Source organism: Spinacia oleracea, chromosome 1, assembly GCF_020520425.1.
Source record: "Spinacia oleracea cultivar Varoflay chromosome 1, BTI_SOV_V1, whole genome shotgun sequence".
Classification (NCBI taxonomy): domain Eukaryota; kingdom Viridiplantae; phylum Streptophyta; class Magnoliopsida; order Caryophyllales; family Amaranthaceae; genus Spinacia; species Spinacia oleracea.
Window position 1 is genome coordinate 21,400,220 of NC_079487.1, and position 72,089 is coordinate 21,472,308.

General features: G+C 39.8%; 2 protein-coding genes and 1 non-coding gene across 6 annotated transcripts; 1 reads left to right on the forward strand and 2 right to left on the reverse strand.

Annotated features, from left to right (window-relative positions):
• The first annotated feature begins 12,804 nt into the window (after positions 1–12,804).
• Positions 12,805–14,364, forward strand: LOC110778528 (putative disease resistance RPP13-like protein 1). The gene is made up of 2 exons (XM_056832254.1): positions 12,805–14,136; positions 14,272–14,364. The coding sequence occupies exons 1-2, from the start codon at positions 12,805–12,807 to the stop codon at positions 14,362–14,364; spliced, it is 1,425 nt and encodes a 474-aa protein (XP_056688232.1).
• Positions 14,365–19,276: 4,912 nt separating this feature from the next.
• Positions 19,277–28,283, reverse strand: LOC110778529 (putative disease resistance protein RGA3). Of its 4 annotated transcripts, none has more exons than XM_056835154.1 (5): positions 27,158–28,255; positions 25,473–25,514; positions 25,289–25,372; positions 21,027–24,022; positions 19,277–19,723 (listed from the first exon to the last, which is right to left on the reverse strand). In XM_056835154.1, exons 4-5 carry the CDS (start codon positions 23,910–23,912, stop codon positions 19,613–19,615), a joined length of 2,997 nt encoding a protein of 998 aa, XP_056691132.1. In that variant the 5' UTR covers positions 23,913–24,022; positions 25,289–25,372; positions 25,473–25,514; positions 27,158–28,255; the 3' UTR covers positions 19,277–19,612. The 4 variants fall into 4 exon arrangements, 3 of the variants coding, with proteins under 3 accessions (XP_056691132.1, XP_056691131.1, XP_056691133.1); XM_056835153.1 differs by having other exon boundaries at positions 25,473–25,563; XM_056835155.1 differs by having other exon boundaries at positions 21,027–23,864; positions 27,158–28,253.
• A 1,104-nt stretch (positions 28,284–29,387) lies between these two features.
• LOC130466349 (U2 spliceosomal RNA) lies at positions 29,388–29,582 on the reverse strand. Its single transcript, XR_008926586.1, has one exon. It is a non-coding gene; the product is annotated as a U2 spliceosomal RNA (small nuclear RNA).
• Between the last annotated feature and the right edge of the window lie 42,507 nt (positions 29,583–72,089).

Here is a 72,089-nt window from a genome sequence, read left to right on the forward strand (position 1 = left end):
TCTGTTTGGCTAGTTCAAAGATTCAGAAGTATAAATCCCACTTGGTAAGAAATCATAAAGATCTAGGATAGATCATGTTAATGATTGCTTGAGACCAAAAATGATCATCAATAATTGTGTGTTGTAATTTCACAATCTAGCTCCATGAGATATGGCATATCTAAGTGGAATGATCGAAGTCAATTAGTACTTGATTCGATCAATGATGAATCATAAAGACTTTTCCTATAACAAAATGCTCAACTACCACCAAACTAAACCAAATTCGTCAAAGCTATTGAAAAGTAATTTCAGAATATCTTTTCATAATTATATATCTAAAGAGTTTCTAAACTCAGTGGGAGCTTAGTGTTTGTTATTCAACAAACTAAGGCCCAAGTATAGATATATGTTTCATTGTGATTTATTCAAATGAGACACAAGGGTATTGTTTCTGCCACAAATTTTTGAGAACATAATGTTTGTTTTCTCGAAATGATGTCCTTTTGGAGATTCGTTTCCAAAATGACAAGTGGGAGAAAATAGACCTCGAAAGTCTTCGAGGCGAACAACAAACATAAACGGACATTCCGGAGGCTTTTCGAAGTTCTTTAGAAAATCCGAACACATATTCTTTAAGGACTTTAGAAGTGGCTTTTAAGAATAGACATCTCTCAGAAGACTTTACAAGTGCTTCAAGGAAATCAGAATATTCAAAGGACTTTCAAGTGGCTGTTGATATTCTATTGTTTGATGTTCTATACCCAAGTAGGTATAGAATTCAAGTCACTGAAACTATGAGATTCTTCTATTAGATAATGAAGAAACATGGAGTTCAGGTCACTGAAGCTATGCGATTCTTCTATTAGATAGTAAAGAAACCTACAACTTGTAGTCAAACTATTATCATGTAGATTAATGAGTTTGTGACCTGTAAGAAAGCTATGACGAAACCCAGATTCCCTAAAATGGTTAGAGGCCATATATAGACTCAAATGCTTTAAACGGTTAGAGGCCATAAAACATACTAAATGTTTTGATGACAAAATTGAAAATTTGTTGATTTGCAAGAATAGTTTCACACCTATTGGTTGCAAATTGGTTTTAAGGATAAAAACCATCAAACATGGAATTGTGTTCACAAGCTAGATTAGTTGCTAAAGGTTACAAGAAAATTCATGGCATGGATTGTGTTGAAACCTCATGCATAATCGTAATGCTCAAGTCTATAATTCAAGCAATGATTGCATATTGGTACATATGGCAATTAGATGACAAAACATCTTCCTCAGTCAAATGTTGGAAGAAACTATGTACATGGCATGTCATAGGATTTGTGGATCCAAATAAATACTTGAAAAGGAAAGCTAGCTTATGAAATCTAAGTACAAATTTAAGCAAGCAATTGGGAATTGAAATTGTATTCTAGTGAAGCTAATAGGTATTTTAGTTTCATAAAATATACAAGATTCTTATAGATATATAAGAAGTTTAGTGGGAGTACATAAAACTTAATTGGTCCTATGTGTGTCATACACATATCTCTCTATTGTGAAAATAACATTCAAATGCTAATAACTTAGATTTGAAAATTATTCATCAATGATGGACCAAGGCGAAACTTAGTACATACTGGGTTTTAAGATCTATTTTACAAAGATCTTATATTATTGTTTTGGATTAAGTAATGGCATTTACTAAATCAAACACGAAAGACTCCATTGAAGATATTCGACCCATGTGAATAAATCTAAGTAAAGGATGTTTGAACTATGTATAAGCATTTACTAAGTTAAACATCAAAGAATCTAATGAGATTCTTAACCTATATTATATGTCAAAGAATTTAGCTGGATCCAGGGTCTACTGAAATTGGATAGCTAAAGTTACATGAATAGAATTCAATTGGGAATTATTCTGCAAGAGAATTTATCATGTATGATATAATATGAGGATCGCCAAAAAAAAAACGTATCGTATGACATTAGGCATGACGAACATATACCAAACTCTAATTGATCTAAGTAAATATCAACTAGATTGAGATCAAGAAAAACTTATGGTACTTGAAAAGGTACAAAAGAAAAGTTCTTGATTCAAGGAAATAAAGATATGCTAAATATTGATGCTACACGCATAAACACTGACAAAGGATCAAGCAAGATTCCTTTGGAGTTAACCATTGACAAGGACGAACTAAAGAGCATCGTGTTTTGAAATGGCAACATGGATTGGAGACCATGAGTTGTTGCGTGGGAAATTAAATATTAATTTCTATGTTCTAAGATATAGCTGGAAAGTCTTCCGCAAATCTGTGAACTGCTTGGATAAGTGAATCCAAACAAAGCATCACTAGCAACCTATCAAGTTGAAGTAAAAGTAATTATTGCCTAAGAAGCAATAAAACAGGGTTGTTTATGTTAAAGAGTTCTTCACTGAACTTGGGGAGATCACATGTCTGCTGACTTGATGGTTCTTCATTGCAAAATGCGTAGAACCACTATCGAAGTAAGAAAGACTAGATCACATAATAAACAAACTCAAAAGATCTTATCATCATATCTCGAAGAACATTCGATGAAAAGGATATTAAGATTGGCAAAGCATGATAACTAAACCTATGCAACAAGTGAGAAACATCACTCACATTGTAGCACTGGAAATCAAGCATAGCTTTGAATTCCATGAACTGTTTTAGAAGATGGGTTAGAGGCCCATGGTTGTAAAACATTGGGATTGAACATTTATCATATATGAAATGTATTTTCATATTCCATTTAATCTTGGTTTAGTATTAAATGATGAGTCCCTTCAATTTGACGATATATTCAAGATAGACTGTCAGGACCAGTCATGTGACTAAGAAATGTCTATCAAGTGAACTTGAATGTCAAAAGATGAAAATGGTCCCTAGTCGGAGTTTTCTATAAAGATGGACGCATAGAAAACGTTAGACGACTAGAATGCAAGATGACTAGTAGTTTTGTTTCTTGAACTATGTGGACATGGCAATGTCGTAATCATTTGCATAGATACTTACTTTGGGAAGACTAGTATCGGACAGACCTATGAAACTTTACTGTAAGAGATGCAAATCTGTCATAAGTAAATTTCATTAAAATTATTAGACACTAAATCCTCAATACCTGAGTGATTTGAGATTACTTGTTTGAGAACTGCTTACTTTGACGTTGACCAACCGTCGCACCATAAAAGGAGGCTATAAAGGCAACGCTCAGGTAATCACCTATCAAACGAAGTCTAATCTCAAGATTGCAAGATTGGGATTGTCCTCCCATAAATCGGGATTAGATGCTTAAAAGATTGGGACACCTCTGTCCGACTCATCCTCTAGGGGAATGTCATCCTCTAGGGGAATGGCCGTGCTTAGATGAATCATAGGCTATGATTATCTGTTTATTTGATCAGTTGAACTCTGAAACCGAGAAACACCGCTGGACATAATAAGGATGACAACTCTTACCTTATGTTCAAGAGCAAGCATCGAGCGACAAAGGAATTAGGAAATGCACACTTGTCCCTAAGGACAAGTGGGAGACTGGAGGAAATAAAGCCCTTGGTCCAAGTATGCATATAATGTTAAGTCTAATAAATGCGGTTCAGTATTAATTGACAAGTTAATAATTCAGTGAGATCAAGTGAGCTGAATGCCTAGCTAGAGGCCGCTTCAGTTCAAGTGGAATTAATGATATTAATCCACAACTTACTCTTGACTGAACCCGTAGGGTCACACAAATAGTACGTAAACGGATCAAGTGTTTAATGGCATTAAATACTCCATCTATGGATATTCGGAATCGACGGATCTTGGTTTCAGTGGGAGCTGAGATCGTCAAAGGCAAGCAAGTGAATACTCCGAAAACGATGATATTGCCGGAAACGGAAATATGGATCGTGTCGGAAATATAAATATTATCCAAGTCGTAGATGTTGCCGGAAACGGAAACATGGTACGTATCGGAATATATTATTGGAAATGGAAATATTGCCGGAATCGGAAATATTGCCGGAAACGGAAATATTGTCAGAATCGGAAATATTATCGAAATCGGAAAATAACTCCGGAGACGGAAATATTAAATATTTGTTCAAAACGGAAATTAATTCCGGAATCGAAAATATTAAATATTGTTCGTATCGGAAATGAATTCCGGAATCGAGAATTTAATCAGAAGCGTATCGTACGAATTAGCATCGGAGGAGGCCTGCTAGACGAAGGCCCGACACGAAGTCGGGCCATCGCCCAGCAAGCAAACACGCAACAAACACACGCCAAGCTCGACCAGGCCCAGCCAAGCCTTGGCGCGCGCGCATAATGGGCTGCGGGGCTGTACGCCGTGCGTGGGCCGCGAGGCTTGCGCATGGGCGTGCGGCTCGTACGTGCGTGAGTTTTTGTGAATCCTAAAGCTATCGGGATTCTACATATGATTAAATCCTAATCCTAAAAGATAAATTAATTAATTTAGAGTTCTACTAGGATTCTAAGTTAATTAATTCGTATCCTAGTAGGATTATAATTCCTTTCCATAAACTCTATAAATAGGTGCCTAGGGTCACATATTTACATCGAGGATTGAAGTATTCAAAGGTAAGATTTTGGAACAAAATCAGCCAAACACTTGTAGCCTATTAGCTGAAATTTCCTAGTACCTTAAGGGCGATTCTGGTTGGTCAAGATTAAGGCGGATCCGGACGTGCTGTGGACTATCTACGGAGGGACGACGCTTGGAGTCCTACAGACTTGTTCTTGTTCGGTTCGGGCGCAGCTAGGGAGGGCACGCTACAAAGTGTATGCATCTGAATTATGCTAAATGATTATGTGTAAATAATATGTTTCCTGGTATTAAGGTTTTCCGCATGATTTATGTTTTTTCATATGTATCATAACCTAACACCAAGCACACAGGTATATACGTACTTTGTGTAAATAAACTGATAGGCCACTTTAACACTTTCAAAAGTCGCCTAAAGAGAATTCTTCGCTTAAACAACCAACAAGTAATCCCAATCAATTTCTAATCATTGACAACCATAATAAAGCATTCTAAATGCATCCTAAACATATTTACAACTTTCCCCAATATCAAAACTTAAACATTTGATTTCCTAGCATCATAATTATTGAACTAGTGATTGAAATTCGTTGAAAACTTTTTGCAAACATCGTACTTTAAATTTTCAGCAATATAAATTCATTTAAAAGCTTCACCAAGGTCAATCTACGTTCCTAGTATCTCAAAACAACAAATTTAATAATCCATACTCAACCTAACATGATTTACAATCATAAAATCTTTGAATTTCATACTTTAAACGATCAAAACCAATATTTCAATGTAATTAGATAATCTGAAAATTAATAACTTAATTATATAATTCGTATAATCTTAAATTTATAATTTAAATCACAAAAACCATAACTTTAATTCAAGAAAACATAATTCGAATTAATAAAACATGATTAAACCCTAACTTATATTTTAATCAACCAAACTGAAAATAATTCGTTTATAATCTCAAACCAAATCTGAAAATCATGTTCAAACCATAAAAATTATAAATTTAATATCAAGAACATAATTTAAATTAACAACTATAATTAATTTAAATAATTAGTTACTTAGGGTTTAAGAAATAACCAAGAAATGAGGGAGAGAGGATGGCTGGCCGGCGGACAGGTGGTGGCTCGCGGCGAGGGATGAGCACGGTGGTTGCGTGCGGTGGTTGCTTCGCGAATGGGTGGTGGTCAGCCACGAAAATCGAGAGAACAAGCAATAAAAAAAATAACGAAAATAAAAGGAAAAAGGGAGGAGGAAAGAGAGACTACCGTGCGCGGTGGTCTAGGTTGGGCTGGCGGCGAGGAAGACTCACGGCGGCGCGATGAGCGGTTGCCGGACGGTGGTTACAGCAAGGGGCTGCTGTGCGAAGTCGAACAGAACCCATCAAAAGGAAAAAGAACGCAAGAAATTAGAAGGCAAAGAACGAAGGAGAAGAAGGTCGAAGGAGCAAAAGGTGAGAAGCCTTACCGACGGCGACGGGTGATGGTGGTCCGGCGGCGAGGGAGGTTGCAGCAAGGAGGGTAAGTGCTGAGGGTTTGTTACGTGAATAGTGAAGGAGGAGAAGTTTGCTTTTTTTTTGGTTTCACGTGAAGTAGAAAAGAGAAGGGAGTATTGTGTTAAGTTTTATTGGTTTGGGCTTTGCCCAATTGGGCTAGGAGTAGGATTTAGATTGTTGAATCCAAAATGTTTAGGATTGCTTTCTAATTTCAATGGAACGTGATTTCGAAATTTGAATTCGTTTTAACGTAAAATTCAAAAAATACGTTTTGATTTCATAAATCATTAAAAGTATTCAAAATGAAATAAAATAATTATATTTTAATTACGTATTCAATTCTAAAATCCGTAAATTATATTTAAATATATTAATATACGTTAAAATATATAAACAAAATGTATAAAATTACGGGGGATTACAATCGTGGTTCAAATTGTTGGGGTTGAACATAGGGTGATTGATGAGATTGTGGGGGTGGATGACCAACATATCATGGAGGTAAGAGGGTTGCGGGCTCAGAAAAATAATGAATGGTTCCATCTAACATTTGTATACCACCAAGACATTGTTGTAACACCTGATAATTGTATTTTAAACATCAAAGCGTACCATACCAACGTAAGCATGTGTAAATTAATATGTACTGAACATTACCTGCTGTTGGGGTGGCTGGGGGGATCCCTGTTCCTGCTGGGTAGGTGGGGGGGGGTCCCTTTTCCGTGGCCTTCTTGCCCTTCCTCGTAGCTGCCGGCTTCCTTGGAGCTGTAGGCTTCCTTGGGGCTGCTGGCTTCCTTGGAGCTGTTGGCTTCCTTGGAGCTGTTGGCTTCCTCGGAGCCGGCTTATCCAAGGCTGGATACATCGGAGCCTGTTCAATTTGGGTGGCATCATCATCTTCATCTTCACCTTCAGTTTGGGTTACGTCACCAATGTGGTGAGAATCACCGTTCCGGTTCATCTGTTCTTTCGTTGGAGGTTTCTTTGGAAACTCAGTACATGACCTGAATCTGTAGCTAGTGGTCTCGTGAGCAGGTGCAGGATGATTAAAGGGATCCAACAGGGGAACATTACCCCCATCTACACTACCAGACGGAAAACCATGCCCATCATTACTTCCAGAATCAAGACTAGGAAAATCTACACGTCCGGGAACACTATCACCACCAACACAACTACCTTCATGCTCAGTTCCAAGTGGGGAATCAAAGACTGCAATACGTCGTCGTACCGGGAGTAATTCACCCACAGAAGAAGGGGTTACCTCAGTCATACTCTTCTCTAGCCATACAGAAGACGGGGTTCCCAACATCACCTCCTCACTTTGGGTAACATCATTTTGCCTATCAAGCATGGAAATCTTCTCATCCAACCGAATATCCAACAACTGAAATATCTCTACCACTACATCAATTGTTTCTTTGTAACTCGAAGCCTTCTTGCAAATGGGATCAAACAAGACCTGGAACTTATCATACCTACAACCATTGCCAAGAAACAAAACAAATAAATAATCACCTACCTTAACTAATAATAGAAAACAAGATTTTGTACCGACAAACAAGCAACGCCATCAAACAAAAAATATATATAATCACCCTACCTTAACTAATCACAACAAACAAGATTTTAGTATGAATTGAAAGAAGATTGGATCTGACCTGCAAACAGCCTCTGTCTTCAAGGGGTCATGGTACATTACCTTCACCTTTGTATGTTTTCGTTCAACATCTTTCCTTCAACGCTGAAGTATATATTTTTCAGGGACTTCTGTTTGATTATTTAAATCATACAAAAGCATCATGTGCCTACACATGATTCCATTGCATTCAAAGTGCTTGCACTGACAACTTACTTCTTTGGTCAAATAATTATAAGTCGCAACATACTTTATCTTACGTTGCGTTAGGAGCTCCTTCCTAGAGTATTTAGGTTTTACCCACACCCTATCAGCAAGCTCATACTCTTCCACGGCATCATCCAACATCTTCCTACTAAGACAATTCACATAAAGCATTTTAGAACATTCTCTTTGAACCTCGTTGAACTTAGCATCAGTATAACATTTCTGGAAGACTACTTCAACTGGAAATCCAGTAACAATTTGCCTTATATTTCTCGTCGTGCTTTCATCGGCCTTACTTTCTACATTTGCTCTTCCCCCCATTGCTTCGCATTACGACTCGACAAACTCATACAAAGGCGTATGTTTGACAACATAACAATCAAAAAACTGTTTATGCTTTCAACCCGTTGTGTCGTCTTCATTCTAGCCTGAATAAATGCTTCAAATACGCGGGTATCCACATATGCCTTTCCTCGTACATATCTACACACACACACACACACACACACACACACCAGGTTATGAATTTTGAAGTGGTGATCACCAACAATACACTCAAATAAATCATTTCCAATACACACAAAGGACGCTAATAATGTTGTCCTTTTTTTTTCGCTGACCATAACTATGGTTGTCTAGGAGGTCAAGACAGATATCATCATGTGTGTGCTGTGTGCATTTCAGATTGATCAGATCAGGGTGCATTTCATTTCAACATAGGGTGCATAACATTTCAACATAGGCTGCAGGACAGTCCAACCTCATCATGTGTGTGTGTGTTGTGTGCATTTCATAATGACAAGATCAGGGTGCATTTCATTTCAACATAGGACAGGCTGTGTATAACAAGGGGCATAACAATCTGATCCTCTAATCTGTCCAGAATCTGAGCATATCAATCTGATCACAATGAGCTAATATGTTTAGAATGTGTGAAGATCACCATGGGAAAAAAATCTAATCAAACTTAGACTGTGTTCAGATCACCATATGAACAACAGACAAGCTTTGTATCTAGACAAACTACATCAAAAAATAAGGTTGCAAGCATACTTACCTTCAAGCCAATCAGATTCATTCGTTGACACGGTATACCGTTCCATCACAGTTGCCCAATTCATTTCAAATTCATCAGCATCAAGACTATCATAAATCGCATGCTCCAAATCTTCCTTCAAATCAAGGTACTCTACATTCTTTCCGAGCTTCTTACAAAACTTCTGCATAATGTGCCATGGACACCACCTATAACATGATTGACTCATGGTTGACCTTAAAGCCTTCCTCATAGCGGCATCCTGATCGGTCAATATCCCAATGGGCGCTTTACCTCCCATACACTCCAACCAATGACTAAATATCCACTCAAAGGTGTCGGCAGTCTCACGAGATACCAAAGCACATCCAAGTAATATGCTTTGCCAATGATGATTTAGACCTACAAAATTCGCAAATGGCATTCTATATTGATTGGTCAAGTAGGTGGTGTCAAAGCATACAACATCACCAAACTCCTCATACGCCGCTCTACTACGAGCATCAACCCAAAGAACATCTAACAAGCGCCCATCTTCACCTTGCCTAAACACGTGAAAAAATTCAGGATTATCGTCTTTCATCTTCTCAAAGTAAGAAAACATCGCCCTAGCATCTCCGCCTTTCGACTTTTCCTTTCTCATTTTAGCAGCATAATCATGAAGATCTTTCTGTGAAAAAGGCATGTGCGCTTTACCATTCCTCTTGGTTGACATAAAATTATACACTTGATTTGGCCGCATGCCAGCCTTCCCACACACTTCAAATTCCCGACCTACATGAGGATATCTTCAATGAACTGCTTCCGGAATTAAGCAATTGTTCGGGACTTACCCGGGGTTGGGTGGTGATTTGCATGTCCCATGACTGATCTACGTATATCCCACTGCCCTATCTCATTTACACTAGCTAGCAAATACATGTACGGGACATTCACATTTCTTAGACTTGCGTACACCACTGCCAACAAGAACCAGCAAATCAGAACCATCATCACAATTGACCTTCCGCTTCCTGTCAGGAAGACCATAGCACTCACAAGTCCACATAAAATTACGCTTCTGTTTAACTACTATTCCAATTTCAGACCCATCCTGTGACAGGCTACTGCTAGTACATTTCTTCGACGAACCACAACGACAGACAAAACAAAATCCCTTTTGCCTCCCATACGTCTTCAGTTGAGTATCAATCCCCTCCCAATCAGGGAAAACCATAACCTCCTTCACTTCAGGCACTTCCTCTTCCTCCCTATAGGAAGTCAATACCAAATTCTTAGAGGGAGTTTTGAAAGCATCACCCCCATCCTAAATTTAACAACACATACAAATATTTTCAATCCTTACAATCTTTTTCACATTGAAAAACACCTACTGCCAATGCATATTATCATTTTAGCTTTAATTTGATGTCCTTATCATTTTCATTCACATTATATGCCAGATTTGAATTAACTTGCATAATATCTATCTAAAGAAATAACAGGTTCAATTACTTTGTGAAATAATTCCACTACCATCCACTATAATCCTAACTACCATCAACTATAATTCTAACTACTCATACCTAACTATTATTCATTAATACTAAATACACATCAGAGTAATAATTAACAAATATTACATAATAAATATTCAATAGACATATTTATTATTCAATAAACATAGGTATTATTCAATAACTTTCATTAATTCGTTCCTAATTTCATAAATTTCTTAAAATCTAACATCATAACTAACATATTAAGGAAGGAATTCCGACCTCATAACTACAACATAGAAATCAGAGCATTCATATCAAACATATTAAACACGAAATACACGAAATTATATACCTATAAAATCCTAATTTTCCGAGTTGAGAAAAACAATCAAACAAAGGCTCCATTTACCTCAATCGAATCTTGTTCATCATCGGAACACTGAGATTCCCACCTCCATTCATACGGCCCCTCTTCGTCGTTTAGTAAACGCGCATGCAGTTTCTGGATCTAATTCCCTCAAAGTCCTTAGGGGTGTGCAAAAATTGGTCCGGACCGAAAAAATAGTCCGAACCGGACCGACCCAGACCGGACCGGACCGAGCCAGACCGAACCGAAGGAAATCGGTCTGGTCTTCGGGTCGAGAAATATCAATTTCCGGTTTTCGGTCCGGCCCGGTCCGGTCCGGTCAAAAACCCGATTTTGGACACGATCGATTTTTCCATAATAAAATATAATATAAACTATTTCAAAATTTAATTATCTCCTTTAATTTATTGTAAATATTACTAAATTGTGATATATTTTATTTTAGCTTCCAAAAAAGGCCTTAAACAATTGGGTTTTTATACATATTTTTTCTTTTTCACCATAATTTTTAGAAAAAATAAAAAAAAATATAGAAATAGGTCTACAACCGGGTTTTGAACCGATTTTTCCGGTCCGGTCCAAGCTTAATCAGTCCAGTCTTCGGGTCTTGAATTATTAAATTTCGATCTTCGGACAGGTCTGGGTTTGGACCGATGAACACCCCTAGAAGTCCAGCGTGTCTCCTGTGAGACCAGTCACACCATCAACTTGATGGTGTGACGAGCGCGAAACCAATAGCGTACCTCCCCTAAAACTATATAAAAAAAGTAACAGATCTAAACTATAGAAGTAACATACCTAAACTAAAAAAGTACCTCCTTTAAAATTATATATATAAAAAAAGTAACATGTCTAAACTATAGAAGTAACATACCCAAACTAAAAATGTACCTCCCCTAAAACTATTCCGTATAAAAAAAAGTAACATGTTTAAACTATAGAAGTAACATACCCAAACTAAAAAAGTACCTTATCTAAAATTATAAAAAAAAAGTAACATGTCTAAACTATAGAAGTAATACATAAACTAAAAAGGTACCTCCCCTAAAACTAATCCGTATTAAAAATGTAACATGTCTAAACTATAGAAGTAACATACCTAAGCTAAAAAAGTACCTCCTCTAAAACTACTCCGTATAAAAAAAAGTAACATGTCTAAACTATAGAAGTAACATACCTAAACTAAAAACAATACCTCCTCTAAAATTATTAAAAAAAAAGTAACATGTCTAAACTATAGAAGTAACATACCTAAACTAAGAAGGTATCTCCCCTAAAACTACTCCGCATAAAAAAAGTAACATGTATAAACTATAGAAGTAACATACATAAACTAAAAAAAGTACAACATACCTAAATTCGCAAGTGTGAACTGGTCTCACCATCAGTTGATGGTGAGGACAATCTCATATAAGAATTTGGGTTAGAAGTCATCGCGATAACATTAATCCGACTAAAATTAAGAAGATAAGTTAAATTTGTTTGTTTGTGTTTGAGGTTCATTAGTATTTTGTTTGAATTTAAGAAATTGGGACGATTTGGGGTTTCCACGTTGCCGGGCCCAACCTGGCAAGCAATGCATTCGACCTATGATGCAGCAACATGCCCTTACATGTTCTATCAATACAAAGTTACATCCATTCCCCAATTAATAAACAAAGAGAATATGAAGAGTTTTTTTTCCATGTGGGACTCTCTATTTTTCACTCTCTTTTTTCCTTTGTGTTTTCCAATGAGAATTTCCAACACAAACAACCAGTAAGAAGTGTCGGTATCTGCACAAAAGGACTTGCATAAAACGTCCAGGTCTCGGAGGATGACATTGACAGTGGAACTTTCGTCAGCAAGCAGGAGTACACTAAAATTGACTTTGTCATATACAATTTGATTAGATGCTTGAATTTATTTTCATTTTTAGTTAATACAAGTGTAAAATAGAAAGTAGAGTATAACTTCACCCTCTCATAGTCTGATACTCTCATTCCTCGTATCTTCACTGTATTTCTTCCATGCCATGGAATACATGGATACACCCGAGATTGCCTCCACTAGCAAGAAGCCATTGCTGCCGTTGAGTAGCGCGAAGAAGCTCACGTCCAAAACACATGCTCTACCTGAGAAAAAGAGCACCAAGGGTACCCTGCCACAAATTAAAGTCACTACAACAAAACCTGAAATCATCTATGCTGATCGATGGAATTTCAGATCACTTGTTCAACGCCTAACTGGGCGATCGGCCAAAGACACTGACAGAGAAAGCGACCAGCTCGTGTTGAAGGTTTCAAAAAAGAGCAAATGGTATGAGGATATGTACAACTGTATTAGCTCCCTCAAGATGTTAGAGTGTTCAGTTAATGTTTCTCAGGAATGCTTAGACTGTTTGGTGTACTGTAGTTTATTCCCTAAGGATTACGAGATTGATCGTGATACGTTGTTCCAGTTATGGATAGCTGAGGGTCTAATCAAGGAAGAACCAATGGAAGATATTGCATCTTCCTATCTTAAAGCTCTTTGTGACCGTGGGAAGTGCATTTCCCTTTTGAGAGAATACTACAGTACTGGGAAGGTATGGTACAAGGTAAACAGTTTTCAAATCCCTGAAAAAGTCCTTCAGAATTCCAAAATCACTCCTGTCAGACTACTGATTTCTGATGACCCTGCAAGTGTTTTGTCTGTTACAGAAACAGAGCATTTTCATGTAGCTTTGCAGCGTCTACTCCCAAAAGATCTTCATGTTCTAGGAAGGTTTTCAAAAATCAGGACGCTTTTGTTGTTGCGGAATCACAAGGCTAATAATGTTGAAAGGATTCCTTATGATTTCTTCATGTCGTTACAGAATCTTCGTGCTCTGGATTTGAGTAGGACGAAAGTATCAGATCTGCCAAGTTCTATAGGTAATGCTAAATGTCTGCGTTATCTTGACCTTTCTGAAACACTTGTTAAACGGTTGCCTGAAACCATTGAGTTTCTTCTAAATTTGCAAACTTTGAAGCTCCGAAATTGTCCTCGCCTGATTGCTTTACCAAAAGCCATCAGGAGGCTAATATGCCTTCGACATCTTGATCTTGGTACCCTTCGTCGTTTGAATTCAATGCCAACTGGGATGGGGGCACTGTCATGCCTTCGCACTTTGTCAGAGTTTGTTGCTGGTAGGGAAAATGGCTGCCGCATTACAGAACTCGGGAACATGAATGACCTTGGGGGAAAGTTATGCCTCTCGAAGCTGGAAAATGTTGCTAGCTTAGACGATGCTAAAGAGGCAAACCTCAGGAATAAACAACGACTCAAGAATTTAGAGCTTCGATGGACTGATGATGATGATGAGCACCAAGAAAGCATTGGAGTGAAATATGAGGTTATCGACTATCTACAGCCAAACACAAACCTGCAAGACCTTCGGATACTTTGTTATGGAGGTTCAACCTTTCCAAGTTGGATTAGTGATAAGGGAGCTCCAATATTCCCTTTAATGGTGATCAGTTGATCTCAGAATGAAGAAGAAGAAGAAGAAGAAGAAGAAGAAGAAATTACAGAAGAAGAAACAGGGAAGAAGAAGAATTCAGACGAAGAAGAAGATCATTAGGAGAGAGAGAGAGAGATAGAGATGAAGTTGTCTGTATTCATTGAATTGTCAAATACAATTACAAGTTTGTTAATATATAGCTGTCATAATGAATCAGCTAACAAACTCTAACCAACTTCCTCATTTTAAGGGAACTAACAAACAAAAATGGCTAACAACTTTTCCCGCCAAAAGTTAAACAACAGCAACTAACTTTGTTTATTTAAAATTGCTTAACCAACATTGTTCCCATATCATAGCTCTCCCCCTTAACTGACTTGTCCTCAAGTCTGAAGAACAAAAGAGGGAAACTTCTCTTCGAATTCAGAAGCAATTTCCCAGGTAGCTTCATGAGCTGCAAAACCTTGCCAATGAACTAAATATTGAACTTGAGGTGCATTCTGGAACTTGATTACCCTTGTCTGAAGAACAGCAACAGGTTTCAAGGGATTTTTAGACAAATCAATGCCCTGAAACCATTCAGGAATATGAGCCACAATAGGGAGAGAACCCCTGAATTTCTTGAGTTGAGAAACATGGAAAGTATCATGGATCTTAGCATCAGGAGGTAACTGGAGTTTGTAAGCTACCTTACCAATGACAGCAAGAACTTTAAAGGGACCATAATACTGATGTGCCAACTTCTGATTGGACCTCCTTTGGACTGACTGTTGCCTATAGGCTTGAAGTTTAAGCCATACCCAATCACCAATAGCAAACACCCTTTCTGTTCTATGTCTATCAGCCTGCACCTTCATTCTTTCTTGAGCTTTAGTTAAGTGGAACTTGAGAGTATCAATCATTAGTTCTCTTCTTAGCATGCTCCTATCCACCTCATCATTAGAAGACTCCTGTGGTAAATAGGGTAAATGAAGGGGTGGGGGCTGGTTGTACACCACTTCATAAGGGGTGATCTGGCTGGAAGTGTGAAAGTGGGTATTATACCACCACTCAGCCATAGGAAGCCACATATGCCAGTCAGTTGGATGTTCACCAGTCATACATCTCAAATAATTCTCCACACACCTGTTGACTACCTCAGTTTGCCCATCTGTTTGTGGGTGATATGCACTAGATAACAAGAATTCAGTGCCATGTAAAGAGAATAAACTCTTCCAGAAATTGCTTAGGAAAATAGAATCCCTATCACTCACAATTGATCTTGGCCAACCATGATGCTTGAACACATTGTCCAAGTAGCACTGTGCAACTGTCACAGCAGTGTATGGATGTGTAAGAGCCATGAAATGAGCATACTTACTCAATCTATCCACAACCACAAAAATTACTTCTTTGCCCCCTGATTTTGGCAATCCAGTAATGAAATCCATAGAGACATCAAGCCAAACTTCTTCAGGAATAGGTAATGGTTGAAGCAGTCCTGGGTATGCAGAAGTGTCATATTTTGAAGCTTGACAAGTCACACAATTTCTCACAAATTGTCTCACATCCTTGGTCAACCCTTTCCAACTGAAAATGGCTTTGATTCTGTGAATAGTGAGTTCTCTTCCTCCATGGCCACTTTCAGGTGATGCATGTTGCCAACTGATGATTTTATTTCTAAGAACAACATCAGGACCCACCAGAATTCTGTTGTTCTTCCTAAGAAGACCATTCTGTAACTGAAATCCTTCCACTACTTGTCCATCAGTGAGAGATTGAAAAACTGTTTTGAGAGTGTCATCCAACTGATAGCTGGCCAATATCAAAGTAGACAAGTTAGAATCCACTATAGATAATGCCATTAGTAACACTTCAGATCCTTGCACCCTAGAGAGAGCATCAGCAACAATGTTTTCCTTCCCACTCTTGTACTGTATCTCATAGTCAAAACCCATTAATTTGGACAGCCAGAACTGTTGGAATGGTGTAGAGATTTTTTGCTGTAGCAACCATTTAAGGCTCTTCTGATCTGTTCTGATCAAAAAATGGCTGCCCATGAGGTATTGTTCCCACTTTTGAACTGCAAAAACAATTGCCAGGAGCTCTTTTTCATAGACTGATAACTTCTGCCATTTTGGCCCTAGTGATCTGCTAATGTAAGCTAGGGGGTGACCATCTTGCATAAGTACAGCACCAATCCCCTTCTGTGATGCATCAGTCTCTACTATGAATTGTTTATCAAAGTTAGGTACAGCTAAAACTGGAGCTGTTACCAAAGCAGTTTTGAGAGCTTCAAAAGCCACCTGTGCTTGATCACACCACTGAAAACTGTTCTTTTTCAACTGGTCTGTCAATGGTTTACTGATCATAGCATACCCTTTTACAAACTTTCTGTAATAACCAGCCAAACCTAAGAATCCCCTAAGTTCTTTTACAGTAGCAGGAATTGGCCAACTTTGCACTGCATGAATCTTTTGTGGATCTGTTTGGACACCCATAGCAGAGATATAATGACCTAGATATTCCACCTTATCTGTAGCAAACACACACTTGCTGAGTTTAGCAAACATTTGATTGTTCTTCATTAATTCAAAAACTGCAGCAAGATGGGACCAATGATCATCAATGGTTCTGCTGTAAACCAATATATCATCAAAAAACACCAAAACACATTTTCTGAGTAATGGCTTGAACACCTGATTCATCCAGTTCTGAAAAGATGCAGGAGCATTAGTGAGGCCAAAGGGCATTACCAAGAATTCATAATGCCCTGTATGAGTTTTAAAAGCTGTTTTGTAAATGTCTGAAGGTTGAACCCTCATCTGATGATACCCAGCCCTTAAATCCAACTTAGAAAACACAGTGGCACCTGACAATTCATCTAGTAATTCATCAATAACAGGAATAGGAAATTTGTTTTTGACTGTCCTGTTATTGAGTTCCCTGTAATCCACACACAATCTCCATGTTCCATCCTTCTTGCCTACTAAAACAACTGGTGAAGCAAATGGAGATGCACTGTTCTGTATAATTCCCCTATCCAACATCTCTTGTACCAACTGCTCTATGACATCTCTTTGCTTGAGTGGATATCTGTAAGGTCTGATGTTGACTGGATTTGCCTCTGGTAAGAGTGGAATGGAATGATCAAACACCCCTCTTAATGGAGGTAAGTCAACAGGATCCTCAAACACACACTTATAAGTCACTTTAAGTTCTTCCAATTCTTCCCAATTACCAGAATTAGCTTGAGAATGGGTACCAGAAGTTTCCAAATTCCCACAACTGGAATCATGTACTTGTATGAGACACAAATGGGCTGCTGTAGAGAATAGTTTGGAAGAAGGTTCACCTTCTATCACCTTCATTCTTTTGCTAGGAATTCCCTTTAACAGAATCTGCTTGCCTTGCCAAGTAAACTCCATCTGTAATTGTTTAAAATCCCAAGAAATAGCACCCAACAAACTTAGCCATTGTATTCCTAATACCATGTCACAACTCCCTAGTGGAATAAGGAGAACATCAGTTTCAAACACAATATCCTGCATGGTCCAAGAGAAACCCTTGCAGATGTGTTGGCATGCCAAATGGTTGCCATCAGCTACAGTTATGGCTTGAGGAGGTATCTTCTCCACCACACACCCCAACTTCTGAGCAACATTCAGATCTACAAAGTTGTGTGTGCTTCCTGAATCAATCAGAATTTGAATGGATTTCCCTTTTACTAACCCCCTTACTCTCATGGTGCTAAACCCTTGGCTACCAGATAAGGCACTCATGGAAATTTGTGGTTCATTGGCATCCTTTTCTCCCACATCCAAGTCCTCTACATCACTCAGCTCCTCAATTTCTCCTGGAATTTCTACAGTGAACAGCTGTGGTTCCCTAAACTGGCACTTATGGTTTCTGTCATAAGGTGAATCACAGTAGTAACATAGGCCTTTTGCAATTTTCTCTTGCCTAACATCAGCTGGAATATATTTAAAGTTTCTGGTTCTCTGTTGAGGGTATTTTGTCAAGGTGAGGGTGGTGTTTGGTTTAGTTTGTGGAGTTGGCAAAAGTGGGGGTTTGGAGCTGGCTAATATGGGTATTGATTGAAGGGGTTTAGGGTTGTAGATTGGCTGTTTGTAAGTAGGTTTAGGTGCATTGATCAACAAGTTCTCCTCCTGCAGCCTGGCTAAATCTATAGCTTCACCAATACAGTCAGGTTTAAAAGCCTTAACAAATGGCTTAACAGCTGATTTCAATCCTCCAACAAAACTTTCCAAAATATATGTTTCAGGCAATACATGATTGTTCATCATCATGTTGGATCTTAAATTCTCAAACTCATCAATGTAATCCTCAAGTGCGCCTGTTTGTTGCAGTTTATTGAAATTTTCGACCACATTATGGGCAGAATTGTCCCTAAATCTAACATATAGGTCAGCTACAAAATCATTCCAGTCTACAATCACACTTTTTCTGACTGACAGATAGTTCATCATCCAACCTTCTGCTTTGTCAGTCATGTTAAGAGAGGCCAAATCTACTCTTTGTTCATCAGGTATTTTACACAGTGAGAAATACTTGCAACATTTCTTCACCCAGATTCTAGGATTAGTGCCATCGAATTTAGGAAAACTCAGTTTTGGATTCATACCTAAAGGCTTGGGAGAATGGAACTTCGAGCTAGAAAAGGAATTCTCCTCAGTGTTTGCTGAGTCCTTGAAACTTTGCATTAGTTTCATCATCTCCTCGAACTTCTGATCAATTCTTTTGTTTTGATCCTCTAACTTTGAGCTTTGCTCTTCCAGGCGTTTTTCCAGATTTTTGAACTGCTCCTCCATAGCTGTTTTTCTCCTAGTCGCCAGTATTAATCAGTACCAGTTGTGCTGAGATTCGAGCAGCGGAGTGGCTCTGATACCAATGATAAGGGAGCTCCAATATTCCCTTTAATGGTGATCAGTTGATCTCAGAATGAAGAAGAAGAAGAAGAAGAAGAAATTACAGAAGAAGAAACAGGGAAGAAGAAGAATTCAGACGAAGAAGAAGATCATTAGGAGAGAGAGAGAGAGATAGAGATGAAGTTGTCTGTATTCATTGAATTGTCAAATACAATTACAAGTTTGTTAATATATAGCTGTCATAATGAATCAGCTAACAAACTCTAACCAACTTCCTCATTTTAAGGGAACTAACAAACAAAAATGGCTAACAACTTTTCCCGCCAAAAGTTAAACAACAGCAACTAACTTTGTTTATTTAAAATTGCTTAACCAACATTGTTCCCATATCAATTAGCAACCCATCTTTTGTTAAACTCACAAAAATTACCCTCTTCAAATGTGCAAGCTGTCAACTCCTGCCATCTTTAGGTCAGCTACCTTCACTTGAATCACTCAGCTTAATCGAATTGATTGGAGTTAAAATAATTGATTCTCACTTTCGGAGGGACAGTGACAAGCAGCTCATTGCTGTTGCTGACAATGTAGTTCCGTTTGTTGCATTCCCTGCACTGCAGAAATTAGAGATCAAATTAATGCTTGAATTAGAAAATTGGTATGATGTAGAAAAAGTCGACTTTCCTAGTCTCATAAATTTTACTATCAAGGATTGTCCTAAATTGGCTGCTCTTTGTGAGCTGACAAACATCAATGCTCTAGAATATTTGGAATTAAATCAATGCACCAAGCTTCTGTCATTGCCAGAGGAAGAACTGCCTGCATCACTTGAAACATTGGTAATTGAAAGTTGTCCCTTTTTTAGCTTAATCCGTTCCATGGAGGAAAAACGAGGTTGGGTTAAGAATCAGCATAGTCCCACTTTATCAATATATCAATTCAAAGCAGCAAAGGGGAGTAAGGGCAGGGAAGTCTAGACCCTTCAACCTCCACAGTGGGCTGGTACTCCAATTCCCAGTTCGGATTTAATCCATAGAATGTAAAACAGAACTGCATAGTTTCTCTTTTAAGTTCTGCTCATTTTGAGTTCAGTTATTCATTCTTGAATATGTGTCATTAAACAAAGGAAAATTTCAATAACTAATATTTCATGATCAAGTATTACTAGTTACTAGAAAACAGAAGCAAATTATACTTCTTTACAACTCCTTGTTTCTTATGAAAGCAGGTATTTAAATAAATCGAATAACAACTCCTTGTTCATTGTTTTAACATCCTAAGGTCAATGGATTATAGTCTTAAAACTTCATCCTTAGATAATGCCAGAACATATGGACTATCTAAAATGTCCTATATGGGATTAAAGAATCCAGTGATATACAATAAATGGAACTTTGAATCTGAGATATCAGTTCAGATGTGTGAATATCTAATTTGTCATCTGAACTGGTATCTAATTTGTGATATAACAATATATGGTTTTGACAACAGATATCAGTGATTGAATTCATCTTAGTACAGTTGAATTCATCACAAGTATGTTCGCCATCTTATGATATCAGTCATTGAATTCATCTTAATACAGTTGTTGAAAGTTGAAACTATGATGATTTGAAGCATTACTACTTGAGAAATTGAAATTCATATAAAAAGTAGGACTACAAGGAGATACACACAATAGTTCGTGGGAAATCCCAGATAAGATGGATTTAAAATTTGAAGACTTCTCATTTAGTTGGGAATATTAAAAGAACAATAACATTGAAGTTCTACTTGGATACTAATTACTTTAGGCAAAACAGCCTTATATACTGCAAAGAAACGACTGCGTTCTTAGCAACACTATCAACCCCTGCAACAAAAAGAAGCTTTCGTTTATTCGGTTAAAGTCCGTATCTGCACAAAATCAACCAATACCTTGCGTACAGCTTTGATCTTATCCCAGTCATCTTCTCCTGGTAAGCAACGTTGCTTCAACAAATCACTTCTTACAATAATCAATGTTTCCATTGACAAGGGCAAGCCTTCCTCCGGCAGCGCCTGCAATGCAGGACAGTAGCTTATTTCCAAGTTCACCAAGGAAAAAAGCAAGTGCAGTGAAGGAAGGGTGATCAGGTTTGGACAATCTGTGATGTGAAGTTCACGAAGGTTAGGCATTTGAGTCCCTTGCAATCCTTCCCACTTCTTAAGGGCCATCATATCCTGAAATTTCAGTGACTCCAATGATGGAAATCCTCCAAACCCACCTATACCTGAAAATCGATGGTCGATGATTTCTACAAAATGCATTTCCTCAATAAAAAGAGTCTTGAGTTGTGGAAGTTGCCCAAGTGTGGGCAAGATGCTACATTGGTCGCATCTTAGCAAGTGAATGCTAGTCAAGTTACACACTGGGCTAGTAATCCAACTTGGAAACTCAGCGCCACCATATCCTGTTATTTGCAACTCTTCTAAATTCTCATGGGGTTTCAGGCCTCTGAGTATCTTTTTTGATTGATTGGCCGAGTATCTGTTCCATTCAAGCTCTATCCTTCTAAGGAATGGCTTGTTTCTCAACACGGATTCCATTGCTTCTCCCTCAAAACTTACATTTTCAAGATTCGTGAGACAAATTGATCCCTGAAGGTACTTCATGTTCTTCAACTCTGTAACTCGATACCCATCTTTTTTACCAACAATAAACGCAGGAAGAGTACGGAGATTAGTCAGCTTCCCTATGTTAGGAGGCATAGAAGTCAAACTCTTTATGTCAACCTCGAGGTGTAGTAGATGAGTCAAGTTTTTTATTTTTTTGGGTAATTGAAGAAGCAGAGGACATGGATCAGCTTTGAGGAACTGTAACATATTCAGGTCACTCGTGGATGCAGGAAACTCTTGGATATCTGTCTTGGAGACATCAAGTAGCCTGAGGTGTTTCAAATTTCCAATTGACTCTGGCAGCTCATTAGTATCAGTTCCACTCAAGTTGAGTACTCGTAAAGATTGTAGTTTGAGGAAAAGGGTATAACTGAGTTGGCCAATACTCATGTTCTCACGCAGGGAAAGGATTGTCCTAAGTCCCTCTGAATATCTTTCTATATCCTTCCATATTGGTGTCGGAATACTTGAACCAAGTAAAGAAAGATGTCGAGAATTTCTATATCGAGCAGTGAAACTTGCAGGAGTCATTGCAGAACTTGAACCACCTTTGACGTTGCAGAATGAAAAAGCACCAACAAACTGTTCATCTAGCTGAAGATACATGTCGGAGCCTATAAGCTGAGCATAACGGTGGACAAACTCATGCATTCTGTACATCGGTGGATCTTGGTCAAATGGGTGGTATATTTGAAGGATAGATTGGGACAATACATTTTCGAAGAAATAATTTCCAAGTTCTTCCAAGATTGAATACTCTGAGCAATCTGAATACTGGAACCCTGCAACTTGAGGTTTGACATAACCCTCTGCCAACCATAAGCGGATCAAATCATCCTTCTTATAATCGTACTCTTCAGGGAAGAGAGAAAAGTAAGGGTAACAATTTTTCAGAAAGAATGAAAGATCAGAATAATTCAATCTTAAAGTTGGAAAGATTAGATCTCTGAATTCTGGCATGATCCACAAGTCTTCAATAATAGGCCAACTATGGTCTTGTTTCAAGGAGAACTGGTGTGCAATGATATTTGCTATCAATGGCAAGCCCTTGCAAAATTTCTCTGCTATCTGAACTGCAATCGCCTCTGACATACTTCTCCCACAACGTGTTCGCTTGTTGAAAGCAGCTAAAACTGCCTTTTTTTGCAGGATCAAACCACAATCTTCATCAGACATTTGTTGCAAGTAGTAGGAAGCAGTGGAGATGCTGCTAAGAGAAGTAATTGTAGTGGCAACCTTTGGGTTGCGCGTGGTAATGAGAATGCCAAACACACAGGATGGATCGAGGAGCAGAGATTGGAAATCTTCCCAATCTTGAGGCTTCCCGAAATTGCACAAGTCGTCCAGCACGATGAGAACCTTTCTTTCCTTGCACAACCTCTGAAACAACCGTGCATATTGCTGCTCAGGGAATGCAGGAGAGGGAATTGAGTTGACATCTTGGATTTGCTCAAGCTGCAGGTCTAGGAGCATCGAACCCAAAACCTTCATCATATTAAAATCCCCTGATACAGAGACCCATAATCTGTGATCAAAATAATGATGGATTCTTGAATCATTCTTGATCACATGAGCTAGCGTAGTTTTCCCCACCCCAAACATCCCTGTTATAATAACTGCACTGCTGCTGCACGAATGCAGAAGCAGTTGGATAATATTTTCTTTATCTTGCTTTCTTCGGAAGCTTTCATCATCAGGTACAATCATCGGCTCTTTGACCACAGCGAGATATCTCTCATTACTGACTCCATGGCTTCTTGCAGTAAACTGATCTGATATATTTGTTAAAGAATTCAGATTCCTTTGCAGATCACGGATTTTAGAAGACAAACCCCATTTTGTCCAGTAAGACCTTAAAAATCCAGCATCCCCCTTCTGATAAAACTCAAGTTTGAGACATTCAGTAAAATCTTCAGTCTCATAGCAAGCTCTCCTAATATCAGCCACCCAGTCCTGGTGTAGCTTGCTTGATACCAGGTCCCAGCCATCTACATTATCAAGCAAGGACTGAGCTTTTATGTAAGTCGCCTCGAGGTTTTTAAGCTCTTCCTCCACATCAGAAGAATATGCAAGAGCAATTGTATCCGCAGCTGAAGCTTTGATCTTGTCCACCAACTCCTGCAGTAGTGATGATACGACGAACCCAGAAACAAATTCTAAGGCCATTATTTCCAGAAAATTGAGAATGAAGGAGATGGTATGTGTCACAAAAAGAGAGGCAAGGGAAATGACCAACTACCCACTAGGATGCTATCATTTCTGGTGGGAACTCATGGCTGTCGTGGAACAAGTGGAGGAAAAAGGTAGGAACTTTCAGCATGAAAGTCATTAGTCTTTAATAAACTGAAAATGACTGGCAATGAAGCCAGTGACAACAACAGTAAATAAGAAATTTGAGCAGACTTTTGGAACTTTAGTCTTTTGTCTTTCCACGGTCCTACCATCACCTTGATTTTGTGATTTTTACATTATGATCTGTTTTCTCAATCTCTTACAACAACTTCAAATTTAGAAACTAATAAAAAAAACTTATCTTATTACAAAAAAACAATCCAATAACAAAAACAGTATGTTCAAAATTCTTTTTGTGAAATTTGAAGTACTTGTGTGTTCCAGTTAGAAAATAAAAGAAAAGGAAAACACGATTCGCTTGACTACTGAAGGGAATTTTTTTGTCACTGAGTATTCCTTTTAAAACTTGGTTGACTTAATGATTGTCACATGCAAGAGTATAAGAAAATGTAGAGTGTGGTTTTTTTTAGAGATGTTGGGTTTCTTTAGAGATGTTGACTTTGTTGACTTATGATAAAGATTAAATAGCTTTCAGATTGTCTATTTATCATGAATAATTCCTATTTGTTATAATATTAACCAAATGACAACTGATTTCCCTTCTTTGCCGGTCCTTTCAAGACTGTCTCTCAACAAATAAGAAGCTACTGACTTAGAATAAGATTTTAACCTTGGAAATTACATCATTTCTAATACTGTAGATAAAAGAAACGGATAAAACTATTTGTTTGACTACTGAAGGGAATTTTTTTGTCACTGAGTATTCCTTTTAAACCTTGTTTGGCTTAATGATTGTCACATGCAAGAGTATAATAAAATGTGCCGTGTGGTTTTTTAGAGATGTTTACTTTTTTTTAGAGATGTTGACTTATGATAAGATTAAATAGCTTTCAGGTTGTGTATTTATCATGAATAATTTCCAATTTGTTATAATATTAACCAAATGAAAACTGATTTTCCTTCTTTACCGGTCCTTTCAAGACCGTCTCTCAACAAATAAGAAGCAACTGACTTAGAATAAGATTTTACCCTTGAAAATTACAGCATTTATAATACTGTAGATAAACCTATTGCCCCAAAATTTTAGGCACAACAAACTCGTTCAGGCAACCTTGATTTACTGAAACTCGACGACATTGACATAGCTAGTTAGGACTAAAAGCTAATGCGAAAGAGCAACTGAAAGTCTAAGAATAAGCTGCATTGGCATGACTTAGCAGAATCAACGTTGTAAACTCAGTAAGACATACCTAATTCATGCCACCACAACAGCACTGGGAGCTAGAGGTCTGTTTTTGCATCTTCAGTAATCCGTATCATTGTTTTTTTTTTTCCTGAACAAACAAGCACCCATGTCAAATCGCCAACCATAGTAGACAACCAGGTCAACCGCAACATATAAAGGTTGATAATCATATCAATCGTGAAAGTTACCAGGCCTTTTTCTCCCTTTCCCTGCAACTTGCTCACCCCTACCTGCAAGTAAGACATTCTGTTTCAAGGCTCCATATTGTTGGTCCAAGATCTGGTTGTACCGTGAGAGAAAAGGTAAAGATCGTGGAGACTCAACATTTTGGTCACATCAGAACAAAAGCATAAGAAGAAAGATTCGACAAATTTACCACATGCGGATGAGTATCGGTAACAAATTAAAGCAATCAAATACATGTTACAGACTTACAGATGGCTCAAAAAATCAAATGAAAGCCAAACTATAATTAGGTGTGATTGTTTGAGTAAATCAGTAATGAATAGAGTTTAGCATCAAAGTGACCCCAAACCAACATGGCAACATCCCAATCTGAAAACTTATTGACAACAAACGACTATTACCATCCACGCTCTGTCCAGATTCAGTTATCACATTATCATGTGCACTCCAAATACAGGGTCTGGGTGAAATTTATTCAAAATAAATAAATAGGAAACTAGTAATTTACTACGTAGCTTGTTAAGCCAGTAAAGGGGTATCTTTCCATCCTCTTCGTTAGTGTGGGACAACTCATATGTGTGAACATGTACGGGATCTCTAACACCAAGTAAAGCAGCTCAATTGTACCAAGAAAAGTAGTTGTTGTAGACCTAATGGACAGCTGCTTTTGCAAACTGAAATAGAGACAAATGAATACCTCACTTGAGTCACTTTCTTGTTTAAATTATTTGTAAGTTGTAATACTCCAATTTTACTTCCCAAAGATGCACTACTCTTACTAAATTTGGATTATTTTTTACCAAAAAGGCACTTTTACATACCACCAAATCACAAATTCTTATTTATAATGGGTGTACAATAAGTATTGTACACCAGAGTAAAAGTTGACTCAAAATGCTTAAAAGTTACATTTATATATGTAAAAGTTATCTATTTTTTAATGATAAATTTTTTCATTTGAATAAAAGTTATTTCTTCAACATCATTAATAATGAATAAATTCATCATTTAACCCTTAAAAATGTTTATCTATCAACTTTTTAATTTTATAATATAAAAGTTACAGGAAAATAGGTTAAATTTACAAAAAACTACATAAAAGTTATCTTGGTGCACAATAAATTTATTGTACACCTTGTGCGCGCAAGACCTTTTGCCACCAAATTGGCTTATGGGAAACTTTTGATGTATTAGCTTAGCAAAGAATTCAATTTGCCATGACAAAATTGGGTTTCATTATTCAAACTTCTAATTACTTAACCTTAAAATGACCCAAACCACTCCAAACCATAAATTTGACTGTGATCAATTTTCCACAATAAACTAACAACAAACTCAAATATGATCCGAACCGAATGATTATCACCCAAATACAAGCTAATCTGAATCCGACGTCTCATTTTCCAGCTCTAACTAAACCTAATAAACTTCTTTCTCAATTTCTGGGTTCCTTAACTAATAATCTAATATGTTTCTAATTATTACTTAAGCAGCTCCGCAATTAACAAATCACAATCTACATCAACCAGAAAAATACACTAATAAAAAACTTGAGCGAATAAACAATCATTAAAACCAATTTAAGATCAACAAAGATTAAATGATCACTGCATTACAGAAAACTAAAAATCATTATTCATAAATGTCTCACACACTTCAAATTTCAAAGAAGAAAGGAAAGATTTACCAAGTGAATGGTGATTGTCTGAATGAACTTAAAACTCTCGCCATCTTTTGATGATGAATTCGTTGTTTGTATCGAGGATTCAGGAGATTATGAACTTTGGATTGCAGAAAAAGATTTTGCTTTAAGAATTAAGATCATTTTTAGTGGGAATGGGCCGTTAGAGTCCAATCCACGTGAATAATTTAGAGCCTTTTTTATTTGGAAACTTTGCCAATTAGACAATTAGTACATAGCTTTTTAGCAACTTTGCAAATTACTACCTACCTTGTCAAAAATTGCAAATTACTACTAGTTTTTTAGTTATTGTTGTCAATTACTACCTTGGCCTATATTCCGACCAATTAATTACTAATCATATCCTAATCAACTGTTAATCATATTTTAGTTAAATAAATTTAAAAATTAGAAAAATAAATTCCAAAATGAAATTCAATCAAAAATTCAAAAATACCAAAAAAGAAAAAAAAAAAAAAAAAGTGCATACAGGTGGTTTTTTTCATGAATTCCAAAACTTCAAGCTCCAAAGTAGGATGACTTTCTTCACCTTCCCAATTCCTATACTTTCTCACAACCCCACAAAACCCAGAAAAATCAAACAAAAACTGATTCAACTAATTCCTCTGCTTCAATTGCTTACTCTTTGAGCGAAGTGGGTGTTCCAATTTTAATGGGTTAATGACAAAAACGACGGGGAAACAACTTGGTGAGTTCAAATATGAGACGGATTGACGACAAACTGTAAAAGAAGGTGCAATCAATGAGACCATCGTTCAGGCATTTCGTCGAACACCTGGTTTGCAGCTATGTATGTTGGCTATCAATGACAAACAGTGAATCAACTATGGAAGGAACAAATTGTTTCAACGAAAAGACTCCCAGAAAGATGATAACCCCAAATTAGGGATCAAATCAACCAATTTTATCGTCTTCGAACAATTTCCTTGGAGATTGTGACTGATTTCATCTTCTTCGACCAATTTTATAGTGCTCATAAGTTGGAAATAAAAATTGTATAGACACTAGCAAAGAGAGGAGAGCTGAGAGACGAGTAGAAGCAATGTAAAAAGAGTAGCAAATTTCGTGTTTTGGGATGAAGAACAGTAGGAAAAAATACTCCGTAGAAGAGAAGCTCTAACCATGGCAGAGCAACGATTTTTAGGGAGCATGATTATTTAAATTTTTTGTTATTTTCGATTTTCTGATTTAATTCGTCTTTGATTTTTATTTTTTTATTTATTAATTGATTAAAATAATTAAAATATGATTAAAGACTGATTAAGATATGATTAGTGACTAATTGGCTGGAATATGAGCTAAGGTAGTAATTGATTTGACAACAATAACGAAAGACCTAGGTAATAATTGATAACTTTTAACAAGCTAAGTAGTAATTTGCAAAATCACTAAAGACCTAAATAATAATGGGCAAATTTTCTTTTTTATTTCTCTATCTGAGGGTTTCCGGGTTAGGCTATATTCTTTTGTAGGTGGCCGGGTTAGGCTATATTCTTTTTACTTGATTTGGTCTAATTTTTTAATTCTGGATCTATTTTAAATTTATTTGCATTTCAAATTGATTAAAAACTCTATATAACCACCTTCATTTGTTATAGTTACAGCTTGAAATGCAATTGATTTTAGTAGTAAACCATCAAAGTGGAGGAAATTTTAGTTAAAGAATTCACCTCTATAAAGAGACGCTTGAAGGATTTGCCTGACCTAATTTGCAGCAAGAAAGATCAATGTTTTCAATGTTTGATGACAGATCAAATTCAGTAACATTATGCTTGAAGCCCCACGTCATGTCATCCTTGCAATGGGACAATATGATAGTCTGTACAACTACAATTGACACAAAATTCATGTCATGGAAATAGTAATGGACTCAACTTAGGCATTTCATTCTCCTATAGTCAACCAGATGAACAAAATTGTGCACATAAACCAATCACCGTTAGACAAAAAACACACAACAAATATACAACCAAAGTACAGGTAATGATCTGATGAAACCAGCAAAAAAACACATCAGCTTATGAAGTAAACAAGACAAGAAGAATTTGGGAGAGAAATTCCATCTTCAGAACCCAGATACAGTATATTGAGGAGCAAGATCCAATTTACAGTTTTTCTACAACCCATATAAGTCAGAGAAATTTCTAGTTTTATCTTTATGTGAGATTTAGAATGAACAAAAGCATAATCATCCTTAATTTTAAACTGGGAACTAGGGGGGTACGCCAGGCATATGCAGTAGTGCAACGCATAGGCGACGCTTGAAGACCCCAGCAGCAAGCTACTGTAATGGGACTTCCCCCTCAAAAAATAAATTTAATCGTTGTGGGTCATTGGCCCACGTATCAGATATTAAACTGATAAGAACAGATACTACACTTGATCTTAGCCAAAAGGCCGAGAAAGGTATGCTTTGTTTAGTCTCCATTCTAGCCTTTTATTTCCTGAAGTTACAAATCTGGTTGTTTATTATCGATGCACATAACTCTTTAATTGCAGGGTTTGTTCACAGCAAATTTCAGGAACTCGGTATTATTATTCTGATGTCTGGAGTACATGGATAAAATATTGTATTAACAACAGAGCCACAGGTCGTGAAATCTTGTGGGTTTGGAGAGAAAATGGAGGAAGGTTTATCGCATATACATAATTTTTAAGGGTAAGGCTACACAATCTGGAACTTCCCGAACTTGCATCTTGAACGAGTGGACAAAGGTTTATCACACATAAATAAGATTTAAAATCAAGGGTGCTTACATTGGAATTTCCACAGATTTTTCCCTGATAAGGGTTGAACTCGGACAGGTTCTCACAAATAGAAAAGCAACAACCAGCTAGAGGCTTTGAAATCTGATACCAATTCAATAAACAACTAGTTTGAATTAGCGATCTAATATATCATTAATTCATTACATAGAACAAATAGGCATCAAACTGGAGAATTCCTTAAATCAACGCAAAGGTACTTAAATTGAACACTTGAGAACAACTTTCTAAAAATAAGACGATGTAACTAAACTACAACACAATACCATAATGGACTCATCATCCTAGACATACCACTATCCTATAGTTAACAAGATTAGATGCATAAAGTGTTACAATGACGGCAATGACCCACGATATCAAAAGGGTTAAAGGGAACACTAGTTTTATGCATTATAGTCAAAAGTACTAGGAAAACTGAACTCTAGTTTTGTGAAGTATACAAGACAAGCAGAATTTGGGACCAATATTGCCTCTAAAAAAGACAACATTTTACATGTGTTGAACTAGGAAAAATAACCAGTTTCTAATTTTATTTATGTTGTTTAATTATTATTTATTTGATGTTTCTTGAAATTATGATATTTCCTACTCTGAAAATTTTCTTGCTGCTTGAAGAAAATTACAATCTAATCAGATAAATTGACATAATCAGAAGTAACACTGCTGCAAGTCTAAAATTGGGGAAGCAGATATTTATTTTGCACCCAAAGAGGAAGTTTGCAGTCAAATATGGGGAACTTGACTTCTGCCTTTACCAGGGTTTCAAAAATTAGTGCATGTTTGCTATGCATGTTGGAAAGGTAGTGGAATGGAAACAAATAAGAAGGGAAAATGGTAATGTTAACTATTACCTCTATTGGTTGTTTGGTGTATCCTAAGGAAGGAAACAAATCTGGTGGAAAAAGTCTAACATCGACCATTAACACTCTTTTATGTTTCTGTATAAAACAAAGAAAACTGATAACTTAATACCATCTTACTTGAAACAGGTGCTCTGTATCCTTGAGTTCTGAAGTGACAGAAAATCAAGTTTGGTGGATGAATAACAAACTCAACCATTTTTTATTTAATGCTTTTAATGTTTCTACTCAAAAGACGAAATATTTAAGGACACTCGGACATTGATATGATTAAACAATTACTAATGCTATTTTTTTTAAATCATGCAGATTAATAATGTCGGATAATTTTATACTCAAACAAGTTGGTTGATCGCTTTATTCAATTAGTTTTAGCTTTCATTTTACAAAGTGTAGAGGGGGTTTTTGGTCATCCCTCTCTACAAGGGGTTGGCGCGGCGGTTCTTTTTGGTGAACCGTTGAATTTTTGCACCTCGAAGGAGTCGCCAGCAAACTTTATTTAAAGTCTTGTTTAGAAAGACCGCAAATGACTCTATTTTCGGATAAGGTCGTGAATCCTTGAAACGGATGGGTGAGATCCGGGCTCGGGAACGAAAATGCTTATTCGGCGAGCTTTAGAAATATTCAAGTACGTTGGCACGTCATTATTTCGAAAATATACCCTAGATTAGACTATGTGGGTTTGAATTTAGAGCAAATAGAATCTCTAATTGTATGGTGGTCACTTTGCTTTAAAGATTTATTTAAGGAACCTAAGGCCGGTTTGTCCAAGAAATTATCTTTGTTAAGCGTGATGTAACCTTTGTAGTTTGTTGTATTTAGCATGTTGGTGATGAAAGCAATAAAGAAAATAAAGCAACATCACAATACTAAATAAAGTGTGGAATTAGTAAATACAAGACCCCCTAGAAATGGACTAGGGAGTAGGTCCACATTGCCTAGAAATGGACTAGACAAGTAAAGATGCGGAATTGAAAGTGCAGAATTGAAATTGCGGAATTGAAAGTGCGATATTGAAATTGCGGTATTGAAAGTGCGGTATTGAAATTGCGATATTGAAAGGTGCGATATTGAAATTGCGATATTGAAATTGCGATATTGAAAGGTGCATAATTGAAACTTGTACTTGGGCACATGAGATTCGAACGCCAAGCGGCTCCTTAAAAATAAGGGCGCCCGACACAAATTCAAAGCCAAAAATCTCAACTTGGGAGAGGTTGCTCAACCCAAATATCCTAGATTTTGCATATTAAACTTGAAATTGAAACCTTGAATATTGAAATGTTTGAACTTGAAATGATTGAAACTTGAACTTGAAATGATTGAAATTTGAAAACTTGAACTTGTATATTGAAAAATGGAGTTTTGAATCTCAAAAGACTAAACCTTTAAATGCTAAAAGGTGTCATCTTTGATTACTCCATGCTTGAAGGTGATTCTAGTGTAAGAGGTGATTGTAAACAATTTAGCCATCCTTGAATCTTGGAAATTTGTGTTTTGTATTTTGAAAAAGTTTGTATTTTTGGAAAACATGTGTGATTGTTGCAAGTGGTGTTTTTTTAATGATTAAAAACACCAACTTGCTAATCATTTAGAAATCAAAGCAACATACTTGATTAGAATGGGATTCGGATTTACCTAGTTAGGTTTAGGCAAGAGCTCCCAATTGCTTTTGAATTTAGGAATTTTGTATGTGTTTTTGAGGAGTTTTGGAGTTGTATTTTGAGGCGTAATGTCGAAATTACGACGTTGTATTGTTGTGCTCCCCTTTTTCGATGGAAATAAGGGGTATTTATAGGAGGGAATGGTGCAAAGAGCCAGCGCACGCCAGCGCATGGAGCCAGGCCAGCGCACTGCGCTGCTGACGTGGCTTGAATGCCGCCAAAGCAAGGACGCGGGCTGCGTCCTTGTTTCGTCTTGTAGTGTTTTACATGTTGTACTAATTGTACTAGGTTTGGCGTTTTGTATTTTCTTAGAGGTTAAGGCATCGTTTAGCGTCTAAAAACAAGCCTTTCTCGGGTTTTTGAATTCCGGTTCCACGGGACGGGGCCCGGCATGCTCGGTTTTGTGGGACGGCGCCCGAATTTGACTTGCCTTATATGATTTTGAGTGGAAAAGGCCTAGTAAAACCAATGGGATGGTCTACTAGTTGAGATTGTACTTGGATTTTGAAATTGGATTTTGGAAGTTGTATTTTGTACCGAGTTCCGGGAGGGGAACGACCTCGGGGATTGGATTTTGGACCTTGAATTTTGGAGATGTTCTTAGCAATTGGGATTTCCGCCTGGAGTTACTCCAATCACCTAGCAAGGATAATGGTATCGTCATCATCCCAAAGGGGAGACACAAATTAGGTGTCTACTGAAGCCCCCACTTTGACTGAGCGTTCGGTTATGAAAGCGCAAGTCAAAGTATTTCGAAAGGGACGGAGAATGTTCAAGATGTTCTGCAATCAAGACCATTCTTTGTACGCCGGTACCTGCATAAAACAGGCGTTAGAAAAAGGATAGAGTCTACCTCGGTGTGGTGGCGATGACTCCGATTTGTACTTGTACCTTTCCGCCTTCAGTTCTGGACGGAGCTTGGCATCGAAAATTTTGAACCTCGAACTTTGAATTTTGAACTTCGGATCTTGAATTTTTTCAATCTTGAATTTTTGAACTTGAACACCCGAAGTTAATCCGTTGGGGATGTGCTTTGCTGGGGATAAGAGCTTTTTACTGGCCCTTAGAATTTTGAAATTTCGACTGACTTTCCCGGAGCTTGGGTCCGTTGGGAGTTGGACGCCTGAGTCGTTGTATTTTTTTGGACTTTGTATTCTTGAAATATTCATCTGTTTGTACTTGGAGATACAGGTGTACACCCGTATTTTCGATGGATGGTTCGATACGACGTTTGATGCTTGGTGCGGAAGACCGTAGCAGCAAAGGACGTGCAATCAGCATGGGAGACCGCGCGCGCTGCAGATTCGCGCACGCAGCAGGGCAGCGCAGTGCGCTGGGGCGGTGCCTGGGGCAGGGCTGAGCTATAAAATCTCCCCTTGCCGTGCCATTTTGAGGCACACTCTCTTGAATTCTTTGCCCTTTCATCTCAAAGGTCGATTAGGCTCTTCCCTTGATCTTGCTCTTGCCTTGTCCATGTAAGTTTTTCATGTTTTGTTTATGAAATAACTCTAGGATTGCATGTAGTCTTGATTTTCTCGTACTTTGAAATGATGCTCGTATGCTTAACCTTCTTGAATCTTGTAGAAAACTTGTTTGATAGCCACTTGAACTTGAACTATTGGAACTTGTAGTTTTGAATTTTTGGAAACTTTCTTGAATGTTGTACCTAGTATTTGTAGATAGTGGTCTCACTGGTGACCTTGCGGGGTCTCCGGTAGAGAAATATGCTAGGATGCCTTGATGTTTTTTGTGGAACCTTGGAATGCTAGCTTTGGCATGGGTAGCCTAGGCATTGATGTTGGACTTGTATACATGCTTCGGCGTGGGTAGCCTAGGCGTTGGTGTAGGAATTGAATACCTGCTTCGGCGTGGGTAGCCTAGGCGTTGGTGTAGGAATTTGTGTCTTGAATTAGAGGTCCACTAGGGATTTTGTTTCGAATCCTTTGACTTTGTATAGGCCAGTATAGGATAGCCCCCAGTTTAGAATTTTGACACTTTTTATGCTACTTGATTTAGTATGCCTCGTCACACTCGGAGGAAGATCGCTGAATCATCTGTGGTTCGAGCTGCTGAGGAAGACACTTCGGATGATGAAGCGACTGCAATAAATGCTCCAGGTGGGGGTATGGTTCCCCGAGATGCGCCTGCTTTCCCTGGTACTGGTTGGACCCCTTCCGACCTGGTGTTTCGGCCGTATTGGCACTTGTCTCAGCGGCCTCGCGCTGGCATGGTGAGTCTTGAACTGTGTTTTGAATTTTGTATTTTGTACTTGTATAGGCGTTGGGATAACTTGTTCACCTGTAGGCTGATGGGAAGCCGTTCCGCACCTTTTGGTCCTTGGTGGAGGTTCAGAGAGCCTTTAAAGCTCTTCGTGCTGACGAGGAGGCTATGGAGATTTGGTCGCGGTCGGGCATGGCCGACTTCTAGCGTACCATGGGAGGTTCTTCGAAGAGAACGGGGATTAAATACCGTTTTTGGGCTTTGTTAGAGCGATGGTGGGATACCACCAACACTTTCCACATGGCATGGGGGGAGATCACTATTACCCCTTTTGAATTTGCTATGATTACAGGTGTTCCTTTTTCTGAGAGGAATGTGACCTTTTATTCTGAGCTGACGTGGCGCTCGGCCGCTGCCAGGGACTTGCTTGGCCCTGTTGTTGATTTGTCAGAGGACGACACCCATGCCTCTGTGAAGGTTCTTGTGAATGCTATCTGTGGTGAGGGGGTGTCCGCGGAGCAGAGGGTTAGGCTCTTCCTTCTTGTCTTGGTTAGCAGAGTGATTTCCCCGAGTCGGAACATTCGGGTGCATATTAGCTTCTTGTCCGCTCTGAGGGACTTGAGAGCTGTCTCGAGTTATAACTGGGGTGGTTTGGCATATAGCCACCTCTTGTATGAAATGGGGCGGGCCTCTCGGACTGCACTGGGGAGTGACCCGAGCATGGCTGCTCTGTGGAGCGTGCTGGAGGTATTTGAGACTCCTTGTACTTATATTCTTGTATTTTGAACTTGACTGATGCTTTGTTTGTTCCTTTAAAGATTTGGATCTATGAGCACTTTCCGACTTTGGCGCCGGAGTGTACTAGAGATGCGGCTTACCCGTATGCTGCCTCTTGGATAGGAGCGGTGCGCGTGGGTGCGTCCCTGGCGTCTTCTCGCAGAGCTTGGAGAGTTCTACCTGCTGATAGGGTAACATTCTTGTACTGTTTTGCTCTCTTGTATTCGTATTTGTACTGTTGCCTGAGTTGTTTGTTTTGCAGGTCGTATGGCGTCCTTTTGCCAACGCGGTTGTTCCTGCGTCGGCTGCTCGTGCCCATTTCGTGTCTGGGCAGCGGGTTTTGCTTCCAGGGGTGTACCGCCATATGTGGTATCTGGGGGAGCGAGTGTCCCTTCAACACCATCCGGGGGATAGGCTTGTCCCCAAGGATCCACCGGAGTCCATGCTGGCTCTAGATGAAGATCTTGCCCGGCTTTACGCGGAGGCCAGGGGCGATGCGGTTTGCCGCTCTTGGAGGGAGTTTGTACACAAGAAGGGTAGCTATGATGACTTCTTGAGGAGGCTGGCTCCACCAGTACGCTTCGTACTGCCGGTGAGCTTTGAGCCTTGCATCTTGTATTCTTGTATTGATTGTATTCTTGTATTGATTGCATGATTGTATACTTGTATTCTTGTATTGATTGTATGATTGTATGATTGTATGATTGTATGTAGGAGGAGGAGGTTGATCCTGAGGACATTCCTCATGCTGATAGGATCCTCCACTATGAGAACTCGGACGGGGAAGAGGTGGTGGAGACTATTCCTGTAGCTTCTCCTCCGCACCGGAGATCATATGATGATGTACCCGAGCACTATGCCGCTGTGAGTACTGTTGCATTTTTGAAACTGTTTGTAATCTTGTATTGGGAAATTGATCTTGAACTTTGTATGCAGGCGCCTCGGGCGAGAGTGCGCCGCTGGATGCTCTTGATTGACTCTTGGAAGAGGCAGTGTGCCAAACTGACCCGGAAGCTTTCTGGTCGGAACAGAGAGGTGCCTTACTTGATCTTGAAATTTGTATTATGGAAATTCGAACTCGGATGTTGATCTTTGAACTTGAATATTGTATAGGAGCGCCGTCGAGACCGTGGCGGTTCCATTGACAGAGAGCCCCAGGTGGAGACGTCCTTGAGGCAGGAAGGACCGAGTTTGGAGCTGGGACAGGGGTCCGGTGCTGGTGCTCATCAGAGGCATTCTGATGCTGAGAGGGGAACTTCCCCTTTTGTACATGTTGATCCCACCAGACATTCATTTGGGGGTGCTGGCGGTTCGAGGCCCTTTGTTCCTCCTCCCGGTTGCTACTTCGGAGGGAGTGGTCCTCAGCCTTGGGGTGCCGATTCATGGGCTTACTGGTCAGAGATGGATAGGATGCGCCAGGCTTAGATGTTTGGGTCATACCAGTACATGGCGATGTCGCCGCCTTATCAGTATCCCTCTCCTTTCATCCCTCTCCTAGCACGCTTCGTATCTCGGAGCAGGATCCTAGTACCCCTGGGACTGAGTTGGATCAGGAGCTGGAGCGCCTTAGGAGGCGGAACAGGGACAAGGCGCCTGTGATTGATGTCGCTGTTGATGATGATTCAGACTGACCCTGCATGGTAGCAAGTTCCAGCTTGTCTGGGTTGATTTTGTATAGGCTAGGTTGTATTGTATTTGTATGGATTAAAAACTTGAATTTTTTTTTGTATGGTTGTATTGGCTTCGAACTCGAATTGGCTTGAAATTTTTGAATATTGGGATTTGTATGTTTGAATGTTTGGAATTGTATGCGTTGTGTGTGCCTTGAAATTTGTAGCTATATGCATGCATGATAATTTTGCAAAAAATTTGAAAAAATTTGCCCATTTTTTTGGGTGTATATACCCACTATAAGCCCCCACTTTGACTGAGGTTTTTTGGTTAGGAAAAGAGCAAGTCAAAGTATATTCAACTCTTGCTTATGCATATGCAGACTCGACTTAGGACGCCGATCTAGGACTGGAATGCTTGAATTTTGAATAAAATTGACGCGACATCTGCTCGAAGCGTTGATCCGGACTGATTGAAATTGCGCGGCTTGCGGCTTTGGAATCTTGAATAATGGAGGTTGTACTCTGCTGTCCGAAACACTAAAGAGTGTGTACTCAGAGTCATAAGGGAGGACGGTGGCCTCGTCCTTTGATGCAGGCCCCTGCGCCCGGCGCGGGCTTGGCGCCTGGCGCCTGTGAGCTGTCGTGCAAGCCAAATCTTGTATAAATGGGGAGCATTTCGGATCATTTCTTGCACCAATCCTTCCCTGCTATCATTGCATACTGCTTCCTCACGAAGAGAAAATATGACTGTGTCTTTTGAAAGTGCCTTGAACTCGTGGCTTGGTTCGCTAGGCAAGTTGGAGAAAAGGGAGCTTAATGGCATGCATCTTGGGGTGCTCGTCTCTTTCCGGTTTGTAAAATTGGATTTGCACTTCATTCTTGCTGCTCTGGAGGCTTGGGACCTGAATCATCATATCTTCCTCTTTGGAAATAATGAGGTATGTCCCCTCCCTGAGGAATTTAGTGCCATATTGGGGTGGCCCATGATGCTGGAGCCATGCATGCCCAGTGTTGAAGAACACTTTTTCTTGAGTTTTGAAAGGTATTTGGGCCTGAAGCCCCCACTTTTGAGTGCTGTTGTATATGGCAGAGGGGTGGATTTGTCCCTCTTTGTCACCTACTTTGTTAGGCTTGATGTTCCCAAAGTTTTCCGCTTGAGAGCCTTGAGTTTTTGTATATTCGCTCGCTTCCTCTTTTCGAAGCAGGGGTTTGGCAATGGCGATGCCTCCCTAATTGAGATTGTAGAGCTGTTTGCTAATGGTCGAGACCCAATGCCGCTCGTGGTTGGCGAAACATTGATGGGCCTTGACATGCTGAAGTCGGACCCCTCTTCGTTGCCGTCGGGAAGTCCGGTATTACTCCAAGTAAGGATCTGGGGCCCTCTTTGTATTGTTGAATTTGTACTGGTATTTGAATTTTGAATGTTGAATTTTGAAATGCGTTTCTTGTATACTTCCCAAGGTTTGGCTTATGGAGAGGCTCATGCTGGTGGCACCACTGGAGAACATGGAGAGCTATAATAGGAAATGGTTCACTGTGCGGCCCATGGTGTATGGCCGGCTTTCATTGGACGAGTGGAGATGCGCACTCTCTGGGATTGAATCTTGTATAAGGTTGGTAGCTCCTTGGTGGGGAATTGCTGCTATGAGACATGCCCCTGGTTCTACTGCTTTGAGGGTGCCAAGCCTCACAATGCTGGTCTTCTACTCGCCTGCTCGAGTGATGAGACAGTATGGCTTGAAACAAGAGATTCCGGACTGTGCTGAAGAGAACCCGAAACCTGTTGCGCTAAATTCAAATCGTCTTGAAGTTTGGAGGCGGTATTGGGTCGCCAAACCATTCTTGAATATCCAGTTCCCACCTGAGCCAGTTACTCTGTTTGCGGGGTACATTGTATGGATGAGAGGTCTAAGCCAGAGGGACGCTTCTATCTCCGGACCAGCTAGAGTCCGAGGTTCTAGAGCTAGATGTCCTGCATCAACTGACTATGAGGAAGGTGACGGGAGCGTGGCCCATCCGGTGCTTGACCGTTCGGGGTCCAAAGGAGGTTCGTCGTCCTCCCGTCTTGGAAGACTTGCAAGTTCCTTCTCCCGCCGCTTGGGCAAGGGGCAGATTGATGATTGATTGCGGGAGGAGCCAGGGGATAGTACTCAAGGTGCCAAGACTCGAGAGCATAGTCGCCCGACCCTAGATCTTTGTAGGCTAAATGTGATTGAATTGTATTGCGATGAATTGTGTTTAGAATGTGTTTGGAAGATGTGTTTAGTGAAAAGGCTTTTGGAACTTTGCTTCACTTGATCCTGACTTTGTATTTGAATTAGCTTTGAAGGCATTAGGGCCAAATAAAGAGTTATTGTGTTAAATTCCGCTTGAACATGCTTTGCTTTGAATTGGCACATTTGGAATAAAAGACAACAACAACTGAGTTTTGAAATTGAGTTTTGATTTTTAGGATGCCCTTAATTGAGGAAATTTTAAATTTTTTTTGTATTAAAGTGGTCGGGCCTCGAAATGAGGTTGCCTACGTGTCCCGTTAGGGAATCAGGCCGGACGTAGTTCTGCCTACCTTACAGGACTTGAATTTGAATTCTTGTACTTGAACATGGAACTTAGACATAGAACTTCTTGAGTTGATCGAGGTTGGTCAGAGATCTGAATTCTGTTCTGTAGATGTCTGTTAGTTCGACTGCTCCCCCGGAGAGGATCTTCTTGACGATGTATGGTCCTGCCCAGTTGGGTTTGAATTTTCCCCTTGGGTCCATGATGCTTTTGGGAAGGGCTTTCAGGACAAGCTTGCCTTCCTTGATGTTTCGGGTTCTGACCCTTTTGTTGAAGTGTCTGGCCACTCGGCGCTGATAGACTTGTACATGGTGAGCGGCTTGAAGCCGATGCTCATCGAGCATGACTAGTTCGTCATACCTTGCTTTTACCCATGCAGCTTCTGGGATTTTGTTTTCGAGGACTATCCTTAGAGACGGTATCTCCAGCTAGATAGGTTGTACTGCTTCCATTCCATAGACCAATGAGAACGGAGTTGCACCTGTTGAAGTGCGAATTGAAGTTCGATATCCCCACAATGCGAAATGCAGCTTCTGGGGCGAGTCCTTGTAATTGGTGATGATGGTCTTGATATTCTTGTTGGCTTCTTCGACTGCTCCATTGGTTTGTGGGCGATAAGGCGAAGAGCGATGATGCTGAATTTCCCGGAGCATGGGTCCGTTGGGATTGTTGTAATCAAGATTATACGGTATCCCCTTTTGAAGTTTGAACTATTGAAGCTTGTAGATGTTTTTAGAACTTGAACCATTGGAGTTTGTAACTTGAATTTTGTACATCGAAATTGTAGATGCCTCTCTTGGCACAACCTTTCTTGGTAAGAGATTATAGAACTTGAACTTTGAATCTTGTACTTGGTGAATAGGTTTTCACATTTGCCTTGGAAATGGGTTCCCTGATCACTGATGAACTTGTGAGGAACACGGTATCTGCATATGATGTTTTCTTGAATGAACTGGAACACTTGCTTGGAATCCAATACTTTGAAAGATCTGGATACTTGGACTATTGAATAAACCCAGCCTCTAGCTGCTTAGAGACTTCTTCTTGCATTTTGAGGGAAACATCTGGTTTCATGCGACGGAGTTTCTGGTTGATTGGTTTTGAACCTGGGATGAGGGGAATTGTATGCTGACCGATGCTTAGATCAACCCCTGGTATATCATGATAGGACCATGCGAAGACGTCTATGTACTCTGAAAGTAGCTTGATAAGATCATCCCGCCCTGCTTGAGATAGAGTTAGACCAATCTGAACTAGTTTTGAATCACTGCTATTAGAAAGGTTAACTTGTTCTGTTTCCTCAATTATGGGCGTCCTGTTTTCATGATTTTCGATAGCTTTTAGAATTTCAAGGTCAGTTTCTTGTGAAGCAAAGTTGTTTGGATTAGGATTGTGTTTTGAATTAGAACTCGAAGAGTAAGCAGAAATTGAAGTGTTATTGAAATCAACAATCATTACATCGACTGTGTTGACTTGAAGCTCGGCTTTTAGAGGCTCTTGATTGATGCAAGACTCTAGTTCTAGACACTTAAACTCATTGCTAGACTCGAAAATTAAAAGACAGACTCTGGACCGGGACAAAGACACTAATCGTAAAGATAGTTCTCAGGGTATTCCCAGACATCTGCGCCATAGTCGTCATAATCATCGAAGATGGGGCTGCGCGCATGCACAGATTTTCAGGACTTGATCCTAGACTTGGTTCCATGTGCTGTAAGGAAATGCGGCTAAGCTGCCTTTGCATGAAGTGTTGAGACCTAAGACTAACATTCACACCATTTTGCCCTTTGGTAGCTCAGGCTGATTTGTACGAGCGATGATTGCCCATCTGTGGTAGTATTCTTGAATGCACTCATCCTTTTCTTGGCGCACATCCGGCCTTTGCTTGATGAGAGTGTATCAGAAGCTTGAACCTTTGAGGGTGAGGCAGGCAGGCGATCTAGTATTTCCTCGAACTAAGGTTCTCCGAATAGTAGGTCGAATCTAGCAGGTACATCAATAACCAGGAACTCAGCATTGTCGTAATAGGTGTCAAAGGAGAAAACCAGCTCAAGGACTCCCAGGACTTTGTATGAGACACCCTGGAGTTTGACAGTTTGTTGGGTACTTAGCATGAGATCGTACTCGGAGAATCCTAAAGCCTTCAAGGTGGCGAAACGGACAAATGTTCTCTTGAATGTCGGTGGTTACCCTAGGTTCGGGGATCACCCAGTTTTGAGCACTTGGAAGTAGATGGCAAAAGCTTGGAACCATAAGCTCGTAGCCCGGCTTGCATATGGTGGAGATCAGATTGCATGGAAACTCCTCTTCTTCATCTACGCAGTCATAGGAGATGGCTTGTATAGAGGGGGTTTGCTTGGCCCCTGGGGGTAAGGGTAAGGTCTTGTTGTCGACCATATTCTGGATCAAGTGCTTGAGCTTGTAGCAGTCCTCGATGTCATGACCCTTCCCTTGATGGTATTTGCAATGAGCTGTCGGATCCCAACTCTTAGATCTTTCTTCGACTAGATGATCGGGTGTTGGACCGATCGGTGCTATGACTTGTTTTTCGACCAGCCGATCGAATGCCTCGCTGTAAGACATCCCGAGGTTTGTGAAGACTCTTTGGGGCCTGCCTTGATAGTTGCGTTGGTTAGCATTGCTTTTGAAGTTGTTTGACTTTGGACCTTGAGGAGCCTCTAGGGCGTTAACCTCATGAACTTTGTGTGTTGTCTCATGTCTCTTTCCCTTCCATTTTTCAGTTTCTGGAGCCGGGGTTGCGGGTGCTTTCATCAGGTCATCCTCTATGTCGACCCCGATGTCTAGGTTCTTTTGAAGCTCTCTAGACCGAGGTACTTCATATGAGAGTTGTATTTCGGGAGAAGACCGGCAATGAAGATTTTGACTAACTCTCGCTCGGAGGGCCGGGTTACCATTTGGGATGCCATTTCCCTCCACCGGTTGAGGTAAGTAGTAAAGCCTTCCCGAGGCCCTTGCCTGAGAACTTCTAGTTCCCTTAGAGTAGTTTGAAGTTGAATGTTGGGCTGATATTGCTCCATGAATGCTCGAGCAACCGCTTCCCAGGTATTTGTTTGATGTTCCTTGAGTGAATAGTACCACTTCTGGCAGACAGGTTCCAGAGACATAGGGAATACCACTGGGTATAGCTCGAGTTTGACCCCATTGATGCCCATTGTAGCTCTCAAGTTCCTGAGATGGTATTTGGGATTGTAGCTCTGAACTTTGGAATATCATTGGGGGAGAATTTGTCTGGCAGATTCGCCTTCCCCTTGAGGTTATCTTCCATTGAGGTGTCAAAGTAGTTCTCTTGATTGGTAACCTTGCTGACAAGACTCTCGATCTTCTTGGTTAAGTCATCGGTGGGCGCGCCCTGTTCCACGGCACCCAATCGGTTGCTTATGCTCTCCACATTGGCACTGAGGCTGGAAAAAGCCGCTAGGAGTTGAGCGAGTTGATCAGAGGCAGACATTTGGACTGTTCCTTGAATGGGGCAGGGAGTCTGATTTGTAGGAGATGATCTGGTTGCTTGCTCGACACCGGCTATGCGGGAGGCTAGGGCTGATGGAGTTCTTTTTAACCTCTTCCCTCTTCGGCGAACCTACGGGATCTTTGGACTCCTAGTTAGAACACACCAGACGATTTTAGAACTTGGACTTCCCGACACATTGTGAGGGGGTCGAAAAAGCACGAGGCTAATGCGTGACCTCGTCCCTCGTGGGTGTGACGCTTCTTTTTGTCAAATCAAGTGTAATTGGATTTCCTGTGAGTTTACACCCCATTGACTAGTAATATAGGAGTCGCCATTCAGTTTTTAACGACAATGAGAAAAACTGACAAAACCTGGTTATCGTGACATAAAGGGAGTGCAATTATGTTTGACTACGACGGCCGTAGGTTCCCTTGTGATCCCTGGTGGTGGGGATCGCTCAACGTACACCCGCAGGGTAGAGATTGAGGGTTCGGGGGACTGTAACTACCGAGAGGAGTACTCGCTCTTCGATAACTCCAGAGGTAGGATATCCTTACTAGCTCAGCATAAACAATTGAAGGGACATGCGTTAACTATTAAACTAATCTGAGTCGATTTTAAAAATATGCAACATATAATACTAGATCGAGCGCGATTATCTGATTTAGATTGTTTTAAGGGACCTAGCATGATAATCCAATTTCCCAAAAATATCATATTTATTAGGCGTGATCGAACAATCAGATTTAGTTAGTTTAACAGTTCATAAAAGGGCGAGGAAAGCAATTAAATCATAGAAAAGGGACACATTACGACGCACCCTTGAGAGGTACGTCACGGTTCTCAGAAAACTAACCTTTTTGACTTTGCTATTTCTCCTTTTATTTAACGAATCTCAAGTTATGGGACAGGATCCGTTCTGTTCGATTTATGGATCGATTGCGACAGAACGCGTGATCAATTTCGCAGCGTGAGGCTTAGGCTTAGGGGTTGGAGTCAATACTCAGAATAATAATTGTGTGTTGTTTTCACGTCGAACTTAGGGCCCTATTTATAGAAAAGAGTTCGTGGAAAGATAGAATTGTAGAACTCTAATCCACGAGGAATTAGGAAAGAACACGTCCCAGGTAATTTCAGCGCCCAGAGCCAGGCGTTGAAAATAGGATTTGGGCTGTTTCTTTGTCAGATTAGGATTCTTAGAATCCGGAGTGTATGAGACTTTAATCGAGTCTTTTAGTGCGTATTAATTTTATGATGGAATGCATCTGGGCCCGTTACGAACTCTAGGCTCGTTAGGATTTTAATTAATACGTAACTCTAATTTTCGAATCGTATTAGGAATAGGATTCTCTCGCAATTTCTATCTCATTTAGGATTTATGTTGGAGTGCAACACCTAATTCTGACAGGTTTCTATCTTTTATGACTTGCCACTTTTAACAACTACCCATTACGGCAGTTACTATTTTTAGCAGGTTTCCATAAATAGCAGGTTTCTATAAATAGCAGGTTTCGGGTGAAATGAAAAGGGGAATTGAGATTCGTTATTTTATAGGAGATGCGTTGTCAAGTGGAGATTTATGTTCTCATCATCGAACCTTTCCCTTTCGGGAATGGGGACAAAAGTAGGTGTCTACAGTTAGCCCCCACTTTGACTGAGTCTTGGAGTAAGACGATGGTCAAAGTATTAGACGGAGTGCGTCGCACAAGCCATGGTGACCTGTTTTGGCGAGGGTCTCACGAGCCCCCGAGTGATAACATTTGACTTAAGGGTCATCACTTGAAGTGTCGACATATCCCTCACGTGTCATTGGGATTTGTCAACGGATAGTATAGAAACTTCCTCACTTTGTCGTTGAAAGGATCTAAAGGTGCGTAGAAACTCCCTCACTTTGTCATTGGGAGTAGCTACAGATGTTTTCGAAATCAAAGCTATAAAGTGTAATTGGGCCTGGCCAAGCCCAATCACGAGGTAAAAATGTTTTTAAAGATTCTCATTTTCAGGGTTAGCTAAACGAGAAAACCCCCTTGTTTTTATGGGACGTAAAACGAAGGAAAATCCAGCACATCGTTCTTTTTGGAAAAAACGGAAAACCAATCTTTGGAAAAAGGGGAAGCTACTCACATCGTTCTTTTTTGGAAAAACGGAAAACCAATCTTTGGAAAGAGGGAAAGCTACTCACATCGTTCTTTTTTGGAAAAACGGAAAACCAATCTTTGGAAAAAGGGAAATCTACTCACATCGTTCTTTTTTGGAAAAACGGAAAACCAGAAAGAGTCATCGCTGCAGCGATTAAGGACCTGCGCGGTTAGTGACGCAGACCCCGCCGGCTAAAGATGGCGAGCCTGTCCGCTAAGGGTGGACACCCCGTCCGATAGAAGTTGACGAATCTGTTTTTGAATTTTGAAAATAAGGACCTACGCGGTTTTGTAACGTAAACCCCGCCGGCTGAAGATGGCGAGCCTGTTTCATTTTGTGTTTTGAAAATTTTTATTTTTGGAAAACTGAGGATCTGCGCGGCTAGTGACGCAGACCCCGCCCGCTGAGGGTGGGCGAGCCCTGTCCGCTGAGGGTGGACGTCCCTAAATTCGTTTTTCGTTCTGGAACTCGCGTGGTTCGTGACGTGATCTTGCCAACTGAGATGGGCAAGTTTCCTATTTTTTTTATCGTGATTTCTTTTTTTTTTTGAGAATTTCTTTTGTTCATTCTTGCAAGAGCGAATTCTTTCGAGGGATGCTCGAATTTAGTTGAAACCTGAACGTGGGTTGACAACGGGTTTAGACGGACCTTTGTCTTGCGGCCGTCTGCTTTCGTGGTTTTGAGCTAGTCTTTATGGCTCGATTTTTGCCACCACTTGGTCTTTGATCAGAGGACCATATACAAGTGTCAATGACGACCCTTTTCTGAGGTCGAATCTGTTCTTTTGAGATCATCCAAACATGGGACGGCGTATAACGTAGTCCGGGAATGTGATATCAATTGTGCACTCTTTGTTGGAGTATACTTTTCGCGAGCCCTCAAGCACTTGGGATTTTATTGGTCATTTTTCGCATACTTCCTAACGTTTTTTAATCATGTTTGGGGTCGTGCTCGTATATGCGAGCGACCTTTCATAGTGGTGTGCTATTTTAGCGAAGTCGTGGGGTGCGACTTCAGTCTTCGGGCGACGAGGTTTAATATCATCCGGTTTAGCTTGGCCCGGATTAATCTTTGACAGACAAACATTTTTTGAGAAACCAACGACTTAACAACATTTTTTGGTGTTTCGAAGAATGACCTTGATATTTCATATTTATTTTGAAAAGTGTACAAATATGTTCCTTGAAACAAGTCTAAGTTCCGACCAAGTTTTACCATTTTTGCTATTTGGGAGCTTAAAGGTGCTTTTGGGCTTGATCTTAATTGCAATAGGGCCTCGTGTCTAGCAACACGGTTTTAAGTCTTCTCCTGTTCCGCGTTTTGTGAAATCTGGACCTTGGGCTGCATTTTCGGCGCCCAAGGCTGGGCGTTAATTATTTCGGCGCCCAGCTTCGGGCGCTGAAAGTCCTTTCCTGGAGAATTTTGACTTTCGGATTTCTTAACGCGTTTCCGAATGGGATCAGGATGTCACTTTGATACGTTCAGCTATATATAGGGGCTAGATACGTCCTTATTTTCCATCACTCTCAATTTCCTTTTTCTTTGCTGCGTTTTAGTTACTCCTTGCTTTCGTCATGTCGATTCCCACTTTCTCACTCCAACGGGCTGTTAGGCGTTGGCTACGGGCCCTTAATCCTACAGAAAAGGCTTTGTTGAAAGAATACCACTTAGAGGCACTTTTAGGCTTACAACAAATTAACATTGTCTATAATTTTCTGCACGCAGCCCTAAGCTTTTGGGATTCCGATCATCATGTTTTTGTCTTTTGGGGCAACGAAATATGTCCTTTGCCAGATGAATTTGCTGCGATCCTTGGTTATCCTACTAATGCTACCCCTGCCACTCCTGGCACTATTGAAGAGAGTGAAACAACCATAGGGGCTTTCCTAGGACTAGATGCTAACATGCTTGCTGAAGTTGTTGTAGGTGATGAGGTTAATTTGGAAAAACTTGTAAAACACCACTTTAGGCCTAGTAAGAATATGACCGAACAGAAATTGAATATTCGAGCCCTTGTATTTTGCTTGTTGAATCATTATTTGTTGTCGAATAACAATGGTGAGTTCGGTGACCTAAGGTTGATCCCCTTGATTAGCCAGATGGAAAGTTGCTATTCTATTATGCCGTGGGTGGTTGCCGAGACTTTGCTGAGTGCGGATGAGTTGAAGAAGGACGCCAAATCTGAATATTTTAAGGGAAGCCCCCTATTACTGCAGGTAATCGATTTTTTTCTTTGCGCATGTATACGTTTTTTTTGCATATATATTTTTTTTATTCGTCCTGCCCTGGGGCTGAGTTTCAGCGCCCAGGGCTGGGCGCTAGAATTATCAGCGCCTGGTCCTGGGCGTTGAAACTGCGCCCCAGGAACAGTTTTTTTTTATCGTACCCGTTTTTTGCAGATTTGGCTCGTGGAACGGCTTAGGCTCTTGGAAACTCCTGCCGATCCTAAACATTATCGCCCTATAGCCTTGGGTAACCGAAAATATTTGCACCGAGGCCAGGACGAGGCCGAGTGGGCCTCCTTTTTTACTCATGGTATCTGTTCTATTAAGTGGCTGGTACCGTGGTGGGGTTTGACTACTATGACGGGGGGTTCTGATGTATCGGTTTATGTTTCTTTGTTGGGGCTATCTCGGCCCACTTATATTTTCCCTTACCGAGTCATGCGTCAATACGGTTTAAGGCAGACTATCCCCTTTTTTGATACGGTACCACCTAAAGTAGCGGCCTTTTCACAAGCACGGGTTCAAGCGTGGGCTAAGTATTATGATGGTCTCCCGCGTTGGGCCATAGCTACAAATGGCTTTGTGGGTCTTTCTGAAAACTACAAGTTGTGGATGAGCTCCGATGATAAGGCTATGAGGACCGAGGCTCGAAATGGGGAGCCGGCTGAGCTTTTGATACCTCGTATTCGTGTTAAGTATGAGGGTCCTGATTCTACCAAACCTCGTACCCATGGTATTAAGACTGTGAAAGCTCGTCCTGATCGAAAGCGAAAGGAAGTTCCTCCCCGTTCCAGTTCCAGGCCTAAAAAGATGCCTAACATGAAGGGGCCTGCTGTTGTTAAAAGAAATGCAAGCTCTCGCAGAGATCGTCACCGGAACAATGTATGGGTTAGGAAGGCTCAGCCGCCTGTAGAAACAGTGACTAGTCTAGTTGATGATAATAATCCTTCTCCCACCATTGTCTGTGCCCTTGAGGCTGAGCGGGCTATAACCGAGAATGTTTCTGAAGCTTTGGCATCTTTGGAAGTTAGTGTCCAGGAGCCGGTTCTTATGGAGATTGATATAGGGGCAGCGCAGAAGACTGTGGGGGTGGATCCTGCGAACATTGCCCTCTACAAGACTTTATTTGATGATCCGGAAGAACTAGAGTAGTGTAGTTCTTCCTAGGGTGTAGGTGCCCTTTATTTATTTCAGTTGTGTTTGTTTTTTCATTTCTTAGCACTTTGTTCTCCTTCTTATTATTTTTCAATAAAGGCGTATTTTATTTTTCATTTTCATTTTTTGTTCCTCCTCTTTTTTATTTTTACATGTCTAACACTTTTTGCACAATTTATATATGTTTTTTTTTATTGGACCGAATCCTTGGTAAGGATTGCCTACGTATCTTGTCAGAATCTGGTCGCGCGTAATTCTAGCTAGAATAAGCTCTAGGATGCCGGATTTTAATAGATATGCCCTGAGGTGGTAGCATATTACTTAATCGGGCAAATGAGTGAAGTATTATCATTATTTTTGTCTGCCGTAAGTCGCGTAAAAAATGAAATTCGACTATTTTTTGTATGGCTATATTTTTTGGTGAGCCTATTTGGATACGTGTTGTACCCCCCAAGTGTTCGTTATTTTTCCGTTATGTGCGGATAAAATGACGAGCACTTCTAAAAATTAGGCAGGCAGAGAGTTTCAACGCCCAGGCTGGGGCGTCAAATATTTCGGCGCCCATCCCTGGGCGCTGAAAATGATTTGGGCGGTCGTTTTTGCTTCACGTGTTCTTGCATTTCTTTTTTCTCTTTTTTTTCGTTTTAGTGCTTTGATTTTTGCTCGTATTTAAGATCAATTTTGAGGCTATTTCGGAGGCTTTTTTGACTGTTAGCGTGAGATGCATTTTTGTTCGGATTATTTTTTTCTATCCGTGACTCGAAACGGCTTTTAAAATGGAGTTAGGGTGTGGAAGATATGAAGATCTTTGTGTAGGCTTTTGAGGTGGGTTGAGGTGCGTGTCGTTTTTGAAGGATATGGCGGGGTTACATTTTATTAATTCCCTTTTTAAGCAACATTTGCTTTTGTTTTGGATTTTGATTTCCTTCGATTTCTTTGGGTTGCATGGATTGACTTTTATGATGACACTGGTTGACCTTTATGTTTTGGGGATATGAAGGGGATGGTGCGGTTTATTTTGTGGGTTTCGGGAATTGGTTCCCATGGCACTAATTCAAGATCGAGTGGGCCTCGTTTGTTGGGCCTAGAGTGGGCCGCCTCTTTATTTTTGTCTTTCGCAAGTACATTTGGTGCTTACTTTAGTGTTAGAATAAAAATTTTAGGAGAAATATTACGCCTTTATTAATTTGGAAAGTAAGGAAAACATACTGAAATAAAATTGACCTATATTCTAAGGGGTCTTAGGACCATCTAAAGTCTTTATTAATTTTTTTTTTACCAATCTAAAGAACTACTAGGCGCTTTTTACTACGGTGCTCTATGTGGCTCAAGCTTTGGGTTTAGTCTCGTAAAACTTTGGTCCTTCACCGGTGCTCATCTTGAACTCTATTCCTTTTGCATTGACCCACTGATACGTCTTCACCCATCCGTTCTCGATCTCTTCTAGTGTTGATGCAGGAGCGATTAACCGGGTTGGATCGAAACCGTCATCTTGTAAAGCTAGGGTAGTCATCACAGTCTCGTCCTCCATAGGCCTGGATTCGTTAAACAATGTCCATAGAGCCTGGTCGTCCAATATTTCAGCTGTTTTAGTCTTGGTGAGGTGGGGTGCCTCATCCAAGGTGTGGCAGTCATGGAAGATTTCAAATCCTGGTTTTAGCAAGCCATCCTAAACGAAGGGTTCAGGGAAATCACAGCATGGGTGTCCTTCTCCTTCCCGAACGAACATTCCGTTAAGGGTTCTTTGATACGGGGGAAGGAGGGTGGTTTGTTTGGCCTTGTTGGGGCGTAGCCCAGACAGGCGGTCAGCAATATCTTCCTCCGTTGGTTCATAGCCTAAGCCAAAGGGAGTAGATTTGTTGGGTAAAGGATGGAATGTGCATTCCTTCTTCCTTATGCCCAATGGGGTTCCAGGGAAATAACCTTGAGCTAACAGCATTCTAGGGATGACTCGGGATGCGTGCGGGTCTAGGAATGCTGGATCATAGTCTTCGATGAACTGGATTGCTTCTTCCATTTGAAACCCGTAAAGGTCGTCTGCAGTTTCGGCCGTTCCAACCAAGTACAACTGACGTCGAGAGGAGGGGCGCGGATTTCTAGTATTACCCCGTTATGGTTAAGTTTAACCATTTGGTGCAAGGTAGAAGCCACACCTCCTAAGTCATGGAGCCAAGGTCGCCCCAAGAGGAGGTTGAAAGTGGGCTTGATGTCGATTATTTGAAACTCCGTGGTGCGTGCCACAGGCCCGGTTTGTATGGTAAGGTTGATTTTTCCCAACACAGGCCTTCGGGAGTTATCATAAGCTCGTACCCCTTGCGTGGAGGTTTGGAAGTCATCGTTTCCTAGCCCCAAGCAATGGGCAGTTCGGAATGGGCAAACATTAACCGCCAAACCGTTATCTACGAGCGCTAGGGGGATGTTTTGTCCTTTGCATCCAACTTTGTCCTTTGCATCCAACTACTAGATAGAGGGCCTTATTGTGAGCACCCCCCTCTTTGGGAAAGTCTTTTTCAGTGAAAACTATGGCCTTTTCTCCGGCATCTCTCTTGACATGGCTAACCAATGAGTCAGGTGTGATGTCTGTAGGTACTGAGATGAGGTCGAGTGACCGAATAAGCTTTTCGCGATGTTCCTTTGAAGTACACATGAGATCCCAGATGGTAATTTCGGCTTTAGTTCTTTTTAGTTGTTTCAAGAGAGGATTTTCATTGACTTCCGCGACGGTGGTGTGCCGTCCATTCTCAGGAGTTTGCCTAACTAGGATATCGTCCATAGGAGGTGGGCGAATATCCGGTTGGTATATTCTTCCGGATCGGGTGAGGTTGTCGACCTCGGGCTCCTGAGGGGTGGTGTCAATGAGAGCATACCCGGGCCAAGTTTCAGTAAAGAGGTCCTGGCCCGACACTTGAGATAGGTAAATATCTTCAGCCTCATCATCCCACACACCGCACACTTCTCTCTCGATTCGATCCACAGGGACCACAGCGAGTGGTGCACCTTGTGGTGTAATGTACACCGTAAGGTCGAAGTTCTCATTTTCTGGTTGGTCGAGAGAGATGTGACAAGAGCCGAGTGGGCTCTTGTTGTTGTTGGGTTTGCCAACGTTAGGGAGAGGTATTACTTCATCCTCTATCATGTCCTGGATTGTATTTTTTAGGTTCCAGCAGTTTTCAGTGTCATGTCCATTTCCTTGATGGAATTTGCAATAAGTACCTTCGACCCAATATTTGCTCTTGACATGAGGGTCACGGGTGGGGCCTATAGGTCTCAACTTTCCTTGATTGGTTAGTCTTTCGAAGGCTTGCACCAAAGTCGACCCGAGTGGGGCACACTTTCGATCTCGGACCCATCTTGCAGGGCTTCTTCGGGCAGGAGTCTCCTCTACGGCATGGACTTCTTGGGCTTGGGATGTGTTGCCCCTGTTGTAGGTGTTGCTTTTGTATGCGGGTTTACTTTGTATTGTTTTTGCGAGATCATCCTCGATCTTTATTCCTACATCATAAACTCTTTTGAAAGTGTCAAGTCCCAGGTACCTAAGGTGTTGTCTGTAGGCCGGGTCCAGGCTGTCAATGAATTTTTGGACCAATTCTGTTTCAGGAGGCCTATTGATTAGTTGGGCCGCCTGATCCCTCCATCTAGCAAAGTAGGTTGTGAAACCCTCATTTTTCTTTTGGAAGAGAACTTCCAGCTCGCGCATGGTGACTTGAAAATCCATGTTCGGCGAGTATTGCTTGATGAAGACATTGACAAAGTCTTCCCAAGTGGGGAAGAGCTTAGGGTCCTGGTGATAGTACCATTTGAGCGGTACAGGTTCCAAGGACAAAGGAAAGGCAGGTAAGTACATGGACTTGTCCACGCCTTTCAAGTTCATGGCATTCACAAAGCTCAATAGATGATCACGGGGATTGTTCGTGGCTTTAAACTTTGGTAAGTCAGATGAACTAAACTTTTCTGGTAGTTTGCCAGGAAAAGGTTCGGGATCGAGGGAGAAGTACTTGCTCCCTATGGTTTGTTGTAGGACCATTTTTTCAATCCTCTTCTCGTTATCGAGGTCATTTTTTGCTTGTGCAGTCGCTAAGGCTTCGTTTTCCATTTTTAGTTGGCCCATGAGTTAGGTCATTTGAGCCATCTGGTCTCGCAATTCTTCGATGGACATGTTTGAGGGTGCGAATCGAGGTTGGGGAATCGGAGATCCTTGAAATGAGGGATGACGGACGGAGCTTGGAGTCACTAAACCTGGTGTTGGCGATGTATCTTCGAGACGTACTAACCTTTGATTTCCCGATCGGCACCAAGTGGCAGGACCAGTCCTATGCATAAGATAAGCTAAAGTTTAGGCCCCAAAGTTTCAAGCATTACTTAGTCTAGACTTTGACTCTCTCTATTGGTTTTTTGCTCTTTCTTTTATTGGTACACTTTTAGTTCTTTCTTTTGGTCATTCTTTGGATTTTTGAAACACTTTCCCGTGTGACATTCATATTTATTAGCATGTTTGGTTTCGGTGTCGAGCATTGTCGTCGTAGGAGGCCTAACAACGACACAAAGAGTTATTTATTTTTTATGACTCGCTTTTAGAATCGAGTGCTTTTCTTACGTCCTCGTAGCAATTTTTTTTACGAACGGTTTTTTGTGCTACGTTTTTTCCTTTTGCGCGGGCACCGAGGCTGCTGCGCCTGACCAGAAGGCCATGCAGCAACTTCAGCGCCCAACGTAGGGCGTGAGAAATTCTGGCGCCCAGCCAGGGGCGTTGAAAATGCGTCCCTGGCTGGTTCTCGTTTTCTGTTTGCGTCTACTTTTGTTTATGCGACTTCGATTTTGCGTGCTTGCCTAATAACGTCCTTTACGCGTTGTGCAGCGTTTGTGGGATTCGTTACAGGCCATCCCGAGCGTCGCTTATTTTTGTGGCGATCGTTCGGGTTTGCGGAACACGTATTTCGGTATAACTCTTTGGAAAATTGGTTTATGAATGTTTGGGCAATTTTTAAGGCCGTTGGTTTTTCTAGGATAGTTTGTCACACACAATCATATATTTCGCTTCACATAACTAACATTCCATCATGAGGCAATAATAATATGTCATGTAGTTTATGATAGGCTTCTATGGGTAGTTATTTGCGCCTGGCTTGGTACCGCTTCTATTGCAGATCCACCACATGCCCCGGTCGGGGTAGTGCTTTCAACAGAAGAATTTCGTCCCAGAAGGCCAACCCGCAAGTGCAAGCCAAGGGGGCATGCAGGCGAGAGAGACCTAGTGGGCGAGCGATTGGGTTTGGGACCGGTGTACTACTAGCGAAGGTGCCGAGTGGACAACATTCGAAGCGTATGCACCCCCCAGTTGGCGATGGGTATCCTTAGTCCCAACTCCCGAGATGAAACACCAAGGGAGCCAAGATTCGTTATGCGGTTCTGTCTGTTCACATTGATATGCTGATTTTCAGGTCGTCCCAACTTGATGGGGAAATAAACGCGGGGTAGGATCGTTTCACCCTTCGGCTATTTTGATTACCTACAAGCACGAGTATTTCCTTCACTATCCCCAGTGGAGTCGCCCCTGTGAGGGGGTCGAAAAAGCACGAAGCTAATGCGTGACCTCGTCCCTCGTGGGTGTGACGCTTCTTTTTGTCAAATCAAGTGTAATTGGATTTCCTGTGAGTTTACACCCCATTGACTAGTAATATAGGAGTCGCCATTCAGTTTTTAACGACAATGAGAAAAACTGACAAAACCTGGTTATCGTGACATAAAGGGAGTGCAATTATGTTTGACCACAACGGCCGTAGGTTCCCTTGTGATCCCTGGTGGTGGGGATCGCTCAACGAACACCCGCAGGGTAGAGATTGAGGGTTCGGGGGACTGTAACTACCGAGAGGAGTACTTGCTCTTCGATAACTCCAGAGGCAGGATATCCTTACTAGCTCAGCATAAACAATTGAAGGGACATGCGTTAACTATTAAACTAATCTGAGTCGATTTTAACAATATGCAACATATAATACTAGATCGAGCGCGATTATCTGATTTAGATTGTTTTAAGGGACCTAGCATGATAATCCAATTTCCCAAAAATATCATATTTATTAGGTGTGATCGAACAATCAAATTTAGTTAGTTTAACAGTTCATAAAAGGGCGAGGAAAGCAATTAAATCATAGAAAAGGGACACATTACGACGCACCCTTGAAAGGTACGTCACGGTTCTGAGAAAACTAACCACTTTGACTTTGCTATTTCTCCTTTTATTTAACGAATCTCAAGTTATGGGATAGGATCCGTTCTGTTCGATTTATGGATCGATTGCGATAGAACGCGTTATCAATTTCGCAGCGTGAGGCTTAGGCTTAGGGGTTGGAGTCAATACTCAGAATAATAATTGTGTGTTGTTTTCACGTCGAACTTAGGGCCCTATTTAAGAAAAGAGTTCGTGGAAACATAGAATTGTAGAACTCTAATCCACGAGGAATTAGGAAAGAACACGTCCCAGGTAATTTCAGCGCCCAGGGCTGGGCGCCGAAGATTTCGGCGCCCAGAGCCAGGCGCTGAAAATAGGATCTGGGCTGTTTCTTTGTCAGATTAGGATTCTTAGAATCCGGAGTGTATGAGACTTTAATCGAGTCTTTTAGTGCGTATTAATTTTATGATGGAATTCATCTGGGCCCGTTACGAACTCTAGGCTCGTTAGGATTTTAATTAATACGTAACTCTTATTTTCGAATCGTATTAGGAATAGGATTCTCTCGCAATTTCTATCTCATTTAGGATTTATGTTGGAGTGCAACACCTAATTCTGACAGGTTTCTATCTTTTATGACTTGCCACTTTTAACAACTACCTATTACGGCAGTTACTATTTTTAACAGGTTTCCATAAATAGTAGGTTTCTATAAATAGCAGGTTTCTATAAATAGCAGGTTTCGGGTGAAATGAAAAGGGGAATTGAGATTCGTTATTTTATAGGAGATGCGTTGTCAAGTGGAGATTTATGTTCTCATCATCGAACCTTTCCCTTTCGGGAATGGGGACAAAAGTAGGTGTCTACACACATGATATGATATGCATGCAATGAATGAGATATAGACTTGACTCTAAGTGCCACTCCGAAGATTCGGGATTTTGGAATTTGTACTTGTATTCGGGAATTGCAACCCGTTGGAAATGTTTGAGAGGAGCCTTCATTATTTTGTGAAAGTTGACTCTTTGTACTAGAATTTGGGAAATCGAAAAGGAATATTTCGACCTATTGGAAATTAGACTTATTTGAAGGGGATTTGAACCCGCTCGAGGATTTGGAAATTGGACTTGTACTAGGACATTGAATTTTGTATTATTTCAAGGGAGTTTCAACCCATTGGACTTGGAATATTTGAAGGGAATTTCAACCCGATTGAAAGGGAATTCGATTTTTATTATTTAAAGGGAATTTCAACCCGTCAATATTTTAGGGGAGTTTCAACCCATTGGACTTGGAATATTTGAAGGGAATTTCAACCCATGGGAGAATTGGAATTTGTATTATTTCAGGGGATTTTCAACCCATTGGACAATTGGACTTGTATTATTTTAGGGGATTTTCAACCCGTAGATAGAATTTGAACTTGTATTATTTCAGGGGATTTTCAACCCGTCGGAAAATTGAATTTGTATTATTTCACGGGATTTTCAACCCGTTGGAAGTATTATGACTTTTGTATTTGGAAGACAAGGATATTTTTTGTAGCTTGAAGATGAGCTTGAAGCTTGAATTTTGAAATGGAAAGAGATGCACTTTCGTATATAGAATATGAGGCCTTGAATTTGGAAAATCCGGCATTATGCCGCCATGGATTTGAGACATTGAATTTGGAATCTTGAAAGTCCGATATTATGCCGCCGTGGACTTGGAATTTTGAAGTGTTTGAAAATGAGATTGAATGAGGAAAATCATGCCATCGTGGATTTGGAATTTGAAGCTTAGAATATAGAACTTGAGATTTGAAGGATTGGATTTTAGAACTTCGAACTTGAGGTTTGAAATATAGAATGGAAAATTCGGCATTACGACGACGTGATTTTGGAACTTGAAATTTTGAGTATAGGACTTGAGGTTCGAAAGGTTGAACATGGAATTTGAGGTTCGAGTTGAAAAGTCGGCATTATGCCGGCAATGAGTTTGGATATTTGAGCTTGAGGTTTTGAGATTGGAATTGGCAACTTGAGTTTGAGATTTGAAGACTTGAATGTTTGAAATAGGAAATCCGGCATGATGCCGTTGGATTGGAATTTTGAACTTGGAAATTGGACTAGAAAATCCGGCATTATGACGCCGTTGGATTGAGTTTTGAATTTGGAAATGGAAGTTTTGACTAGAAATCCGGCATTATGACGCCATTTGGATTTGGGTTTTGAATTTTGAACTTGAAATTTTGACTAAAAAAATCCGGCATCATGACGCCGTTTGATTTGAGTTTTGACTTGAAACTTGAAACTCGAAATTTGAACTAGAAAATCCGGCATTATGACGGCGTTGGATTTGGACTTGAAAATTGAGGTTTTGGACTAGAAAATTGAGTTTCGAATGGGAAACTTGAAATTTGGATTTGAAGATCCGGCGTTATAACGCCGTTGGATTTGAATTTTGACTTGAAACTCGGAACTCGAAATGGAAAATCCGGCATTATGCCGCCGTTGGATTTGAACTTTCACTTGAAACTTGAAACTCAGAACTCGAAATGGAAAATCTGGCATTATGACGCCGTTGGATTGAATTTGAAATTTGAAACTTGGACTAGAAAATCCGGCATTATGACGCCGTTGGAATGAATTTTGAACTTGGAATTTGGAATTTGGACTCGAAAATCCGGCATTATGACGCCGTTGGATTTAACATTGGATTTGTGCGTGAGGCGTGTTTGAGGGTTTTGAATCAAATGGAGTGACACTCCTATAGACCCTAAAATCGGCGATTTAGATGCATGAGGTTGAATGATGCTCCTACGGGTTTGGTTTCCGAGTTGGAGGCTAATTGGTTTTGGCAAGCTAGAACTCGAGGTTAGCCATTCACTCCTGCAAAGACGCCCACACAATGCACAAGTAGCACGTTGTCACACTAATCATGAACATGAATGCGACATGTAAAGTTCTCAACCTAAGGTCGGTCTAAGTTTTGTATGATGCAAGTGGTCGGCTTTGGGTGTCAAAAGGTACTTGGCTAAGAGACGGATCCGGCGACAACTTTCACATCCGCCTAAGGGAGGTGTGTGTCGGCAGACGGCCTCCATACTTAACATCGGGAATGTCAAGAAAATGCCAAGTTTCGGTAGGCGCGGAAATGGTCACACACTTTGGTCAGGAACCGTATGGAGAGTCACCATTTCGTTCCCCCGGGGCTAGCCCGAATGTAGAACACATTCGTTTGGGCAAAGGTAGAAATTCATTTTGCACAAATATGTTTTTCGAAAAATGTATGAAATTCCTAGAAATTGAAAATTGAAATCGTACTTGAATTTGTATTTGTAAAGCTCGTTTTTCGGCATTCGTTCACGAGGTTTGGGAGTGTTAGGTTATGATACATATGACAAAACATGAATCATGCGGTAAAACCATAAAGCCAGGAAACATATTATTTACACATAATCATTTAGCATAGTTTAGATGCATACACTTTGTAGCGTGCCTTCCCTAGCTGCGCCCGAACCGAACAAGAACAAGTCTTTAGGACTCCAAGTGCCGTCCCTCCGTAGATAGTCCACAGCATGTCCGAATCCGCCTTAAGCTTGACCAACTAGAATCGCCCTTAAGGTTACTTAGGAATTTCGGCTACTTTGGGTTGCAAGTGTTTGGCTGATTTTTGCTTAAAAACCTTACCTTTGAATACTTCAATTGTGTCTATAAATTGTGACCCTAGGCACCTATTTATAGAGATATGGAAAAGGAATTATAATTCTACTATGATATGGATTTATTAATTAGAATCCTAATAGAACTCTAAATAATAAATTTAGTCTTTTAGGATTAGGATTTAATCAATGCACGAATTCCGATAGGATTAGGATTCGTTACGAACACGAGCGTCGCATGACCACGATCATCGCACCACCCGCGCAGGCCTTGCGGCCCACACGAGCAGTCGCTGCTCGCAGCCCACGAGCACGCTCAGCGCGCGCGCCAACGGCCTTGCTGGGCCTGGCCTTGCGCTGGGCCTGGCGAGGCTGTGGCAGCTCCGTGTTGGGCCCTCGGCTTGCTGGGCGCGGGCCTGGATTCGTGATGGGCCTTCATCTAGCAAGCCTCGTCCGATGCTAATTCGTACGATGCGCTTCCGATTAAATTCCCGGTTCCGGAATTCATTTCCGATACGAACAATATTTAATATATTTCCGATTCCGGAATTAATTTCCGTTTCGAACAAATATTTAATATTTCCGTTTCCGGAATTATTTTCCGATTCCGATAATATTTTCGATTCTGACAATATTTCCGTTTCCGGCAATATTTCCGATTCCGGCAATATTTCCATTTTCGATAATATTTTCCGATACGTACCATGTTTCCGTTTCCGGCAACATCTACGACTTGGATAATATTTATATTTCCGATACGATCCATATTTCCGTTTCCGGCAATATCATCGTTTCCGGAGTATTCATTTCTTGCTTGTGACGATCTCAGCTCCCACTGAAACCAAGATCCGTCGATTCCTAATATCCATAGATGGAGTATCTAATGCCATTAAATACTTGATCCGTTTACGTACTATTTGTGTGACCCTACGGGTTCAGTCAAGACTAAGCTGTGGATTAATATCATTAATTCCACTTGAACTGAAGCGGCCTCTAGCTAGGCATTCAGCTCACTTGATCTCACTGAATTATTAACTTGTCAATTAATACTGAACCGCATTTATTAGACTTAATATTAAATGCATACTTGGACCAAGGGCATTATTTCCTTCAGGGAGCGCCCTTCGAAGTGCAAAATCAGACTAACTCCCAACATAAAAAGTTGAGAAAAAGTGGGCGACAAGCCACTGTGAGCCACTGTCTTGGATGCTGGCAGTGGCGTTGGGCGCAGGGGCTGCGCCTGGCGCCAATGCTGGCATCCAGTACATCGGCAGATCAGTGGCTGGTTGCTCGAAATCTGGTCGCATTTTCGAAATCGAAATTAGAAAATTCCCCAGCGGAGTCGCCAGAATTGTAGAGGGGGTTTTTGCTCGTCCCTCTCCACAAGGGGTTGGCGCGGCGGTTCTTTTTGGTGAACCGTTGAATTTTTGCATCTCGAAGGAGTCGCCACCAAACTTTTTTTGAAGTCTTGTTTGGAAAGACCGCAAATGACTCTATTTTTGGATAAGGCCTTGAATCCTTGAAACGGATGGGTGAGATCCGGGCTCGGGAACGAAAATGCTTATTCGGCGAGCTTTAGAAACATTCAAGTACGTTGGCACGACATTATTTCAAAAATATACCCTAGATTAGACTATGTGGGTTTGAATTTAGAGCAAATAGAATCTCTAATTGTATGGTGGTCACTTTGCTTTAAAGATTAATTTAAGGAACCTAAGGCCGGTTTGTCCAAGAAATTATCTTTGTTAAGCGTGATGTAACTTTTGTAGTTTGTTGTATTTAGCATGTTGGTGATGAAAGCAATAAAGCAAATAAAGCAACATCACAATACTAAATAAAGTGCGGAATTAGTAAATACAAGACCCCCTAGAAATGGACTAGGGAGTAGGTCCACATTGCCTAGAAATGGACTAGGCAAGTAAAGATGCGGAATTGAAATTGCGGAATTGAAAGTGCGATATTGAAATTGCTAAATTGCGGTATTGAAATTGCGATATTGAAAGGTGCGATATTGAAATTGCGATATTGAAAGGTGCATAATTGAAACTTGTACTTGGGCACATGAGATTCGAACGCCAAGCGGCTCCTTAAAAATAAGGGCGCCCGACACGAATTCAAAGCCAAAAATCTCAACTTGGGAGAGGTTGCTCAACCCTAATATCCTAGATTTTGCATATTAAACTTGAAATTGAAAGCTTGAATATTGAAATGTTTGAACTTGAAATGATTGAAATTTGAACTTGAAATGATTGAAATTTGAAAACTTGAACTTGTATATTGAAAAATGGAGTTTTGAATCTCAAAAGACTAAGGCCCTGTTTGGTGATTAGCGGTTAGCGGTTAGCTGTAGCGGATTGAATTAGCAGTTTTGACTAGCTTATTGAATTAGCCTTTTTGACTAGCTGATTGGATTAGCAGTTTGTATAAAAGTGTTTGGTAAATAGCTGTTAGCTGTTAGTTGTTTGAATATGTAAAATGACAAATAAGGACATTGTCATATTGAATTGTTTAACTTAAAAATACAAATTGTTAATATGATAAATATACATGTAAAATATATTTTCATGGAATAAAATGTACTACATACACTACTACATAAACGAGCATAGGCAACGGGTGAATGCAATGGTTAATGTTATGGCAACGGGTGAATGCAACGGTTAATGTTATGGCAACGGTTTTTGTAACGGATTTCTCTATTGCAAGGGTTTTTGCAACGGTGTAGGACTTCTGCAACGGTTTTATTGACTATAGCAATGGTTGTACTATTTTTATTGAAATTTCTAGTTCGAACCTTGCCAATTCTACAGAGCGCGAAAGTAAATTCCATCCTAAATTTTCGTGAAAATTCTAATACCCTTATCGCGCCTTCTTCTTCTTCCTCAGACAAAATACCCAATTATTTCAAACCTAAAAAAAACCTTCAATCTTCGTAGCCGGAACTCTCTGCTTCCCCAAATCTTCTTCTTCGTTCTTCTCAATTCCTCTAAATTTTCTGGAAAACGAAATAAAACAACTAATTAAGAAAAAAAAGTCTTGAAATTGTCAATCATCGCCTCTCAATCTCCACGACGTTGCTGCAATTTTGATTTTAGAGCGTCAAGTATTCTCTCACAGAGACATCTCCTTCTCTCAGGTAGTCTGTTCATCTCCAACTCTTTAATTTTGTTCATCTTTTATACCCTAAAATATCTTCAATTTTCACTAAATTACTTGTATGATGTGCCTCAAATGATTGTGAACCTAAATAATTGAAATTGAATAGATGTTGTACTGTTGTACTTAATTTTTTTGGTTTTAATCTGTAATTTCAACAATGCCCACCACTTGTTCGATGAAATGCCTAGTAGAAATTATCATGTTTTTCCTTTCTCCCACTTGTATGTCATCTGTGTTTGCTGTAACACTTAGTGAGATGTTGGTATGTTCATGGAGTGTGAGTGTGTAGAGGATGTTGGATGCGTGATTTATGTGAATAGATGTGTAGAGCTGGTGTGACTTAGTGAGGTGTTGTAATCCTCCTACCACCAGGAAGCTCTATCAATTCCCCTGCAGTTACATCTCCTGTTGCACCTTGAAAGACATTACACGATGAATAGAATATCCCAATTCTTCTCCAATTCTTTCAACAAATCATGTATTTTATCAGTTAGTGGATGTCTATCATCTCCTCCATAAAAGAAATTGACCTCTTTGTCTATCTCAACCCACTCTGGCTTGCTTCTTTCCTTAACCCTTTCAGTCTTACTCTTTCTTTCAGCTGCTGACACTCCTTCCAGTAGCCTGCATTAGCATAAAAGTTTGACATCAAAACATAATTGACTGGATTATTTCCGTTTAAATCCAAGATGATCTTTCCTATTTCTTTTCCGAGTTCCAAGTCCTCATGAACTTTACAAGCACTCAGCAATGTCTGCCACACCTCTATGTTTGGTTTCATTGGCATGTTCCCTATCATATTTCTAGCTTCAGTTAGCCGCCCAGCTCGGCCTAGGAGATCAACCATGCAAGAATAGTGCTCCACCACCAGATTCATATCCTTCACTTCCAAACCTGAATTATCCACTGATGGAAGGGTTAAACGTGGAAGGGGTTCTATAGGGTCAAGGATGGATGAAACTGGTCCTTTTCTTCCTCGTTCAGATTGTGTATAATGGGTTAGATGTCACACCTTGGTTCGGACCTCCGGCCTGACATTGGGTCTGCCATGACGTCCTTGGCCTATCTGATGTTAAGAAGTATTCTTTACATTCTTTTATGAGACCTGAATGGCTACAAGCTGATAGGATCGCCAAGTAAGTTATTCGATCAGGTTTTACGTTTTCAGAAAGCATAAAAAGAACGACTGCTTCCTTCCCTAGACCAAATTTACCATAACCGGTGATTATAATCTATACTACTATTTACTTATAAGGATGTTTAAAGGACATTTAGAGTGCCACGTGTCCCATGTTTGTTTATATTTTTTAGTACATTTTTTCTGTTTTATTCCTCACGTCGTTTCACAATATCCTTTCAATTCTTATACAATTAACCACCTTAAAAGAAAAATAATTTCATAAACACATCATCACTTGCTGTTTAAGACTCCATCATCATCAAATCATTTAAGTTCTCTAATTATGGAAAATCTCTTTTATCATTTGTACTTCAAATTTTGTTGTTCAATTACATTGATTGAATTCTACATCACTATGGCGTGAGTCCAATAGTTAGAAAATCATTAGGGGATGCGGTGTGAGTCCAATAAACTTATACTCCCAAATTATTAGGGGATCCGCCGATGCGGTGTGAGTCACTTACCCACTGAGTCCTTTGACTCCTTTTAACTTATACTCCCAAATAATTTTGAACTTCCATTTAACAACTCAAATCCAATACTCCATTTCCCTTGAAAGTTCAAACAGCTAGATATACAAAACTCAAGGCCTAATCAACCAATAAAAACACACAATCAAAATTAAATCATTAAATGACTTGAAATTTTAAAAACTAAAGAAGAAAATGGAGGAAGCTTTATACCAAAATGGGAGTAAGAATCAAAGTAAAAGTATATACAGTGGTAAGATGGTTTAATCAAAGTGTAGTTCCCATTGGCAGGAGGCCGACTAACTTGTAAGCTGAGCCATTCTTCAACCAAATCTGACGGTGCTTGGTGAAATATAAACGGTTGGAGCTCCTAAACAATCAGAAAATGTAATCAAATAAAGATTATTAAGCTCAAAAGTTTGTGTGCATGCAGCAGCAGTTGGATTTCTTGTGTTTTTATTGTTTGAGACGTTTGAGTTTTCTTTCTTACTTTCCTACATATTTAAATCTACAGGTTGAAGAACAAATGGATTAGATATGTAGGAAGCATAACTTTTTGGTGGTGCATGGATTTGGCACGTGCAAATATTGAATTGGCTCATGCATTTGGCCGGCTATATTTCTTTTTGTGATCATCGTAAACTTTACAAGGAGGAAGTGTAACTTTTTGGTGGTGCATGGACTCACACATGTAATTAATGGCTCTTGTGGCTATAATTTTTTGTGATTATCGTAAATGTTATAACTTGAATTGTGACACGATATCATTTTTAGGGCCTACTTAAATTATATATGTAAGTACTAGCAAAGTACTTCATTTTGTATATATATATTTTCAATTGATTGAACAATCATATATGTAATTATGGTTTAGTTGGGAATGTAATTCTGGTCATCCTTGATCTACAAGATTTAATTTATTTATATATATGTTTATTCGATCTATTTTTGAAATGCAACAGGAAATAATTATATATATAGCAGATTACAGCCGTTGCATTTGGGGAAAAAAAAGTGGTTACTAACTCTAATGCAACGGTTCAAATTAATGGCAGTAAATGTCAATGGCCGTTGCATTAGATGAAAATAACTGTTACAGTAAACCTAAGGCAACGGTTTTGGGTAAATTGAACAAAGCGTTGCAATAGGTGTAAAAACCGTTGAAATAGTTCTATTGCAACGGTTTATAAGGATTGTTTACAAACTGTTGCAATACCTTGATGGAACCGTTGCATTACACCTAAAGCAACGGCAGCAACTGCAACGGTTGTATAACCGTTGCAATAGAGCTATGGCAACGTTTATCCGCTCTATTGCAACGGTTATTGGCCGTTGCATATGCTCGTTTATGTAGTAGTGATATATCATGAAAATAATTAAACAATATTTTGCAAAAATAATATGTACATGTTTGTGCAAATAAATAAATAAATAAATATTTCAAGAAAAAAAATCCAAAATAAATAGAAAATGGCAGTAAATAATAAGAAAAAAATTTGGGAAAGAAAACAAATTACAAGATTCTTACCTTGGATCTACTATGGAGGTGAAAGGTTTGATTTTGAACCGTAGGTAAGAGTATGAAAGAGAATGAAATAATGAAAGCAGTACAATGAATTAATGTAAAACACTAGGTTGTTGAGGACAATATGGTAAATTCACGTTAAACTCTCAATCCTCTAATGAAAAAAGCTGCTCTCAGCTACTTTTTGGATTTAGAGGTTTGAGAAGAATCAGCTATTCCAAACCTCTAACAACCAAACACTCCAATTAGAGGTTTTGAAAGGTCAAACCTCTAAATTGCTTCAATCCTCTAATTTTCTACCAAACCTCTAACAACCAAACACCACCTAAACCTTTAAATGCTAAAAGGTGTCATCTTTGATTACTCCATGCTTGAAGGTGATTCTAGTCTAAGAGGTGATTGTAAACAACTTAGACATCCTTGAATCTTGGAAATTTGTGTTTTGTATTTTGAAAAAGTTTGTATTTTTGGAAAACATGTGTGATTGTTGCAAGTGGTGTTTTTTTAATGATTAAAAACACCAACTTGCTAATCATTTAGAAATCAAAGCAACATAGTTGATTAGAATGGGATTTATATTTACCTAGTTAAGTTTAGGCAAGAGCTCCCAATTGCATTTGAATTTAGGAATTTTGTTTGTGTTTTTGAGGAGTTTTGGAGTTGTATTTTGAGGCGTAATGTCGAAATTACGACGTTGTATTGTAGTGCTCCCCTTTTTCTATGGAAATGAGGGGTATTTATAGGAGGGAATGGTGCAAAGAGCCAGTGCACGCCAGCGTAGGGAGCCAGGCCAGCGCACTGCGCTGCTGACGTGGCTTGAATGCCGCCAAAGCAAGGACGCGGGCTGCGTCCTTGTTTCGTCTTGTAGTGTTGTACCTGTTGTACGAATTGTACTAGGTTTGGCGTTTTGTATTTGCTTGGAGGTTAAGGCATCGTTTAGCGTCTAAAAACAAGCCTTTCTCAGGTTTTGGAATTCCGGTTTCACGTGACGGGGTCCGACATGCTCGGTTTTGTGGGATGGCGCTCGAATTTGACTTTCCTTATATGATTTTGAGTGGAAAAGGCCTAGTAAAAACAATGGGATGGTCTAATAGTTGAGATTGTACTTTGATTTTGAAATTGGATTTTGGAAGTTGTATTTTGTACCGAGTTCCGGGAGGGGAACGGCCTCGGGGATTTGATTTTGGAACTTGAATTTTGGAGATGTTCTTAGCAATTGGGATTTCCGCCTGGAGTTACTCCAATCACCTAACAAGGATAATGGTATCGTCATCATCCCAAAGGGGAGACACAAATTAGGTGTCTACACAAAGATATGAGTTTTAGCTTGTATTACATATTTTTTATTTGTGAACATGTTTCACACATTTGGGCTTTTTGTACGTTTGAACGTTTGATTACATTAAAGGATTTTGATAAGACAGATTGTTTATTTAATAAAAGTTGGCTAAATGCCATTTGCATATGCATAAACAAGCACAGTAGCAGGATTTTGGATCTTAAATCCTACGCAGCCATGCATGCCATCTGATGGTCCATACTCCATACTAACATACACGACATGTAGGGCTGTAAATATATCTATATATTAATGTTGTTGAAACGGTCCAATCGGTCCGGCCCGGGTTTTAGACCGGTTTTATCGGTCCGGTCCGGTCTTTGGGTCACGAATTTATTTTTTCGGTCATCGGTCCGGTCCGGGTATGGACCGATGAACAGGCCTAATACAAGAACTTACATTTAGTACCCGACTCTATGGCTTTTATGTTTTATTAATGCTTAATTAATGTTTCTACTCAAAAGTCGAAATATTTAAGGACACTCGGAAATTGGTATGATTATACAAGAACTTAAATTTAGTACCCGACTCTACGGCTTTTATGTTTAATTAATGCTTAAAGTAATGTTTCTACTAAAAAGACGAAATCTTTAAGGACACTCGAAAATTGATATGATTATACAAGAGCTTACATTTAGTACCCGACTCTATGGCTTTTATGTTTTATTAATGCTTAATGTTTCTACTCAAGAGACAAAATATTTAAGGACACTCGGACATTGACATAATTATACAAGAGCTTACATTTAGTCCTCGACTCTCGGATGAACCAAAAAATGTGTTTTTCAGACAACCAAACTACTTTCCCTAATTCCACAACTGAGCCGGGGAACGCGTTCCTCTATAGTACCTCTCTCTTGATCACCGGTTATCTATTAGTCAGTTATAATCGCCCGATTTCTGTTCATATGACAAACACTTTATGAGTTACGCATTAGAGTTTATTAAGCAGCAATGTATGATCTAAATTTCTAACATGGGATGTTTATACTTGACAATGGTTGTCTAATAGTCATACACGTACAATCATACTCCGCATTATAACTTTTTATAATTCCCCAATATTTCAAACTGTAACTCATTGACGCAAAGCATTCTCTTAAAATTGTCTATAGCACCTTGGAATTATATGGGAAAGGAAGCTTTTGCAGCAACCCTTATTCTCATAAAACTGTCTATAGTCCTAGAAATAGCATGGAAAGGACCCGAAAGTTGAAGAAGAAAACCTAACTAGTTGACAGGAATCCTACTTCTCATGATAACTTTTGGTGTGCCAGTATGAGAGATACAAGAACATAGATGACTGGATGCACTACACTTTCACCAGGACCAGAATTCAAGCACTATCGATTCGTATACTCAGCAGTTCTCATGAAAGTCACTCAATCATAATATTTATATATTACATAGGTCTTCGGTCTTAGTCCTCTTAGAAAAATGCAGTACTAACCTATTTGGTACGTAGAACATCAATAAAATAAAATAAAATAAAACATATGTCGGCAGTCTAATCAGTAGATTGGATGGACACTTACTAGACTAAGTCTGACAATTGTTCCATCACCTTTGTAGAGCTAAGTTTAAAAAGTTAGTACATAAAAAAATACATGCTCTCTTCTTTCCTTAAAACTTTTCCTATTTTCCGCATCAGACATTCTCTAAAAACGCTTTATGTTTCTATTTTAAGCTATAAACTTTTCTCGCTTTTCCAGAAATTTTTGTCAAAAAAACAATAAATGTTTAAAACATGATTGTTTTTTCTTACACACACTTGCATTTTCCAACACAACCATTCCACATCTACTCCCTCTGTCCCTAAATATTTTTCCATTTCCTTTTAAGGTGTCGTAAAATGATTTTCTCGATTTTTTTCTTTTCTTTTTAATATCCTCTTTGTAATATTGCTTATAACCTTGTAATTCTATTGGTTATCAATAAAATACCTTACTCGGGATTGAATTCGAGAGGTTCTCTCTCTAAAATCCAAAATAACTAAAGCCACTGTTCACTTTCTTCAACCTAAACACACTTGATAATCTAGTTCAAATTGGTCAAAAGCTCCATAAAGTTCACTAAGATACACTCCTGATAAGAAAGTACTTTCATCTACCAAGAAAATGAAATATTGTGTTTTTTGTTTTTAAAAAAAGGGAAAGCCTTTCTTGTTTTGGAAAAAGAAAAAACATGCTTTTAATCTTCTTTAATGTTTTCCTTCCCCAAGACACCTAGTATTTATTGCTAGCCGTGATGTTTTAGTTCTCAATATTTTGTTGTTTTTCTTCTCTCCTCTTTAACTCATCATTTCCTCTCTCCTGGCTTCTGAGCTCTACTCTGTTTTTTAATGTTTCCATTTTGGATTCCGATAGTTGTGGTGGTCCTGGTTGTTTTATCCAAACTGTGCTGCAATTGTTTAATAGCATTTTATGAAGATCTAGACACTTTAGCTCCTTTCTTTCGAGCCGTCTTTTTCTAAAAAAGGTTCTTTCTTTTCTGCCTTTTTGTTTCTTTCTTTCTCATCTGTAACTGTCACTATGAGTTCCATAAAATCAATTGAATTTCTTAGAAAGAGAGGGCCATATGTTGTCCCTCCTCCGGACAGTATGGACCCATATAAAAAGGATCTTCAAAAGCTGGTTGTGGGAAAGTTTATCAATGACAGGGATTTTGATATTGGAGAAATTAAAGCATGGGTGTTCACTTGGAGTTCTAGAGACGCGATAGAAGTTTGGAAGGAAGAAAATCGTTTTTTCTTCATGATTAAAAATGCAGATGACTATGTCGACTTGGTGGGAAAGTATCACACTCTTAATTATCGAGGAGCTTTATTGGTGTTGAAACCTTGGTATCCAGCAGCCTCCTTTCGCTCTTTCAACTTCTCTGAAGCTGCATTATGGGTTAAGGTGGAAGGAATTCCACTTTCATTTCAAGTAGTGAAAGTTGCTGGTTTTTTGCTAAGGAAAGTTGGAAAACTGATGACGTTTGATGATGATTCGAAGACGCCAGGTTTTAAACGATGGATGAGGGCTTTGGTGTGGGTGAAAATAAACAAACCTTTGATACCTGGCTGTTTCTTTGAATACGAGGAAGGTAAATCAATCTGGGTAGATTTCAGATACGAAGGTGTTTTTCACTTTTGTAAGCGCTGTGGAAAAATAGGCCATCATATGGTCAATTGTGATGTGGAATGGAAGAATGTGCACAGTGAGATCAATAGATTGATCTTGGAGGCTAGTGAGTTAAGGATAATGTATGGGAGGGAAAATGCTCCGATGTACACTAATAAAATTAAGGGCCTCCCTAACTACGACAATTTTTGGACCACTCGAGTGGCGCTTGGAAATCTGCCAAGACTGGATTTTTTCGGGGGTCGGGTTATGACAGTAATGGTGGCGGAGACTCGGGGCATGATGGTGGTGATGAAGCAGGTCCCAGTCGCAGAAGAAGACGTCGAAATAATATGGATAGAGCAGAGTCAGACTCGTCTTCATCGCCATCGGATTCGAGTAGTGGCACACTTTCGGTGTATAGGATGGTGCCTAATAATCCGCAGCGAAAGGTGAGGGGAACAAATCTGGTGATTATGGAACCTGTTGAAAATGGTAACAAAGTGGCATCAATGGAGGTGGATCAACCACAAGCAGAGGAAGGTTGCAACAGTGAAGCAATCCGACGTGGCAAAGGGAAGCAGAAAATAGGAGAAGTTGCGACTCCCGAGGAATTTCCAAAGAGAAGATTGAAGGTTAGACACACGTGTACATTTAAAAAGTCAAAAAACAAACCTTTTTTGGTATTGGATGGACAGGTGGAAAAGCCACATTCATCCAATAAACTACTGATTGGAAAGGAGAAGTTTAGTCAATCGAGGAATTTAAATGAGGGAGTGGAAACGCAAATTTTTGGCTATACCCGGGTACAGCCAAAGCTGGCTGTACCCCCATCCAAAACGATTTCGTTTTGTGTTGTTTAAAATGAACATTAATATACTGGTACAAAAATGAACATTTACTATTTCGGAAATGAACATTTATTTATTTATTTGGAATGAACATTGACTATTCTGGAAATGAACATTTATTTATTTATTTGGAAATAAACTACAAAAATGAACATTTACTATTTCGGAAATTAACATTTATTTATTTATTTGGAATCAACATTTACTATTTTGGAAATGAACATTTATTTATTTATTGGGAAATAAACAATATAGGCGCTTGTAAAAACATAAAAGACCAATGAAGTGAACAATTTCATTATGAATTTTAAAGCCAACCTGAAAGAACAAACAATACAACAAGAAAGAACAAACAGTAAAACAGATAATTATTATGAACAAAAAAATAAACAAAAAATAACAAAAAATTCAACAAAAAATAACAAACAATATAAAAAAGAACATAAAATTCCAGAAAAAAGAACAACCAATACAACAATTATGAACAATTTTATGATGAATTTTAAAGCCAACATGAAATAACAAACAATACAACAATAAGTTTGATGAATGAATTTAAAAAACAACAAGAAAGAACAAACAGTACAACAAGAAAGAACAAACAATACAAAAAAAAATAATAAAATATTAATGAAGAATTTAATTATGGTCATTAACCATATGATTATTATAAACAAACAAATAGACAAGAAAGAACAAACAATATTAAAAAAAACATAAAGTTCTAGAAGAAAGAACAAAAAATACAACAATTATGAAAATTTGATGATGAATTTAAAAAACAACATGAAAGAACAAACAGTACAACAAAAATGAACAAACAGTACAACAAGAATGAACAAACAGTACAATAAGAATGAACAAACAGTACAATAAAAAAGAACAAACAGTCGACAAGAATGAACAAACAATATGAGCGCGTCATTTTTGGGGGGTACAGCCAGAGTTGGCTGTACCCGGGTACAGCAGTTAACAATTGGAGTGGAAAGGATGGGGGCAGTCATTGGGCCAGAAATGACAAAATTAATTGCTCAATTGCCGAAATCTTGCCAAAGTGAACCACCCAAAGCAAGCCCATATAAAACCCCACCCATATCTCCACACTACATTTCACCAAACACCTTGAGAAGGCCAAGTTCGCCATCGGATACCCCTCCTTCGGGAATGCGCAGCCCTCCCACAGGTGGGCCAGTCCAATCATTAGGGTCCATGCAGCCCAATTCTAACAGTTACGTACCAGCCCAGGAAAAAACGATATGGAAGATCTGAATTCATACGGTGATGATCATTGGGCCTATCCAAACCAGGTTCCATTTGAAGAAAATGTTCAAGGGGATGGGTCCATCAACCAACAGCATAGCCCAACCCAATCTGAAATTTTTGGTCCGATTCCAGAAAACCCTAATGATATTCATTCTCAAAATATGGGTTTTGGGTATTATGGATATATATCAGAAGATACTCTCCCTGGTTCTGAAACAAAGTCCTGGTCGCAGCTATGGCAAGATTTGAATAACATTGGATCGCCAAAATCTCCATTTTCCAACCCAGGTTCTCATGCCTCCCTCCAAACAGGATCGTCCAGTACATACTACTCTCCGCAAAGAGATATTCCGAGGGAAGAGTTCGAAAACTTGAAGATTTTTAGCACCATCATGGAAGATCAGATTTGGGGAATTGAGAAATTCAATCAGGAGGAAGACAAGAAGAGGCAACTGTGCCTGAAGACAGGGGGTCTAGTGGATTCTAGTGACGATGCTCCACCGGCAAAGATTGGGAGACGCAAAACTGCAGGGGATATCACAATCAGAAAGAATAGAAAGCTGAAGCAATTTTTCCCAGGTGGATTGTTGACACCGGCGGATTGGAAAGTTCAGCCGTCCCTTTTGATTCGTGAGCCAAATCAAGAACAATATAATGTAAGAAGGGGGGTGGGGAGACCAGCAAGGAAGAGGCCAAGTGAATCAGAATCACAAAGTTCAAGCGATGCTTCTTATGCACTGAAGAAATGCAAACCCAACGAAGGG

Coding starts and splice junctions, on each gene's coding strand:
- LOC110778528 (XM_056832254.1), top strand. CDS start 12,805: ATGGATACACCCGAGATTGCCTCCACTAGCAAGAAGCCATTGCTGCCG. Junction 14,137..14,271: donor GCATTGGAGTGAAATATGAG/GTTATCGACTAT, acceptor AGTTGATCTCAG/AATGAAGAAGAAGAAGAAGA.
- LOC110778529 (XM_056835154.1), bottom strand. CDS start 23,912: ATGGCCTTAGAATTTGTTTCTGGGTTCGTCGTATCATCACTACTGCAG. Junction 19,724..21,026: donor AGATCAAAGCTGTACGCAAG/GTATTGGTTGAT, acceptor TAATTTCTGCAG/TGCAGGGAATGCAACAAACG.